The 72,089-nt window shown below is 40.4% G+C and overlaps 1 pseudogene; it reads left to right on the top strand.

Moving 5' to 3' along the window:
• The first annotated feature begins 649 nt into the window (after window positions 1-649).
• On the top strand, window positions 650-48,962 carry LOC149266655 (conserved oligomeric Golgi complex subunit 5 pseudogene; annotated as a pseudogene).
• The last annotated feature ends 23,127 nt before the right edge of the window (window positions 48,963-72,089 follow it).

Here is a 72,089-nt window from a genome sequence, read left to right on the forward strand (position 1 = left end):
ACTCCCTTCACTTTGTCGAAGCGCTTACTCCTTTTTTTTTCAGTAGCTCTCCATTCCTTTCCTCGACAAGGGTAATTTCTTCGTTTTTGGTTCTGACTTTAGGCCAGTCAAGCCCTCCTTCCTGATGTCAAAGAACTGCTCTCTACTTCGAGAGTTGGAACATAATCTTTCTACTTTTAAGGATTCAACAAACCTTCCTTCCCTTACCCGAAGAAATGCTCTCTTCCTTCCTTCAAGGAGTGGAAGTGTACTCTCGATGGCTCCTTACAGATTCAGCAAGTCTGGATTCCCCACCTCAAAAATACTTCTGCCCTGATTCAAAGAGGGGAAGTATTGATTATCAACAGATTTGGAAGGTAAAATTTTGTGAGTCACAGTCAACAAGAAATCCTAAGCACTATTAAACATCAACCTGCACACATTCGTGCATATCTAAATTTGAATCTTGCTCCGTTTCTCTTCCTAGACTTTGATTTTCTAAATTCTCACATGATCTACACTAGCGCATTCCTCAATCCATTTCAGACCTACGAGCTTCTAGATCTACACGGTAGTACCTCGAATTCATATTCCCATTGACCAGGTATTTATGCTTGCTTATCACTACAATTCTACAATGTCGATTCTCTAGAATAAAAGGACAAAGAAAATGGTGAGGTCCATCAATACATTTCACAGGGGAGGCTAGATACTATCACCTACAAATAACACTCTATCCTCCCCTTACACTACATCACCTCACTTAAACCTTGTTCGACCCCCTGAGAACCCACTTTGAATGATCCATGGTGGTATTTGAATGATGGACCCCTCAAAGAGGAATTCATGAATGATCCCATCTTCACCAAATTTCTTTCCAATGATTTCAACTCAATGGAATTTTCCAGTGAGGCCCTCAATAGTGGATCCATAGTCTCATGCATAGATAGCTAGTTCAAGGGATTCTTTTTCTCGAAAAGTAGCTAAGAAATTAAGTCTATTCACACCATGACGAGTTGATTCAACAACTCTTGAGCTCAAAGGATGTCGAGGGGGTTTTGAATGTAGTTAAATTTCGGGTTAGCAGTCTACAGGGGTCAGTGCAGAGAGTTAGGTCTGAGATTGTAGAGCCCTACAAATAGATTAGGTTAAATTCCCAACAACTTTCACACCTCCATGAGGCTATTGAGATTTTTCATAACATTATTAGGGTTATAAAACAAGTGAGAAAGCTGAGAGAATTGATGGATTCTGAAGGTGATAGTAGCAAGTTGGACCTCATTAAATTTGCTCAAATGTATAATGAAATCAAAACCCTAAGAAAGGAAGGGGATTTGTTGGGCATCGAGGTTGTTGATGAGGAGATCCCCTAGTTAATGGAAGCAGGGAACCGATTGCGATCAAAGGCGATGAAGGTTCTTGAGAGAGGAATGGAGGCTTTGAACTAGGCTAAAGTAGGAAGTTCCTTGCAAGTGTATTACAACATGGAGGAATTAAGGTCCACTATGGAGGCCATGATTAGTAAATACAGGTCCCAAGTTGCTAAGTGTGTTGGGTATTGGACATGAAGGCCATATCAGTTAGTTTTGGTTCGGGCTTTGGATTGCGTGGGATTCAGAAGAGTGGCACACCACATATCAGAGGCAGTCTGAAGGCAAATGAGGTATTGTGGCAGAGGATGGGATCTTGTATGGACCAGTTGCATTCGACTGTCCTTACAGTGTGGCATTTGCAAAGGGTGTCGTCGAAGAAAAGGGATCCTTTCATTATTCTTTGTTTCTTGAAGAAGTAATGCAGGTATGTACTTGTAAGTAAATGCTACCATCGATTTCTTGATCTGCAATTTACAATCTTTATAACTAGCACTTGCTTTGGTGAATAAAAATACATTATTTTATTAAATTTGCATGGGATGCCACAGGGATTTTAATACAAAATATCACTTGAGGCATATAAACTCATTACAAATTATCCTCCAAATATTCAATTTTTTGATAAAATCTACTTGATACCATTATTGGTTGCACCTCCTATTCAAACATTTCATAACAAAGCCCTTCATATGATCAACCCTATAATTTAGAATTTATTTGTTTAACGCACATAATAGAAACATTCTCCCAATTTTTATGACAGAAACTATGATCTCTATTGCTAACATTTGATAAAATGAGATCAATTTTCTGCTTCTACATACTACTTGGTTGTTTTGTAGTAGATTATATATGATATCAATATTAGAAGGTCCCAAACAAAATACAACATAGGGATAAAATTCTGGTTTTCTACTTGGAGATGTTTTCCACCTGAGATTTCTGGCCTACAAATTGTGAAAATCCTTCATACTCCTTGCCTATGCCTTTCAGTCACTTGATGCCCAACTTGAAGATAAGGAAATATATCATGTTCATCTGCAACTGTATGTTCCCGTGCTTGTGTTGGATGTGATTGCTGGTTCCTCCTTTTGCCCAAGTTATGAGTCAAGAGTTTTTGTTCACATTGATCAATTGGATGAGCTTACTATTTGGCTTGCACATCTTGATCATGGTAGAGTTCATATTTCCATCCGTATGCAACAACATATTCCTCTTCATGTTCTCCTTGTTGAATTTCTTCTTGATGATATGAGCCATAATATCTATAAGGAACAATTCATTGCACAAGTATGAAATTGTTCAGACTACATAAATCTATTAATACATGGAAAACATATCAGTGTGAATGTAAATGAGAAAATATATTTTGTTGATGATCCATCTATGTTCCAACCAATTTATCTCCAATGGGATGTACCTGTAATCAATAAAGAAAGTAATGTGGGACATGAGTAGACTCCCAAATTATAATGAAATAAAGTAGTTATGGATTTGCATATTTACATAAATATATAAACTGTTTGAATTGATAAAACATAAATTATAAAATGGAATTGCAAATATAGCATTACTAGGTGATTTTTGGATGCCATGAGAACATCCTTTGAGAAGCTATTACCTCACTTGATTATGCAATTGTTTTTGGCATGTCAGTGCCTCTTATAGGATTTTATTCAAACCCATCTCTATGTATTCAAATTGGCTGGCCTCTCCTATAAGTATTCAAAAAGAAAAAATGTTTCAAGTTTCCTTCAATATAGACAACAACCAGCAATATTCCAGATGTAACAAATGTCTTTGTAGCAGAACTAGGAATGCCCATGAAATGCACAATTATAGTTTTAAGCACAAGAATAAGGTCTCATAGTTATTCACGATCTCACCATGTGCCTGTGCCATGTAGCAGAATGAAATGAGTCAACAACATACTAAAATTGCAATTCCACTGATTACAAGGAAACCTCATATTAAAGAAAGGAAAAGTTGCTACATTCTATTTTGACTCTAAAAACAATGGAGAGAAAGACTCAATGAATGCTTACAACACAAATTCATATACATCAATCCATATGTACCACGTTAAGGATGCTTATATTATGAAAATAAAATTCTGAACGATTGCAAGAGGGAGAAAAGGAGAGCCCCATCTAAAGACGAAGGCCAAAAAGGCACTGAGTTCGTTCCATTGCAAGTTTTTCTTAATTCAACATGCTTTCTTGATCCAAGAAAGTTGAAATGCAAATCCATTATTATAACATATTTGTCAGCATTAACTTGAGACTGTAGCTATCATGTGAGGTAAAAATAGCTATTCCAAGATTTTTTTTTGCTAATTGAGCTTGGATTATCAATTTATCACCAAGTTTGTTTTACCACCAAACAATGTTAATTATTTTATAATCCATGAGATTAAGAGATATCTTTGACATTTCATCTCAGTCAAAACATTGAATTATCCTTTTTCCTTTCTTGGTTCACAAGAAGTCTGTAAAAGGGTTCAATATAAGCCTACATTAGACACACAACATGCTTTGCCAACAGTGTCCTGTGAGAAAAGAGTGGTATTCAAGGATTGTACATAGTAAATTGGTACTTCCTACAAAATTTCTTGGCCAGTTGCAAGTCTAGGAGGGCATAATTCAGTTGAAAAGTCCCTAGATGCAATGGGATGCTTGAGTATGGCCACCTCTGAACATAATCTTAATATTGAATGTACTATACATCTATGGAAAACTTTAAAACCACCACTCTCAGTTCTATCTGCTAGGCATACAGGTATGTGTAATTAATCTAGCTTCTAAATATTTTGAGGAAATCCATATTTTCCCTCTCTTCTCGATGTTATTTCTCAATTTTAAATATGGTCCTTCTAAATTTGGCTGCTGCCAAAATAGGCCATGATATTGGTTGCCTTCTAAACTAGATAAAATGGAATATTTTCTCCTGTGTTAAGTTCAAGCAATTGATTGTTCCTATAGAGATAAAAAATTAATATAATAGCAATATAGTCTAGGAAATGATGCAAAGTCAAAAGGAGGTTTGAATTATTTGCATATTGAAACCTGGATTTTTCAGATTTGTATCTTAGTGCTTAACCAATTAGCTTGTCAAACAAAAATTGATGTATCATAATCAACAATAAGAACTTATGTTGAATAAATGTATCTTCGAAGAAGGATTCTCCAAGCCAAAATACAAAGATTAAAAACATTGAAGATCATTACAAGTTGAAGGTAACCAAATACATAGAATATATGTTTTGCAAAGCTTGACTCCCAAGAGGCAATGTGATCTAGAGTAGGAGAAAAGCAGCACAGAAAATGCACTGTTCAAGAGGCATTCGAAGGAAAAATCAACAGTAGGACAAGGGAGCCTAGATGTTGAAGGAGAAATTTACACCTTGAAGGATACATTCAGAAAGGCTCTCCACCAAGCACAATGCCAGCTTGTAAATGGATGATAATTTTCACTACTAACTGGTCATCTATAAAAGGCTATATAATTTTTTGAATAATGCTTCCTTATTACCACAGTGGTGGTGAGCATCCACCACCTATCAAGAGGAGAGGCACTACTTACACTGAACAACCACATAGCCTGACTTAGCAGCCCCTGGGTGGCTCAGTGGCTTCCTTGCAGGTAGCGCATTGGCCACTTCTTGTCAGGAATCAAACATAGGTAGGGGCTATACTAATAAGAGAAACACTCTATTTGAATTATACCAACTTCAAAATGTTTCTCCTGAGTATGTCTGATGTCATAAGAAGGATGCATGCTCAAAATGAAATTTATCAGATAACTGCTACAAGGTTGCAATTGAATGGATTATTTTATGTTCAATTATGGGAAGGCTAACATGCAGACTAAAAGAACAATATTTCAAGTATGTTAAATCTAATTGGAAAATTATAACACTAGATTGGTTGATTCTAACCTTTAGGCTTCAGGGCATGGCAGTTTTGTCACTACATTGTAATAAACAATACAAGGAATCATTCTGTATATATATAGGTTGTCAAGAGTTTGATATAGTGAACACATCCTTGCTACAGATAGTGAATGCATCCTATTATGCCTATCTATGAAATATTGTCAAAGGTTCATTGTAATTTCTTTGAGTAGTGTTCTATCTTTTCCGCAGTCTGGAAAAAATTTGCAAATATGTTTGTGCTCTTGAAATTGTTTAAACTTTAAATTGATTTGTTGTTGGCATTCTAGAACCTTGCAGTTGGTCAAAACACTCATTCTCAATTGACCTAGGTAAATTTGTTCCTCCTTTTCTGGTAAGGGCCAGTTTGATATTATTATTTTATTTTATTGATTATGTTTATATGAATAAAATAAAAGACACATGTCAATTGGGTTTATCTCAAGCAGTTGGGGGGAATGATTGTTATCGTCCCCACATATGTTCAATTCCCACAAGTGACTTGATGAGCTTTGTTGAGTCTGAGTAGTCTCTTGAGGACTGAAACATGCATATTCCTCATACGGAATATAAAGATATTTCTCATGAAAGAAAATAACAGACCCATATTTTTGTTGTTTAGCTATCATTTGTTTATACTTATTATCTTCTAGTTCTTAAATACTTATTTCTGAACTGCATTATCCCTTTTAATTCCTCTTTATAAATATTTCCTTTAAATATCTGATTTATACAATTTCATAAGGTTATGGATTTCTTAAGAAATCTTGCATCTAATGTTGTAACTTGTCATTAACACGTTGCATAACTTATCAACTAATTTAGCATTGAAGTAAGCAATGCCCCCTGATTCTGTTTGCAATTTTTTTTCCTCTAAAGCATTGAATGCTACATGATGCTTTATGCGTTGTAATATATAGTCATGTGATTATTATTCTCACAATTTTAGCTTGGCCAATCTATTTATATAAATCTTGTCATGGCTATACAGGAAGGTGATCCAATGTTGACAGATCGAGTTTGGGATGCACAGTCATGTGATGATTATTCTCACAATTTTAGCTTGGTCAATCTATTTACATAAAGCTTGTCATGACTATACAGGAAGGTGATCCAGTGTTGACAGATCGAGTTTGGGATGCGCTTGTCAAGGCTTTCGTAAGTCAAATGAAACCTACATTCACAACATCAAGTTTTGTAAAAGAGATACTTGTCTTGGGTTATCAAAAATTTTTGTCCATGGTAGAGAATCTGATCGAGAGAATTTTGCGAGACATCAATATTAAGGGTGTCCTTCCAGCTGTCAAGACAGAAGGGAAAAATCAAATGCTAGCTACTATAGAATCTTTCCAAATATCTTATTCAGCACATTATTTGAGCAACCTTTCAGATCTTGTCAATAATTTGTTCCAATGTCCAGTCGAGGGAGTATCCCATCACAAGAGCAAATCTCAAGGTTTATTTCTTGCATTCAAGAAGAAATTGAAGCAGTTAAATTGGACAAACATCTAACACTCCTTGTTTTATGTGAGATCGGTAAAGTCTTGCAGTTGCTAGTAGAAAAAGTTGAGTATCAGGTACCACATTTTTTCCCATGTTTAGTTTGTTGTTTGTTACATTAACCTTAAGTTGATTTTCAGATATGCATAACATTTTCCTTTGTAATGTTTCTTGGATGCACATTTATCATTTCACCCTTTTGGATTCACTTCTTTATATTGATATGTTTTGTTTTGGGGGTCTATTCTTGTATTCCAAATTTCTATGTAATGCTATAATTTGCAATTGTTCATATCATGTAACAAACAAATAGACATGGTTACTAGACTCCACCCTCAAGCCCACAAACTAGAACTATTTTCATCTAGGATTGAGTTGATGTTTACATGGGACCAACCCATTGAATGAATTCTGGTTCAGTATCTTGGGACTGCTCTGCTGCATTTATTCTGCATAAAAATTCATTATAAATTTAGCTCTATAAGAAAGGACACAAAATAACTACCATAATGAAATTCCTAAAAAGTTAAAACAAGAACCCCCCCGTACTGTAACAAACCCCCACTTGTTGACCAAAGGTGGTTATTATGTTGTCCCACTCTCGTGGAGTGGTTATAAGAATGGGGTACATACAATAAAAAGAAAATGTCGTTTTAAAGTTTCCTTATGTCATGCCGCATGGCACCCATGTGGCCTACCATCACAATATGTATATTCCCATAACCAGAACTCTGAGACTGGCAGGCACTCCTCTCAACATAGTGGAACACAATGATTATAGTCTTCTAGATGGCCCACACCAAGTATGTAATGTGTTTTTCTACATGCTCGCAGCCCGATATCAATACTAATATTCAGGCATAAGAGCATACATGAGGACAACTTCCAATATGGTCACTATTGCTCCAATCACCTGTCCCCACTTTTCTTAACTCTGTCTGGTTTCCCAGAGCTAGCTTGCTTGAACTATAGTTTTGGAAAATCTCCAACAGACTTCTGTAGCCTTAACACCTAGAGGGATGACCTTCTTGGACCCTACAAAGCATAGCTATTTCCAAGTTTCACCTTGGAGTACAAGGTATGTATCCTGGCCCATTAGAATATATAACTCAAGAAGGGTTTCAGGCCATCCCAACTCCCTTGGCTTTCAAACCATGCCAAGTACACCTCAAGCCCTTCGATAGTTGATCACAAGATTCTAGAAGAAGGAAAACTAGTCACTATGTCACACGGAATAAGTCGATCTTGCGGACAAGATAGACCTTCCTAGAATCTAAAGAAGACCTAATGACAAGCAAACCAACCAGACACTATCTTTCTCTAAATATGCTTTGATAAACAATGGCAAACAAGTGTTTTTAGGGCCTACCTTAGGTCCAACACAAGCTTGTGGATGCCCTCGCTCCTTCGATCCAAATGAGCTCCTTTGTCACGAATTTGCAAACACAAACCAGGCAAACAAATTAAATAGCACCTGAAAAGCCAATTGCATAAAACATATTTAACATGAAAGTCAAGGAGTCCATGAAACAAATAACATGAGATACTTGTTGAGAAAAATGAGTTTTATTGTATTAATTCAAAAGAAGAAGAACTTTACGACCTTTGCCTTGACGCTGTACAAGCTCCTCCCAGGGTCTAGCAAGAAGTCTCCTCTACTTTGACAAGTTTCACTCACTCCCCAAAGAAGCCAAAAAGGTATGTGATCTCTCCTCTTAAGCTCAACTAGGAAGTCTTGATTTCACTAACATTTACCCTCAAAAATGTTCAGCTTCTAACCTCCTTAGCAACCAGCCCAATTCCTAATTTATAGTGCAATGGAGGGAGGTTACTAGGTCCACCTTCAAAGGGATAAATCCCTCCTTCAAAGGGATAGCTCCTCTCATCAAGGGATTAGCTCGTTCTCTTTTGGGATGCATGAACCACCTCAGAGCCAACAATCCACGTCAAAATTCCTTCTAGAAACCTCTAGAATTAACCCAAAGTGAGGTTTTTAAGATAAAACTTGCGCCTTCTGACTTTCACAGGGGTCCACACCTACACCGTTAGGGATAGAGTAGGCAGGTCCACAGTTTTTGTACACAGAAGGTGCGGGACCGCAGGTGACAGTGAGAGAAAGTGCAGAACCAGAGTTACATTGATTTTTAATGTCTTTCTCTCATTTCCAAAGCTTGACTTGAAGAGCCGAGGTCTGAGACTTACTTAGGAGGACAGTACAAGTGATGATAGACCCATACTGACTGCAAATAATTATGGTGACGATATTTTTGTGTAACAGATTGCCCCCTAAAGTGAGAAATCTGTAGTAGATGAGGATTTCATTGATCATTTAGGAAGAGTGAAGTACTTTATCATTTCGAGGATCATCTTGTGGAAAGCCCGGTTGGAACCTGTAAAAACATTCAATGCAAGATATATATATATATATATATATATATATATATATATATATATATATATATATATATGAGATCATATGATCGCTAAGGTAGGCATTCCCATACTCAGATCAAAACTGACTTAGAAAACTAACTACTGCTCTAATACACGAATGATATTGTAATACATCACAAGTATAGACTCAGGTGGACACAGTATGGATGCATCCATCTGTTTATAAATCGTCCATTATATAATGAATACAAAATTCCTCGCAGCCTGGATTGTGGAAACTAGATCCAGGGTCTTCATTTCTACTTCCCGAAACAGTACGATTCTATCCATGCGAAAGAATGTCTTGATGTCGAACATGGTAGAAACCACTTGATTACCAGTCAATGATGTAAACTGTTAACAAGTGTGAGAGAAACCACCAGTGATGTCAATGGCTCTCAAAGTGCCTAGTACAATCCGTGAGATGTGAATTAATGTGTTGATGTCAAACATGTCACGGAATCCTTTGATCGAAAGTCAATGATGTAAACTGTCATCAAAGGCGAGAAACCTGCCATTGAGGCATGCAGATCTCAAGGTACTGATGATTTCTAGATCATCTTTCTAGATAATGAGCTGATGTCGATAGAAAGCGATCCGTCATAGGCAAGCCCACAACACGAAATCATAGATCAAGTTGAAGAAATTTAATTGCAAGGACTGACTCAGGGATGGTCAAGATGGATGAAAGATATTTTTCAGATGAATGGCTTATTGGCAGTGACCTCTTGAACACATAACGGCATGACAGATGGCTTAGTGACAATTGACCCAAAGTTAATACCCAGAAACCGGCTGAAGACTTTCAATGTGGTTTGATCAACTATTAGGCAAATGATTTCCCAACCCAGGTGAATAAAAGTGTCGTGTTCAAGAGTGGTTACAAAGTATGACAAACAGACTCATTTCTCTCTCTTTTTCCCCACCATTTCTGGCAAGTACCTCTTTATTTTTGACAAGCTTGAGGAGGATAACATTTGCTTGATTATAAGCTCATCCTTTGGATGAGTCCAACTTAGTTTAGATTCGAACCCTCAAAAGGAGTGGTTCGTTCCTGTTTGTAATTGAACAAGTCCTTTACTGTGAAATTTTAACGAGTCCAGTATAGGAGAAACTCGGAGGTTTTCAATTTTAGAGAGTCTGAAAAAACTTAAGAAGACTCAAGGGTTGACCTTTTTCGTAAGTTTGTGTCTCCCAAGCCCGAAAAAGTATAAAATAATACTTGAGGGAAACGAAAAAGTATAATAAGCCAAGGAATACTTCTCGTCATTAGTGCCCTTGATCTGAAAAAGTAAAAAAGTGATCAACGACACGTTGTTTTATAATCGATATCAAATTTGAAACGACAAAAATCCGGCAATCTTTTCATGTTTTTACAGTCGGAAAAGAGCTGTAAGTGGACCATCTTTTAATTCCGTTTTAATGAGTTTAAAAGAAACACTCGGCAATCTTTACATGTTTCAGGAGTCAGAAAAGAGCTTAAAGGTGACTCTAAATGTTTTTTCGTCGAAAATGATAGATTTCGCCTGAATAATTCATTATCCTACACAAAAACACAAACATTACTCATACCTGTTTGAAATAGATAAAAATGTCGCAAAAATACCTTTCCAAAGTGAAACATAAACAAATTTGCAATTTATTTACTCAAAAAACTTATAAAAAGGGCCTTTGTCAATTCATTTTTATCGTTTGAGTTTGGGTGAGAAAATAGTGCTTTTGCTCAGAAAACTTCCCGTGAAGAATGCGGAAAATCCAACCGTCGGAATCAAGCACCGTCTTCTCTAGGTAATCCACATCATCCTACTCTTCATTTTTAACCGTTTGATTTTTTATTTTAGTCATTTATTTCATTTTTGGGAGGGCTTTTAGGCATAAAACCCGCGTGCGAGGGCCCGCAGGTTTACCACTGTTGGCCTGTGGACCCCGACTTTTTCTCCATTGGGAAAAAGCTCGGGGTCCGCACCTTCCATGTAGACAAAGTGCGGTCCCACGCACTGTGTCTAACCCGGAGGGTGCGGTCCCCGTCGCAAGGGTTTTTAACCAAAAAAATCTAAAAAATGGACCAATCTAAATAATTTCTAGCAATTTAATTTATCCTTATACTTGATGCAGAGAGTACATCATGGTAGATTGGTGTGAACGAGAGCATGAGGACGTGGATGCTCCCGCATGGAATCATCAGCCTTCACTTGATGCTTTGAGGGCGTGCGGTTTGTACAAATTCTGGGCCATTCCTGGCATGAGGGCTCAGGTGGATTTCTTACAGTGGATGGTTGACAGATGGAGTGTACAGGACCAGTGCTTCTTCATTGGCGGCCACCAGCTCGAAATCGAGCTGGCGGACATATATTTTTTGACTGGTTTGCCTAAGAGAGGCGAAGACTTGACTCTGTTTGGGGCTAGGGCAGGTGGCCAGTCTGTCGATAGCCTCAGGCTAGAGTAATGCAACAGCCAGGCTAGAGACAAAGGTGTCACACGGAATTTGTCAAGGGTGCAGACACGACTGACCTTCCTAGAAGTCTAAGACATTCTAATGACAAACAAGACAAAATGGAGTGATCTTTCTCTAAATACACCTTTTACAACATGAAAACTACAAGTGTTTAGGCTTACCTTATTCCAAAACGCTGTTGTTGAAGTCCGTTCTTGACGATCCGGATGAGCTCCTCCTTCAAGTCAATTCCTGCAACCACAAACAATCAAACAATTACCAAGCACTTGCATTTCATATAATAAAACATATATTCAACATGCAGACCAAGGAACACATGAAATAACTCATTAACACAAGCTATTGAGAAAAATAAACCAGTTTGTATTAATAACGAAACAAAGAAACTCTTACAACCTGGCCTTGGTGTTGTGCAAGTTCCTCCCAGGGTCCATCAAGGGTTTTCCTCTACTTTGACAAAGCTCACCCTCTTCCAAGTAGAATCAAGTAAAGACAATCTCTCCTCACAAAGGCTCTAATGGAAGACCTAAATCCTGCAGCATTTACCCAAAGAAAATGTATAGCTCCAACCTCCTCTCCCTCTGGCTCAATGTCTTTATTTATAGTGCTGTAAAGAGGTTATTCAGGTCCACTATCAATGGGATCATCCCCCTCTTTGGGTGGGATAGCTCCCTTATTGATGGGATAAGTTCCCTCTTAATAGAGATACATGAACCAACTGGAGGCGCATCCATTTCATCAAACCGACCTCTAGAATGTTCTAGAAGTAACCACAAGTAACTTTTTCAAGATAAAACTCGCGCATTTTGCCTTTTACAGAGGGACGCACCTGTCCCTTAACATACAGAGCGTCCATGGACGCAGATTTTGTGAACATGGTCAGCGTCCCCGCAGGTAAGGCTAGAGAGAACCTGCGACCCCAGAGATAAACATAGTTTTTACAAGACTTTCTCTCTTCTTTGAGTTTGAGATGGATAACAGAGGCATAAGACTTGCCTAAGAGGGTAGCATGACTGTTGATTTGAGCCATACTAACTGTAAGTAGTCAAGGTGACATTTTTTAGTGTAACAGATTGCCCCCTAAAGTGCGAAGCCTGGAATAGAGTAGGGTTTTGTAATTCTAGGAAGGGTGAAGCGCTTTATCATTTCAAGGATTGTCTTGTGGATGGCCTGGTTGGAACCTGCAATTTTCAACACAAAATACATGGATAAGATTATATCATCACTGAGGTAGGCATTCCCATACTCAGATTCAAAACTTTAACTAATGGACTAACTATTCTGATACAGGAATGATCTTGCAGTACATCATTTTTATAGACTTTTGTAGACACAGTATGGACGCAGCCATCTGTTTATGATTAGTCTACATAGATAATGAATACAAAACTCCTCGCAGCCTGGATGGTAGAAACTAGATCCAGGGTCTTCACTTCTACTTCCCGAATTGGTACGATTCTAGCCATGTGATTAAATGATTCGATGTCGAACATGTTAGAAACCACTTGATTACCAGTCGATGATGTAAACTGTTAACAAGCATGAGAGAGACCACCAGTAATGTCAATGGTTCTCAAAGTACCAAGCACAACCCGTGAAATGTGAATAGATGTTTTGATGTCGAACACTTCACGGAATCCTTTGATCGAAAGTCAATGATGTAAACTGACGTCAAAGGCGAGAAACCTGCCATTGATGCATGCAGACTTCAAGGTACTGTCGATTCCTAAGTCATCTTTCTAGATAATGTGTCGATGTCGATAGAAAGCGACCCGTTGCAGGCAAGCCCACAACACGAAATCATTGTTCAAGTTGAAGAAATGTTGCTGTAAGGACTGACTCAGGGATGGTCAAATGGATGACAAGTATTTTGCAGATGAAAGTTTTTCTTGCAGACCTCTTGAACACATAACGACACGACAGATGGCTTGGTGACGAATAACTCAAAGTTAATCCCCGGAACCCGGTTAAAGACTTTCAAAGTGGTTTGGTCAACTGTGAGGTAAAAGATTTCCCAACCCAGGTGAATAAAAAGTGTCGTGTTCAAGAGCGGTAATAAAGTTTCTTTTGAGACAAAAGGTGACAAACAGGTTCATTCTTCTCTCTTTTCCCCCACCATTTCTGGCAAGTACCTCTTTATTTTTAACAAGCTTGAGGAGGATAACATATGCTTGATTATAAGCTCATCCTTCGGACGAGTCCAACCTAGTTTAAATTCGAACCCTAGGAAGGAGTGGTTCGTTCCTGTTTGTAATTGAACAGGTCCTCTACTGTAAAAGTTTAACGAGCCCAGTATAGGAGAAACTCGGCGTTTTTCAATTTTAGAGAGTCTGAAAAAACTAAAGGAGACTCCACGTTGAACTTTTTCGTATATTTGTGTCCCTCAAGCCCGAAAAAGTATAAAATAATACCTGGGGGAACCGCTTGATCTTGCGACCAAGGAGTACTTTCATAATAGTGTCGTTGACCTGAAAAGTAAAAAGCGATCAAGGACACGTCGTTTTATTTCCTTATCGAGTTCGAAACGACAAAAACCCGGCAATCTTTTCCTGATTTTGCGGTCAGAAAAGAGCTAAAAGGGGACCGTCTTTTAATTCCGTTTTAACGAGTGAAAAGAAACACTCGGCGATCTTTTCATGTTTTAGGAGTCAGAAAAGGGCTTAAAAGATGACTCTGATATTTTTGTTTGTGAAAAATTACAATTTCCCTCGAAATCCCTTTGTCCTGCACAAAAGCGACACATTACTCATACCTGTTTAAAATAGGCAAAAATACATCGAAAAACATCTTTTCATGGTAAAAAATGAACTAATTCATCCAAAAAACCTATAAAAAGACCTTTTACCATGTCATTTTTACCGTTTCACTGTTGAGGTTGAAAAAGGAGCTTTTGACAAGAAACTTCCCGTGGTTGCTGCGGAAAATCTGACCGTCGGAATCGAACGCCGTCTCATCCAGGTATTTTACACATCCTACTCTGCATTTCTATCCGTTTAGAATTAATTTTTAGGTTTTAGTTTCATTTTTTGGGGGGTTTTGGTTTTGGAATGCGCCTCTCGGCGGACGCAGGTGCCCTTCGGGTGACCTGCGTCCCCCGACTTTTTCTCATACGGGAAAACGGTCGGAAGACGCAGCCCGCCTTCAGGCCAGCTGCGTCCGGGCGCCCTGTGCTACAAAGCCGGGGTGCGTCTTCCGAGAAACGCGCATTTCAAAACCCCAACTCTCTCAAAAAACCACCAAAAATTCCCAAATCAATTTCTAATTGCTATTTTTGATATGCAGGGCATTAATCATGTTAGACTGGAGAGAAAGAGAGCATGTAGAGGAAGATGAAGCTGCAATAAATCATCAACCTTCCCTGGATGCCCTAAGAGCATGCGGATTATACAAATATTGGACCATACCGGGCATGAGGGGCCAGGTAAGATTCTTGGAATGGCTGGTTGAGCGATGGAACGTTCAAGAACAATGCTTTTACATAGGAGGGCACCAGCTCGAGATAGAGCCCTCGGATGTATACTTTCTCACTGGCTTGCCAAACAGAGGTGAGCAACTCAGTCTTGCGGGGACTAGGCCGGGTGGCCAATCCCTTGATAGTCTCCGCGAGGATTGGTGCACACGTGGGGCTCACCATTCAAAAGGCATAGAGATAAAACACATCACTCTACCGGAACTCAAAGTCATAGCGTTCACGGTTACCAGAATTTGCGGCGCGGCCGCTTTACACATTGCTTCCGGATCCCAAATGCGGATGGCAATTGACTGTTACCAAGGCACCATTTTCAACTGGTGTGAAGCTGTGTCGGCTCATATGAAGAGCCAACTGACCAAGGCAAAGAACGGACGACTAAAGACTTTTGGATATGGGCCTATAGTCGTGAGCTTTGCCTTGGAGAGAATTCCAATGCTGATCCCTCAGCAACTCACTGTTGATATCTTGGGTCCTCGGCAGCCAAAGCTGATACGATGGGTTGCGGTGATGGCCCGGCATCCTGACGAGGGCGCGACAGTAGTTCGATTCTCAGATAGTTATTTTGACTGGTTAGAGGGCCAGCTTTTTGTGATACAGGACTTTCCGTATGCCGGAATGGATTTCAGAGGTGATCCGGACATGGTTCTTCCACAGGGAGAACAATGGGACGACAGAGGTACTTTTATTTTCACAAGTTTTCTAATTATGTATTTTTGTATTTTTTATATATATCGTCTCAAAACTAATAGTAAAACTTTCAAAATGCAGATGTTGGTCCACAGCGTCCAGCCAACCTCCGGCCTTATGATAGACTACATCCAGCTGCACCGGTACCGGCCCACAGGACGCGACAGCAGAAGTACTAGCTGAGTTGGAGCATGATCTAGAGCGTCTCACGGCAGATATACCTGAGACTACTATGGACGACATTCCTATCAGGCTTCAGCGCTTCGTAGTCGCGGTCCCTGGACCGTTTAGGAGATTTTTGCGTAAGGTAGCCCGCGCAGTGGTGTCGTACAGAGAGCACCACCAGTGATTGACTAGTCACTTTTGTAGTCACATGTGACATTTTTGACTTTTTGTACTATCATTTTGCCGATCATAAGGTGTTTTCAACCTATGATCGAAGACGATGTATATATTTTTTGACACACTTCTATCTATATATATCACTATTACCGGCTTATCTTGTTTAACATGTATGATGAAATGTTTTTAAATTTACTTGCATGATTATTATAAATGTCTGTCCAACACTCGAGAAGCAATTGCATCTGCTAATGTATTCAAAGACCTTGGAATATGTTGATATTCAATGTAATCAAATTCACGTTCCAAGAGACGCACTCTCAAAAACAACCTTAATAACACAGGATTTCTAATGGCATAAACTCTATTAAGCTGTAATACAACAAGTTCAGAATCTAACCTCACTATCAAACGTCGAATTCCAAATGAAATAGATTCGGATAATAATTCAACCACTGCACTGTATTCTGCAATGTTATTCGTTGTTTGACCGAGGCTTACCCCATGCATAGAAACTAACTCGTCAGAGGGCGAATAGATAACCCAAGCTGCGGAAGAGATATTCCGTGTATTACGACAAGCACCATCAGCAAATCCAATGTATGTTTGGAGAGGCGTCGACATCTACAATATCAAGAGTAAAACCAAGATAAGCCAGAATAATGACGAAAAACCACACTCGCTAAGCTAAGCACACTGACTAAACTAACACACTTGCTAGCTAGAAAGGAAATCTAACCTATCTAAAAATTTCTCCATACCCATCATTTTAAGCATAATACCTCTTTAGGTAAAGTCCATTTCTGGGTTTACCCAAAGAGTCCCCATCAAAATCAACTAACTCATAAGCCCCTTTTGCTAGCTTTCGCTTTACAATGTAGGGCCCATGCCACATGGGAACGAATTTTCCGGCACCTAGCTTATCGTTAGCTTGATCATATAATAGTACTAGGTCTCCTTCCGAAAAACTTCGAGGGGTTACATTTTTATCGTACTGAGCTTTCATTCGTTTCGCGTGAGTCTCGATAGCTAAAGTAGCGTCACGTCGAGTCTCATCTAATTTAGCCAAGTATAATAACCGTTTCTCCTCTTCGGAAGTAGCTGGAAGTAATTCGACAGCCATTTGAAGTGATGGGATTTCGCATTCAATAGGTAACACAGCTTCTAAGCCATAAACTAGCTGGAAAGGGGTGAAACCTGTTGAATTTTTCACTGAAGTTCGATATGCCCATAGCGCCGAAAATAACATGTTATGCCAATTCGTTCGATGGATACCAATGATCCGTCGAATCATGATGACTAGAACTTTGTTGATTGACTCAACCAAACCGTTGGCTTGCGGATAATAAGGAGTAGAGCTATCGTGGCGCAAACCAAGCTGGCTTGTAAGCTCAGTCATCATGACGTTTCGAAAATGGCTCCCATGGTCAGTAATGATTGCTTGTGGGACACCAAACCTAGTTATGATATGATTGAATACGAAAACTGCAGCTGTCTTGCCGCTTGCGTCGAATGTAGGCATCGCCTCGGCCCATTTTGTAAAATAATCAACCGCGAGGATGATATACGCATGCCCCCCGGCCGAGTGAGGGTTACAAGTAATAAAGTCAATGCCCCATTTGGCGAATGGACCAGCGGCAATTATAGGGTGGAGAGGAGCAGGTGGAGCGCGCATCTTTCGATCAAACACTTGACAGTTGTGGCATGTTCTGACGGCAAGGATACAATCTTTAAACATAGACGGCCAGAAATAGCCAGCGCGCAACACCTTCTGAGCTGTGGCATACCCAGACATATGACCGCCACATGCTCCAGAGTGACAATCATTCAAAACTCTCTCAGCCTCTTCGTGAGTTAAACAACGTCGAAAAACTAAGTCTGCCCCCCGGCGATAAAGTGTATCTCCAATAATTCTGTATTGCTGGGATCGAAACCGAATTTTTCGACGGTCTTCCTTGGAAGCTTCAGGCCGAAAGGTTTGGGTTTGGAGATAGATGATTATATCCCCATACCACGGATCTAAAGTGCTAATAAGAAACAAAGATTCGTCCGCAATGGACTCCTCTGCCACAGTCTCTGTGTCAGCACTCGGGAAATCACACATCAATTCCGCAAAAACTAAAGATTTCTTAGACTTGGACTTCTCGAACTCCAAGTCGAACTCTTGCAGGATAACAATCCATTTAGAGTACTTGCCCCCTAGCAGTTGTTTTGTCAAAATATAAATCATAGGGTTGCAATCCGAAATAACTGTAGTTTTGCGGAGAAGAATGTAGTGACGAAAACGCTGGACAGCTTGAACGGCTGCCAGGGCCAATTTCTCCACATGCGAATATTTTAACTCAGTGGGATTTAAGGTTCTACTAAGATAATATATCACATGCTCTGCTTTGAATTCATCTTCTTGAACTAACACCATTCCAATGGTGGAATGCGAAGCTGCGAGGTATAAGAAGTAGTCCTGGTTGTAGTTGGGAGGATGCAATAACGGTGCATGGGTCAACGCGTGTTTAAGTGCATCAAAAGATTGTTGGGCAATCTCGTCCCAAAAGAATTGTGCGTTCTGTTTCAACAACCGTGTAAAACCTTTAGTGACCTCGGCGTAGTTTGGGATGAATCGGCGTAAAAAGTTCGCTTTCCCTTGCAAACTTTGGAGTTGGCGCAAACTCGAAGGAGGAGGCAATTTGATGATAGCCTCGACTTTCGAGGGATCGACGCGAATGCCGGCTTTTGAAACAACAAATCCCAGCAATCGACCTGTTTCTATACAGAAAACACACTTGTGGGGATTCAACCGAATTCGATAATGCCTACACCTCATAAAGATTGCTCGTAGGTGGACAAGGTGATCAGCTCGATGTAAAGAATGAGCAGGCAAATCATCGAGATAGGGTTGCACAATGTGCTTGATGTCATGAAATGCATAAGACATCGCCCGTTGAAAAGTAGCCCCGGCATTCTTAAGCCCAAAAGGTAATTTGCAATAAGCAAATGTCCCCCATGGACAAATGAATGCCGTTTTTGGTTGATCGGCAGGTAGAATATTGATTTGATTATAGCCTGAGAAACCATCCATGAAGGAAAACATCTCACTTCCGGCACAATCATCAATAATTTGATCGATATAAGGCGTAGGATAGTTGTCTTTTGGACAAGCTCGATTGATATCCCTATAGTCGATACAGATTCTTATTGTTCCTTGTTTTTTATTGACGGGAACAATATTCGATACCCAATCCGTTAACGGGATCGGATAAATGAAACCTGCTTTCAACAGCTTTTCGACTTCTGCTTTAATCGCAGCCGCTTTTCGAGGGTGAATCTGACGCAACCGTTGCCGAATGGGTTTAGCATCCGGGTAGGTTTTGATTTCATGAACAACAATGGCAGGATCGATTCCTGGCATTTCCTCGTAAGACCAGGCAAACACGTCGCGGAATTCTTGGAATAGGGCCTTGTAAGTTTGGATTTCTTCTTCAGTACATGCGGCACCTATATGAATGTTCTCCTCGATTCCGGGCTTCACTGAAATATCAATGGGAATAGTACGAGAAATATTCCCTAAATTCAGCTCTGAATCAGAATGTTTCGTTGGATCCTGAGCGTCTTTGACATATTCAGCGGTAAAGATAGATGAAAAATCATTTTCAAATGCATCATCCTTAGGTAAAAACGAAGATCTGTGATGGAGATCTTCCCATGGTAGATCATCTACACTTAGGATTTCGCGAAGTTGTTCGTCAGATGACACTTCTTCGGGAAACGTTATCCGTTCTAAGGGTGAGGTGAAAAGTGACTCTTCACTGACCACATTCATTTGGTCGGTTTCGGTTGAATGAAAGTCGGTAAAAGACATAAGAGCTTCATAAGCAATCTCATACGGACTCAACGGCATAACATCACCGAGTGAGTCTAGCTCAGAGTCAGAGGGAACATACCAAGGATCATCATAAATAATGTTTTCTGACGTGATCATATGAATTGTTGCAAACGAAGGGTCTGCATTGAGTGGAGGGAGAGGAAAAGTTCCCAGTAAACCGGAATCCTTAACTAAACCTACACCAATGTCCCTATAAGGGATTGTCGTTTTACCAACATGCTGGATAGTTTCTGAAGAGGTTGGGTCGGATGAAAAGTATGTCAGCTGATCAATAGTCACGATCTTACCGTTATGTGGAAACTTAATGACTCTGAAGACCGATGAAACGACCGCTGTCATAGCATATGACCAACTTCGACCCAAAAGAAGGTTGTAGTCTAGAGGGGCATCAACCACTTCCACATCCAGACTAACGGTTTTACCTTCGACCCCTATAGGCAATTCTTGTAGAATACCAAACGGACGGAACCCACGGCCATCAAAGGCCTTAAGGATGGTGGGGGATTGGTTCAACGAAGGAGAACCAAGCGATCTCCAACATTGAATCGACATAATACACGTAGAAGCTCCCTCATCAATCACAGTCCGATGAATAGGCCTGTTTTTGACTATCACTGGAATTTGGAAAGCCATTTGATGGGGGAGACGCGGTGTACTATTTTCTAGATCAAAGATCATTAGGTTCGGGTCCTGAACATCGACAGCTCCAATAGCCGACAAAAGCAATTTTCGTTGCGCTGGACATGATTGCAGCACTTCGAGTGCCGACATTGCTGAAGGTGAAACAGCTAAGTCTTCAACAATGTTGTAATTCTGGGCTGCTCTCGCATGTGGATTGAAAGCAGACCTTCGAAGTACACCCTTGGCGGGCGGCTTAATCACTAAGTCTGGGTTAGGTTTTTCGATCTGTAGTGGATCGGAACCAGGAGCTGAGGTTGATGGGTTAGAGTGAGAAGATTCTGCTTCCTTACCATCAACAGGAGCCTTACTACCATAATCTTGCGATCGAGTCGCAATCCTGACATGAGACATCATCAAAATGGGTTCTTCACTGGCATTCGAAGAAGAACCTATCATCTTATTCTCCTGCTCTGGAAATGGATTTTTTAACACAGCAGGAGTGGGAGAACCTTTGACTATTTTCACTACCTCGGCCCGATGAGGGCAGTCTCTCGTAAAATGATCTTCTTCACAAATGAGACAAGGATATCGAGGTTTGCGTTTTTCGTCATTGGTTTCCGACTTTTCCGTTTTCTCCTTTGGAGCCTTGTCTGCTTTAGCCTTCTTCTTTCCTTTCTTCTTTCCACCGTTTTTTGATTTGGCCGTAGATGACTCTACAGCGTGAATGTCGGCGGTAAGTTCAGGAGGAGAAGACTCTCCTGTCGGAGAATCAGGCAAAGTGATAATTGGAGTATTGGAGGCCTTGGAAGACTTCTTCTTACTCTTCGTAGTCACGATACCAATCATACCATCAGCGGCATGAGATCCCGAAGGAGCAGCAGCGATTTGGTTTGACTTTGGAAGATCCGGAATTTTCTCGTGTAACGTACCCGACTGAGTGTAAACTAAGTCAAGGTATTGTGCCTGAGCAATGACTTGCTCCTCAGTAACTACTCCGGCCTTAGCTACATCTTCAGTAATTCTTGGTAATAATGATTTGACAAACCATTCAGCTAAGATTTGGTCCGGGATAAAAACTTTCACTAATCTTCTTCGACGTCTCCACTCATGGATGTGATCAGAAATGTACGTGGATGTCGATTGTTTTAGCGAAGTTAATAATTCTGTACCATTATCGTATCTGACTGGTAACTGAAAATGAGTTAAGAACGAGGTAGCTAACTGGCTAAAGTTGTAAAAAGAGGCCCGTGGTAACTCAATGTACCACTTGGCTGCGAGACCAATGAGTGTACGCTGGAAAAGACGTAAGCGGATGGAATCATCTGAGATGGAATTTGATGCACACCAGAGGTGGTAAGTCATCACGTGATTAGACGGATCCTCTCCAGACTTACCTTCGAACTTGGGTATATCGCTGGGCAACTTATTTGGCATTGGCGGCCAGAACTGAAGATATTGAATTGGATCGTTCGTTAGGCGCGTCAAGTCGGGTAAATCTAAAGTCGCAATAAACGGTAACTGCCGGTTAGGATCTCTAAAACTCTGAGTCACAATACCAGCCCCAGGAGGAGGATATCCAGGATAACTAGGAACAGGAGTCGCATTTGGGATATTATATCCTCCTGGAAAACCAGGATTAACCGGACCGTACTGGGGTTGCTGAGGTTGTTGATAAGTGTACCCAGGATACGGTTGATACTGGTAAACCGGTTGTTGGGCAGCTTGCCCAGGTTGATACTGTCCCTGGTACGGAGGTTGAACAAATTGAGGTTGAGTAGTAACAACCGTACTTGTACCAGGTTGGCCTGCAGGCATCTGGACTGTGGTTTGAACCGTGGGTCCAGACAACGGTACAGATGTCTGAGGAGTGGTTACAGGGACAGTAGAAACCGGAGCTGCCGATACTCCAGAAGTAAGCATGGTAGATGAAGCGGTAGTTGCTGCAGCCGTGTGAGGTGGAGTACCAGGTGCAATTGGCGGCTGAGTAACTACGGAAGTTACAGGGGTCTGAACACTTGACTGGACAGGTTGCGGTTGCTGGGGTGGACCAGGAACTGCAGGTTGTCCTGCTTGAGGTACCGACTGTATACTTGGTTGCGACATCTGTTGACCCTGTGACGGATCCCATGTTAACATTCCAGGGTATTGACTCGTAACAGGTTGAGGATACTGAGATCCATAGCCGTATTGAGGATAGGGTTGATAACTGTAAGGTGCAGTCCCATATGATTGCCCTTGAGGTGGTTGATAACCTTGACCAGGGTATTGACCCGTAGGTTGATAACCTTGAGGTAAATACGAATACTGGGGTTGACCTTGACCTTGAGGTTGGTATCCTTGAGGTTGATACCCTTGGGGTTGATACCCTTGGGGTTGCCATCCTTGAGGTTGCCATCCTTGAGGTTGATATTGATACTGAGGTTGACTTTGGGGTACATATTGAGGCTGGGGTTGATACCCTTGGGGTTGATACCCTTGAGGTTGCCCCCCAGTCACGAATGAAGTACCTTGAGGTTGCCCCCCAGGCATTAACGAAGGTTGCCCCCCAGGCGGTAATTGGCCACCTTGAGGTTGGTTAATGGGAGTTGAACCTGACATCATATAAACGTCACCTATACTCAATGGTACATTACCACTGTTTCCAACTAATAACCCATGATCAATGGGTTGAGGAGATGCTCCCGCAAAGGTACCAGAAAGTGATTGATACCCAGTAGGAACAGAAGGACCGCCATGTAAAAATGATTCAGGACTTTGTGAAAACACAGATGACTGACCAGACATATTTACAGGAGAATGAATTCCTCTAGGTGGAAAAGGAGTACGAGGTGTAGAAAAACCTACTGAGTTGTCTAAAAAATTGGTTAATGCAAGGTACCAAGATTCACTTCTAGGAGGACTGTAAAAGATGGATTCACGCTCCCTTAGATCAAGGGTAATTAGATCTTCAGAATCAGAAACGCCTATTTCTTCCTCTGGAACAAGTTCTTCTATAGCAATTAATCCAACAGGAAGATTTTCGGTGATAATTCTTTCTATTCTTGGTGAATCAGGAACACTAGGAGTTGGAGTAACAGGTTCGGAAATTTCAGGTTCTTCGCCTGTTTCACTGGCAGATGAAAAACTACCAGCAAGCTCGGAAACTGTAACAGCTTCGGGATTGTAACCTGTTTCTAAACTTTGGTAATCTGGATGGACTACCAAGGAAGATTCTCCTTCTTCAGGTGAACCTACTCTACTGCCACTAGGAGGAGTTACAAGGACCTTTAACCCTTCTAAATTACCTGGGTCGTCTCGAGGAGGGATCCCCTAAGTTACGGGATCTTCTCAACAATTCGGCCACAGAAACAACTTCAGGAGACTGGCCCGCAATTCGACGGGACCTTCTCGGTAATTCCGCCACAATTAAAGATTTTAACTACAACACACGAAAACAAAGTAAAAATTTCAAATCAAACCACCTAAAGTCTTCTAAAGAAGCCAAACAAATTTGAAGCACACGCCTAAATAATCTAGAGCGTCAAACCACACACAAACAGTAGTCTTCCGGACCAAAAGCGCTAGTTGGTGATTAGGCCCAACCTCGCAGGATTCAGTACAGAAATGGCGGGTGGAACAGTTACCCCGGCAACCTGCTTAATGAATAGACTGGACCAAGTTCCTCCACTTTAACCGTCTCGAAGTGAAGCGAACCCCCCAGAAAATCCAAGTGAGTATAACCGACGTCTGCTCCAGGTACAGTGGGACCTTCCCTCCACCGTCACCTTGGGTAGAATCCTAGATATTATGGCCACTAAGGTTACCAATCACAACAATTACACCTGGGGGAACAGTCTAAACTCCGACAGCACGCAAGGGCAGAGTAGCAAGCTCCAATCCCCTTACCGGCTCCTTGACAACAATCCAAGGTTTACCGATAAGTGACCCCTGGCTCCTCGACAATGGTTAATCCGAGGTTTACCGTTTGTAATACGTACTGCCTGGCGTCGTTCCCAACGAGGGAGGAATGATCCCCTCACTGGTTCGGACACGAGCTCGTGCTTCTCCTTTAAGAGGAGCTTTCCCAGAATGTAACTGAAACAATTGGATTTGTTCTACTCAAGATAGACTATCTGTTTGGTTTTGTAGTCTTGGAGAGTTAAGTACTCACCTACTCCAAGACCCTAGCCTAAGCTATGTTGGTGCTTCAGAGCCCTAGAAAAATAAAGATTACTAGATTGATTTTAATTTAAGCGTTACTTTTAAGGTTGTTTCTTAAGTCAAAAGGTGATGGAAGTGAAACCAGTGGTGTGTTGACTCGACTCGAAACCACTACAAAATGCACCTAGAATGATTTATCCACTACTTTACTTTTTCGATGAATTGCTTAACTAAAAAGTTGAGAGAATGCAATCTTTATAAAAGCAACTTCTTAATTGAAGACAATCAAAGAAACAATTCGTTTTTCTTTTCCAAGCATAAAAACATAACCTCTCTTTACATGCACGAAAAAACTCTTTTCTTCTTTCAAAAACAAAAAGCTACTTGAAACAAGACTTTTAAAGAAGATGTTTTTGTATTTTTCTTTTAATAAAGCAAATAAATCTAATATAACCAAAAATCAATCTTAACAACTCTTAAAATCTATGAAAATGCACTCATAAGCAAACTAAAGGCAAATTTACTCTAAGCAATCTTAACGAGGCCAAAACTAACAATGATTATTTCTAAGGTGTTTTACTTGATCACAATCAAATCAAGGACTAGCTTATTGCAGAACCAAAAACTAGTCAAAACAAAACTCTAATCTTTTTGTTCTTTTTGTAAAATGGAAATCAATACTTTATAAACAAGCAATTCGAAATTTGACCCAAAACAACTCAAATGGCAAGTTGCTCACACAAGGAGACTTTACGACAGGCCCGACTTCTAAGAAGGTTGACTAACCAGAGAGATCTAAGGCTGGACAACTTTCTACTATCAAAGTCACTACAAAACCTATCCAAAAATCAAACCCTAGGTCTAAACTTCGTTGAAAACCACTAAAACACTCAAAGCTCACAAAACAAGTTCAGGTGAAAATTCTTGACAGGGTACTAAAGGATCTGGGCAGAAAACACTAAGGAAAAACAAAATCTAAAAGCAATTTAAAGCAAAAATGGAATTTTCTTAAGTTTTACAGGAAGACGCAGGCAACCCGTTGTCACAGGTGCGGCCCCGCTCTGTGCAAACGGCAACAGCGCGTCCAAAGACGCACTGTGCAGTACTCAGAGGGTGCGTCCTTCTGGAAAAATGAAGAAAAACCAAATCTAACTAAATCTAAAGCTAAGCCACCCAAATACTAATTCTCACAGTCAAAAACCAGAAAATAAAAATGATTTTCTCAAAGCAAAGTTCATATAAAGGAAAAGACTCTCTCATTAATGGATTCCCCAGCGGAGTCGCCAATTTGTCACACGGAATTGTCAAGGGTGCGGACACGACTGACCTTCCTAGAAGTCTAAGACATTCTAATGACAAACAAGACAAAATGGAGTGATCTTTCTCTAAATACACCTTTTACAACATGAAAACTACAAGTGTTTAGGCTTACCTTATTCCAAAACGCTGTTGTTGAAGTCCGTTCTTGACGATCCGGATGAGCTCCTCCTTCAAGTCAATTCCTGCAACCACAAACAATCAAACAATTACCAAGCACTTGCATTTCATATAATAAAACATATATTCAACATGCAGACCAAGGAACACATGAAATAACTCATTAACACAAGCTATTGAGAAAAATAAACCAGTTTGTATTAATAACGAAACAAAGAAACTCTTACAACCTGGCCTTGGTGTTGTGCAAGTTCCTCCCAGGGTCCATCAAGGGTTTTCCTCTACTTTGACAAAGCTCACCCTCTTCCAAGTAGAATCAAGTAAAGACAATCTCTCCTCACAAAGGCTCTAATGGAAGACCTAAATCCTGCAGCATTTACCCAAAGAAAATGTATAGCTCCAACCTCCTCTCCCTCTGGCTCAATGTCTTTATTTATAGTGCTGTAAAGAGGTTATTCAGGTCCACTATCAATGGGATCATCCCCCTCTTTGGGTGGGATAGCTCCCTTATTGATGGGATAAGTTCCCCTTAATAGAGATACATGAACCAACTGGAGGCGCATCCATTTCATCAAACCGACCTCTAGAATGTTCTAGAAGTAACCACAAGTAACTTTTTCAAGATAAAACTCGCGCATTTTGCCTTTTACAGAGGGACGCACCTGTCCCTTAACATACAGAGCGTCCATGGACGCAGATTTTGTGAACATGGTCAGCGTCCCCGCAGGTAAGGCTAGAGAGAACCTGCGACCCCAGAGATAAACATAGTTTTTACAAGACTTTCTCTCTTCTTTGAGTTTGAGATGGATAACAGAGGCATAGACTTGCCTAAGAGGGTAGCATGACTGTTGATTTGAGCCATACTAACTGTAAGTAGTCAAGGTGACATTTTTTAGTGTAACAAAAGGGATAGACATAAAGACCATATCCCATCCTGAGCTCATGGTGATTGCGTTCACTGTCACCAGACTCTGCGGAGCTGCCGCATTAAATATTGCCACCAGATCCCAGATGCGTATGGCAGTTGATTGCTTTCGAGGCACCATCTTCAACTGGTGCGATGCCGTGTTGGCCAATGTGAAAGGCCAACTGACCAAGGCCAAGAACGGACAACTAAAGACCTTTGGTTATGGGGCTTTGGTCATGAGTTTTTGCCTGGAGAGGGTTCCTATGCTGATCCCGCAGCACCTTACTGTTGGAGCTGGGCTTCCTCGAGAGCCCAAACTGATGCGATAGGTCGCAGTTATGGCCCGTCACCCGGACGAGAGGACAGAGGTTGCTCGATTCAAACCTGAGTATTTCCAATGGCTAGAAAACCAGGTCTTTTCTATTCAAGACTTCCCTTACGCTGGGATAGATTTTCATGGTGACCCAGACATGGTTCTTCCACCAGGAGAGTAGTGGGATGAGTCAGGTAAAATCCTTTTCAACCTTTTTCTATTTTAATTTTTTTATTTTTCCATCGTCTCAAAACTGATAGTAAAAAATTTCAAATGCAGATGTGGGTCCACAGCGACCAGCCGCTCTCCGGCCTTACGAGAGGAAGCAACCAGTTGCACCTGCGCCAGCCCCATAGGACGAATCAGTAGAGGTTTTGGCCGAGTTGGAGGGTCATCTCGAGCGCTTGACAGGAGATATTCCGGAGACCACTATAGATGACATTCCTCGTCGACTTCAGCGCTATGTGATTGGGGTCCCGGGACCTTTTAGGAGGTTCCTTTGCAAGGTGGCCCGTGCAGTGGTTTCTTGTAGAGATCATCACCAGTGATAGGATGATCGCCTATTGTGGGCACATGTGACATTTTTGTTTTTTGTACTTATCATTTTTGCCAATCCTAAGGTGTTTTTCAACCTATGATCGAGGACGATGTATTTTTTGACACACTCCTATATATATATCACTATTACCAGCTTATCTTGTAAATCATGTTATGGAATGGTTTTAAATTTACATGTATGATTGTTGCAAATGTCTATTTAACATTCGAGAAGTAATTGCATCTGCTAATGTATTTAAAGATCTTGGAATATGCTGATATTCAATATAATCAAATTCACGTTCCAAGAGACGCACTCTAAAAAATAATCTTAATAACACTGGATTTCTAATGGCATACACTCTATTAAGCTGTAATACAATGAGTTGAGAATCTACCTCACTATCAAACTCCGAATCCCAAATGAAATAGATTCAGATAATAACTCAATCACTGCACTATACTCGACAATGTTGTTGCTTGTTTGACTGAGGCTTACCCCATGCATAGATACTAACTCGTCAGAGGGCGAATAGATAACCCAAGTTGCGGAAGAGATGTTCCGTGTATTACGACAAGCACCATCAGCAAAACCAATGTATGTTTGGAGAGGCATCGACATCTGCAAATCAAGAGTAAAACCAAGATAAGCAGGAATAATGACGAAAAACACTCTCTAAGCTAAGCACACTGTTTAAACTAACACACACCAGCTAGAAAGAAAAACTATCCTAACTAAAAATCTCTATACCCATTCTTTTAAGCATAATACCTCTTCAAGTAAAGGCCATTTCTGGGTTTACCCAAAGAGTCCCCGTCAAAGTCTACCAATTCATAGGCCCCTTTGGCTAGCTTCCGCTTGACCACATAGGGACCATGCCACATAGGAACAAATTTTCCAGCGCCTAATTTATCATTAGCTTGATCATAAACTAAGACTAGATCTCCTTCCGAAAAATTTCGAGGGGTCACATTTCGATCATACTGAGCTTTCATTCGTTTTGCGTGAGTCTCGATTGCCAATGCAGCATCGCGTTGATTCTCATCTAATTGAGCCAAGTATAACAAATGCTTTTCTTCTTCGGAAGTGGCTAGAAGTAACTCGATGGCCATTTGCAGTGACGGGATTTCGCATTCAATGGGTAACACAACTTCCAAACTATAGACTAGTTGGAAAGGAGTGAACCCTGTTGATGTTTTTACTAAAGTTCGATACGCCCAAAGTGCTGAAAATAGCATGTTGTGCCAATTCGACCGATGAATCCCAATGATTCATCGGATCATAATAACTAAAACTTTGTTGATGGATTCAACCAGACCATTTGCTTGTGGATAATAAGGGGTTGAACTATCGTGACGTAAACCAAGCTGGCATGTAAGTTCGGTCATCATAACGTTTCAAAAATGACACCCATGGTCAGTGATTATTGCTTGCGAGACACTAAATGCAGCAATTATATGATTGAACACGAAAATTGCAGCTGTCTTGCCATCTGCCTCAAATGTAGGCATCGCCTCGGCCCACTTAGTAAAATAATCTACCGCAAGGATGATATACACATGCCCCCTGGCCGAGTGAGGGTTACATGTAATAAAATCGATACCCCATTTGGAAAAAGGACCAACGGCAATTATAGGGTGGAGAGGAGCAGGTGGAGCGCACATCTTTCGATCAAAAATTTGGTAGTTGTGGCATTTTTGGACCGCCATAATACAATCTTTAAATAAAGACAGCCAGAAGTAGCCAGCGCGCAATATCTTTTGGGTTGTGGCAAACCCATACATATGACCACCACACGCTCCAAAGTGACATTCATTTAGAACCCTTTCAGCTTCCTCATGAGTTAAGCAACGTCGAAAAACAGAGTCCAGCCCACGACGATAAAGAGTATCTCCAATAATCCTGAATTGTTGGGACTGGAATCGAATTTTTCGATATTCTGACCTTGAAATTTCTAGCCAAAGGGATTGGGTTTGGAGATAAACGATGATATCCCCATACCACGGATCTAAAGTGCTGATTAGAAACAAGGATCCGTCTGCAATGGGCTCCTCCGCCACAGTTTCCGTGTCACCACGCGGGAAGCCACACATTAACTCCGCAAAAACTAAAGATTTCTTAGACTTAGATTTCTCAAATTCCAAGTCGAACTCCTGCAGGATAACGATCCATTTAGAGTACTTGTCCCCTAGCAATTTCTTGGTCAAAATGTAGATCATAGGGTTGCAATCCGAAATTACTGTAGTTTTACGTAGTAAAATGTAGTGATGAAAACGTTGGACAGCTTGAACAGCTGCCAATGCCAATTTCTCCACATGTGAGTATTTTAGCTCAGTTGGATTTAAAGTTCAACTAAGGTAATATATCACATGGTCAGTTCCGAATTCATCTTCCTGAACTAAGACCATTCCAATGGTGGAATGAGAGGCGGCGAGATACAAGAAGTAATCCTGGTTGTAGTTGGGAGGATGCAACAACGGTGCATGGGTCAACGCGTGTTTGAGTGCATCAAAATGTTTCTGAGCTCTCTCATCCCAATAGAATGGAGTATTTTTCTTCAACAACTGGGGAAACCCTTTGTAACCTCGGCGTAGTTAGGAATGAATCGTCGTAAAAATTTTGCTTTCCCCTGCAAACTTTGGAGTTGGCGAAGACTCGAAGGAGGAGGCAATTTGATGATAGCTTCGACCTTTGAGGGATCAACGCGAATGCCGGCTTTCGAAACTACAAAGCCCAGCAATCGACCCGTTTATATACAGAAGACACATTTGTGTGGGTTCAACTGAATAGATAATGCCTACACGTCATAAATATTGCTCGTAAATGGACGAGGTGATCAACTCGATGTAATGAATGAGCAGGCAAGTCATCAAGATAGGGTTGCACAATGTGCTTGATGTCATGAAACGCATAAGACATCGCCCTTTGAAAAGTTGCTCTGGAATTCTTAAGCCCAAAAGGTAACTTGTAATAAGCAAATGTCCCCCATGGACAAATGAAAGCCATTTTTGGTTGATCGGCAAGCAGAATATTGATTTGATTGTATCCAGAAAAACCTTCCATGAAGGAGAATATTTCACTGCCGGCACAATCATCAATGATTTGATTGATATAGCGAGTTGGGTAATTTTCCTTTGGACAGGCTCGATTAATGTCCCTATAGTCAATGCATATTCTTATTGTTCCCTGTTTTTTGTTAACCAGAACAATATTCGATACCCAATCCGTTAACCGGATCGGATAAATGAAACCTGCTTTCAACAATCTTTCAACTTTTGCTTTAATTGCAGCAGCTTTTCGTGGGTGAATCTGACGCAAATGTTGCCGGATGGGTTTAGCATCCAGGTAAGTCTTGATCTCATGAACAACAATCGCGGGACCAATTCCTGGCATTTCCTCATAGGACCAGGCAAACACGTCACGAAATTCTTGAAATAGGGCCTTATATAGCTGAATTTCGTCATCTGTACATGAGGCACCTATATGAATGTTCTCAACAATTCTGGGCTTAACCGAAATGTCAATAGGAATAGTTCGAGAGATGTTTCCCAAATTTAACTCTGAATCGGGATGTTTCATTGGATTCTGAGGTTCCTTGACATATTCAGTTGTAAAAATTGATGAGAAATCATTTTCAAAACAATCATCCTCAGGTAAAAACGAAGATCTGTGATGGAGATCTTCCCATGGTAAATCATCTACACATAGGATTTCATGAATTTTCTCATCAGAGTGAACAAGTTGAGAAAATGTGGTTAAATCCGAGGTTGATGTGAAAAGTGATTCCTCACGGACCACATTCATTAAGTCATTTTCTGTTGAACATGGGTCGGCAAACGACTGCACGGCTTCATAGGCAATTTCATATGGACTCAAAGGCATGGCATTACCAAATGAGTCTATCTTAGATTCAGAAGGAACGATCCAAGGATCATCATAAACAATGGTGTCTGATGTAATCATATGAATGGTTGCAAATGAAGACGATGCGTTGATCGGAGGAAAAGGAAAAGTTCCCAGTAAACTGGCATCTTTAACTAGTCCTACTCCAACATCCTTATATGGGATAGTCGTTTTACTGACATGCTGAATACTCTCCAAAGAGGCTGGGTCGGATGAAATGTAAGCCAGCTGGTCTATTGTTACGATCTTTCCATTATGTGGGAATTTTATTACTCGAAAGACCGATGAAACAACCGCTGTCATAGCGTAAGACCAACTTCGACCCAAGAAAAGGTTTTAATCTAGAGGGGCATCAACCACCTCCACATCTAGACTAATGGTTTTTCCTCAACCCCTATAGGCAAATCCTGTAGAATGCCAAAAGGATGAAACCCACGGCCATCAAAGGCCTTTAGAATCGTCAGGGATTGATTTAGCGAAGGAGAACCAAGCGATCTCCAACACTGTATCGACATAATACACGTTGAGGCTCCCTCATCAATTACAGTCCGATGAATAGGCCTTTTTTTGACTATCACTAGAATCTGGAAAGCCATTTGATGAGGCAAATGCGGTGTACTATTTTCTAGATCGAAAATCATTAGGTTCGGGTCCTGAACATCAACAACTCCTATAGCCGACAAAAGTAATTTACATTGTGCTGGACATGATTGCAGCACTTCCAAAGCCGACATTGCTGAGGGTGAAACAACTAAATCCTCAACAATGTTATAATTCTCAGCTGCTCTCGCATGTGGATTGAAAGCTGACTTTCGAAGTATACCCTTGGTGGGCGGTTTGATTACCAAGTCTGGATTAGGTTTCTCGATCTGTAGTGGATCGAAACCAGGAGCTGAGGTTGATGGATTAGAATGAGAAGATTCTGCTTCTTTACCATCAACAGGACCTTTACTACCATAATCTTGCGATCGAGTTGCAATCCTAACATGGGACATCATCAGTATGGGTTCTTCATTGGCATTCGAGGATGAACCTATCATCTTACTGTCTTGAGCTGGAAAAGGATCCTTCAAAACAACAGGAGTTTGGGAACCCTTGACAATCTTCGCAACCTCTGCACGATGAGGGCAGTCTCTTGTAAAATTTTCATCATCACAAATGAGACAAGGATAACGAGGTTTGCGCTTTTCATCATTGGATTCCACCTTTTCAGGTTTCTCCTTTGAACTTTTGTTTGTTTTATTCTTCTTCTTTCCTTTCTTCTTCCCACCGGATTTTGATTTGGCTGTAGATGACTCTACAATGTGAATATCGGCAGAGATCTCTACAGAAGAGTCTCCTGTTGGGGAATCAGGCAAGGTTATGATAGGGGAAGAATTCTTGGAAGACTTCTTCTTACTTTTAGTGTTAACCGTGCCAAGCATACCATCGGCGGCATGAGATCCCGAAGGAGCTGCAGTGATTTGATTTTGCTTGGGAAGATCGGGGATTTTTTCGTGTAACGTACCTAACTGAGTATAGACCAAGTCAAGGTACTGTGCTTGAGCAATCACTTGCTCCTCAGTAACAACTTCGGCTTTAGCTACATCTTCAGTGATCTTTGGCAACAAAGATTTTACAAACCATTCGACCAAGATCTGATTCAGAATAAATACCTTCACTAAATGCCATTGACGTCTCCACTCATGAATATGATCTGAAATGTAAGTGGATGTCGATTGTTTTAGCAAAGTTAACAATTCCGTGCCATTGTCATATCGGACTGGCAACTGAAAATGAGTTAAAAATGAGGTTGCTAAGTGACTAAAATTATAAAAAGTGCCTCGCGGTAACTCAATGTACCACTTGGCCGCAAGACCAATTAGAGTGCGCTGGAAAAGCCTAAGATAGATTGAATCATCTTTAATGGAGTTAGACACACACCAGAGGTGGTAAGTCATCACATGGTTCGACGGGTCCTCTCTTGATTTACCTTCGAACTTGGGAATGTCACTGGGCAACTTATTCGGCATTGGCGGCCAAAATGGAAGATAATTAATGGGATCGTTCGTTAGGCGCGACAAGTCAAGTAAGTCCAAAGTTGCGATAAATGGTAACTGCTGATTAGGATCCCTAAAACTCTGGGTCATGAGACCAGCCCCAGGAGGAGGATATCTAGGATAACTAGGAATAGGAATTGCGTTTGGGATATTGTATCCTCCCGAAAAACCAGGATTAACCGGACCATATTGGGGTTATTAAGTTTGTTGATAAGTGTACCCAGGGTACGGTTGATACTGATAGACTGGCTACTGCACAGCAAGACTGAATTGGTACTGTCCCTAGTACGGTTGATAAGTAAATTGTGGTTGACTTGTGACAACCGTACTTAAACCAGGTTGTCCTACAGGCATCTGAACCGAAGTTTGAATCGTAGATCCAGACCGTAAAGATGTCTGAGGAGTAGATACAGGAACAGTAGAAACCGGAGTTGTCGATACTCCAGAAGTAGGTGGGGTAGATTGAACGGATGTTGCGGCAACTGTAGCAGTCGTTTGAGGTGGAGTATGAGGTGTACTAGGTCCAGGCTGAGAAACTACCGAAGCTACAGAAGTTTGAATGTTAGACTGGACTGGTTGCTGGGGTGTACCAGAAACTAAGGGTTTTCCAGTTTGAGATGACAACTGTATGCTTGGCTGCAACACCTGTTGAGCTTGCGATGGATCCCACACTATATTCATTCTAGGGTACTGACCCATAACTGGTTGAGAACACTGAGGACCATAACCGAGTTGAGGGTAGGATTGATAATTGAAAGGTACATTTCCCATTCCTTGAACATATGTTTGACCGGAGGGTGGTTGGAAACCTTGGTTCGAGTATTGACCTTGGGGTTCATACCCTTGAGGCACATACTGATACTGGGGTTGACCTTGAGGTATAAATTGATACTGGGGTTGACCTTGGGGTACATATTGAGTCTGAGGTTGACCTTGAGGAATGTACTATCCCATAGGTATGTACTGTCCTTGAGGTTGCCCCCCAAATGCAAACTGTGTACCTTGAGGTTGCCCCCCAGGCAGTAACTGGCCACCTTGAGGTTGAGGATTGGGAATAGAACCTGACATCATGAGAATGTCTTCTACGCTCAACGACTTAGTACCATTGTTTCCAATTAATAACCCTTGCTCAATGGATTGAGGAGATGCTCCCGAAAAAGTACCAGAAAGTGACTGATACCAGGAGCGAACAGAAGGACCGCCATACAAAAAATATTCAGGCAATTGAGTAAACATGGATGACTATCCTCACATATTTACGGGAGTATAAAAACATCTAGGTGTTGGGTGATAAGGAGCGCGAGGTGGTGAAAAACTTAACCCTGAGTTTTCTAAGAAATTAGTCAAAGAAAGATACCAAGAACTGCTCCTAGGTGGACTATAAAAAATTGATTCACGCTCCCTTAGTTCAATAACAGGTTGATTTTCAGGGATAAGGATGCCTACTTCTTCTTCTGGAGCAAGTTCTTCAATAGCAAGATCTTGGGTGATTACTCTTTCTACCCTAGGTGAACCAAGACCACTAGAAGTTGGAGAAACAAACCCTGATGTCGGAGTAGCAGCAAATTCACTTTCAGGCTCAGATATTTCAGGTTCCTCACCTGTATCACTAGTAGATGAAAAGCTACCAGCAATTTCGGAAACAGACACTGACTGTGGATTATAATCTGCTACTGACGGTTGAAAATCAAGATGTACTATCAAAGAAGATTCTCCTTCTTCAGGTGACCCAACTCTACTGTCTCTAGGAGTTACGAGGACTTTCAAGCCTTCAAGCTGGCTCGGTACTTCCGCAGGAGGTTGGCCCCAAAGTCTACGGGACTTCCTCAGTAACTCAACCACGTTTACAAACTCAGGAGACTGGCCCCGAAGTCTACGGGACTGCCTTGGTAATGTAGCCACAGTCGAAAACTTTTAACTACTTCACACGCAAACAAAGTAAAATCTCAATGAAAAGCACCTAAAGTCTCTAAAGAACAAAACAAATTTGAATCACAAGCCTAAAGAATCTAGGAGATCAAACACACACAAACAGTAACTTTCCGTACTGAAAACACTAGTTGGTGATGAAATCCAACGTCGTAGAGTTCAATACAGAAATGGCGGTTGGAACAGTTACCCCAGCAACCTGCTTAATGAATAGACTGGCACAAGTTCCTCCACTTAACCGTCTCGTGTGAAGAGAACCCCCCAAAAAATCCAAGTGAGTCTAGCCGACGTCTGCTCCAGGTACAGTGGGATATTCCCACCATTGTCACCTCAGGAAGAGTCCTAAAGAATATGGCCACTAAGGTTACCAACTGAGACAAATATACCTGGGGGAACAGTCTACGATCCGATACGCACGCAAGGGTAGAGTAGCATGCTCAATCCCCTTGAAGGCTCCTTGACATAATCCAAGGTTTACCAACAAGTGACCCCAGGCTCCTCGACAATGGTTAATCCGAAGTTTACCGTTTTTAATACGTGAATATCTGGCGTCGTTCCCAATGAGGAAGGATTGATTCCCACACTGGTTCAGACACGATCTCGTGCTTCTCCTTTAAGAGGAGCTTTCCCAGAGCATAAATGCAACAATTGGATTTCTTCCCTACCACAAGATACAACTACTTGTTTGTTTTTATTGTCTTGGAGAGTTAATTACTCTCCTACTCCAAGACACTAGCCTAAGCTAAGTTGGTGTATCAGAGCCCTAGAAATAAAAATGTTACTAGGTGAATTTTACTTTAAGCGTTAATTTTTATTGGTTTTTGTTTAAGTCAAAAGGTGCGGAGATGAAACTCGTGGTATGAAGACTCGACTCAAAATCACTAAAAATGCACCTAAGATGATCTAAACAATCTTTTTCTCTTCGATGAACTTCTAACTAAGAAAGAGTTTGAGAATGCAAATACTTTGTAAACACAAATCTTTCTCAATTCAACAAATTAAAAGAAGAGTTTTTGTCCTTTTCCAATGCACTCAAAACGAGACAACTAGTTATTTCACAAAAAATTCCCTTTTCGTTTCTAAGCACTCAATCACTACAAAACAAACTTTTTCCAAAAGAGATTTTTATATTTTTTAATAAAACACCCAAAACCATGAAAATGACTAACTTTGAGATCTACAAATTGTAAAAACCTATTTGAAGTCAAAGCCTACTAAAAGTCTTTTTTAAGGATGTTTTACTTAGCTAGATGTAAGCTAAGGACCAATTTATGCAGAATCATAAATAAGTCAAGAACAACCAATTTTGTTTTCTTTTTGAAAATGAAAATCCAAACTCTCAAACACAAGCTTTTCGAAGTTTTCTAAAGAGAAAACTCAAAGCGGATTCCTCAACAAGGGGAGATTTCATAAATGGTCAGACTCATAAGAAGGCTGGTAGACACTAAGGTGATCTGAAGTCCCTACAGCTTCTAAGCTCAGAGCCACTACACAACCAAAATGAAAAACAAACCCAACAAGCAAAACTCCTAGGAATTTCACTTAAAACCCTAACACTAACGAAATCAACCTAAGGAAAGCTTCTGACAAGTTATATGCAGGTCTGGGAAGTGGATAACAATTTCTAAACAAACACTAAGCTGACTAATAGAGGAAATCTTAGGGTTTTTCAAAACTTTGACAGGGTCCACAGGCCCACAGTTGACACAGGTGCAGTCCCGCTCTATGCTAAAAGCGAAGCTATGGGTAGGTACGCACTGTGTCAAACGGCTAGGGTGCGGTCCTCTCCCAAAGCTATGAAAAACAAAAAATAACCCTGGATCTACAAACTCTACCCAATTTTACACACAACAAGCCAAAAACAGGAACAAAAACACAGTTTCTCAGGTCAAAGTAAAAACAAGGAAAACAATCAAGTCCCCAGCAGAGTCGCCATTTTGTCACACGGAATAAGTTGATCTTGCGGATAAGATAGACCTTCCTAGAATCTAAAGAAGACCTAATGACAAGCAAACCAACCAGACACTATCTTTCTCGAAATATGCTTTGATAAACAATGGAAAACAAGTGTTTTTAGGGCCTACCTTAGGTCCAACGCAAGCTTGTGGATGCCCTCGCTCCTTCGATCCAAATGAGCTCCTTTGTCGCGAATCTGCAAACACAAACAAGGAAAATAAATTAAATAGCACCTGAAAAGCCAATTGCATAAAACATATTTAACATGAAACTCAAGGAGTCCATGAAACAAATAACATGAGATACTTGTTGAGAAAAATGAGTTTGATTGTATTAATTCAAAAGAAGAAGAACTTTACAACCTTTGCCTTGACGCTGTATAAGCTCCTCCCAAGGTTCAGCAAGAAGTCTCCTCTACTTTGACAAGTTTCACTCACTCCCCAATGAAGCCGAAAAGGTATGTGATCTCTCCACTTAAGCTCAACTAGGAAGTCTTGATTTCACCAGCATTTACCCTAAAAAATGTTCAGCTTCTAACCTCCTTAGCAACCAGCCCAATGCCTGTATTTATAGTGCAATGGAGGGAGGTTACTAGGTCCTCCTTCAAAGGGATAAAGCCCTCCTTCAAAGGGATAGCTCCTCTCATCAAGGGATTAGCTCCTTCTCTTTTGGGATGCATGAACCACCTCAGAGCGAACAATCCACATCAAAATTCCTTCTATAAACCTCTAGAATTAACCCAAAGTGAGTTTTTTAAGATAAAACTTGCACCTTTTGACTTTCACATGGGTCCACACCTACACCGTTAGGGACAGAGCGGGCAGGTCCGTATTTTTTGTACACAGAAGGTGCGGGACCACAGGTGACAGTGAGAGAAAGTGTGGAACCAGAGTTACATTGATTTTTAATGTCTTTCTCTCATTTCCAAAGCTTGACTTGAAGAGCTGAGGTCTGAGACTTGCTTAGGAGGATAGTACAAGTGATGATAGACCCATACTGACTGCAAATAATCATGGTGACGATATTTTTATGTAACAGATTGCCCCTAAAGTGCGAAGTCTGTAGTAGATGAGGATTTCATTGATCATTTAGGAAGAGTGAAGTACTTTATCATTTCGTGGATCATCTTGTGGAGAGCCCGATTGGAACCTGTAAAAACATTCAATGCAAGATATATATATGAGATCATATCATCGCTGAGGTAGGCATTCCCATACTTAGATCAAAACTGACTTAGAAAACTAACTACTACTCTGATACAGGAATGATCTATGATCTTGTAATACATCACAAGTATAGACTCAGGTGGACACAGTATGGACACAGCCATCTGTTTATGAATCATCCATTATATAATGAATACAAAATTCCTCGCAGCGTCGATTGTGGAAACTAGATCCAGGGTCTTCATTTCTACTTCCCGAAACAGTACGATTCTATCCATGCGAATGAATGTGTTGATGTCAAACATGGTAGAAACCACTTGATTACCAGTCAATGATGTAAATTGTTAACAAGTGTGAGAGAAACCACCAGTGATGTCAATGGCTCTCAAAGTGCCTAGTACAATCCATGAGATGCGAATAAATGTGTTGATGTCGAACATGTCACGGAATCCTTTGATCGAAAGTCAATGATGTAAACTGTCGTCAAAGGCGAGAAACCTGCCATTGAGGCATGCAGATCTCAAGGTACCAATGATTTCTAGATCATGTTTCTAGCTAATGAGCTGATGTCAATAGAAAGGGATTCATCGTAGGCAAGCCAACAACATGAAATCATAGATCAAGTTGAATAAATTTAGTTGCAAGGACTGACTCAGGGATGGTCAAGATGGATGACAGATATTTTTCAGATGAATGGCTTATTGGCAGTGACCTCTTGAACACATAACGACACGACAGATGTCTTAATGATGATTGACCCAAAGTTAATACCCAAAAACCGGCTGAAGACTTTCAATGTGGTTTGATCAACTATTAGGCAAAGGATTTCCCAACCCAGGTGAATAAAAGTGTCGTGTTCAAGAGTGGTTACAAAGTATGACAAACAGACTCATTTCTCTCTCTTTTCCCCCACCATTTCTGGCAAGTACCTCTTTATTTTTGACAAGCTTGAGGAGGATAACATTTGCTTGATTATAAGCTCATCCTTTGGATGAGTCCAACTTAGTTTAGATTCGAACCCTAAGAAGGAGTGGTTCGTTCCTGTTTGTAATTGAACAGGTCCTTTACTGTGAAATTTTAACGAGTCCAGAATAGGAGAAACTCGGCGGTTTCCAATTTTAGAGAGTCTGAAAAAACTTAAGAAGACTTCAGGGTTGACCTTTTTCGTAACTTTGTGTCTCCCAAGCCCGAAAAAGTATAAAATAATACTTGAGAGAACCGCTTGAGCTTTTACGACCAAGGAGTACTTTTCGTCATTAGTGCCCTTGATCTGAAAAAGTAAAAAAGCGATCAACGACACGCCATTTTATAACCGATATCGAATTTGAAACGACAAAAATCCGGCAATCTTTTCATGTTTTTACGATCGGAAAAGAGCTGTAAGTGGACCGTCTTTTAATTCTGTTTTAACGAGTTTAAAAGAATCACTCGGCAATCTTTTCATGTTTCAAGAGTCAGAAAAGAGCTTAAAGGTGACTCTAAATGTTTTTTCGTCGAAAATGATAGATTTCGCCTGAATAATCCGTTATCCTGCACAAAAACATAAACATTACTCATACTTGTTTGAAATAGATAAAAATGTCGCAAAAATACCTTTCCAAAGTGAAACATAAACAAATTTGCAATTTATTTACTCAAAAAACTTATAAAAAGGGCCTTTGTCAATTCATTTTTACCGTTTGAGTTTGGGTGAGAAAATAGTGCTTTTGCTCAGAAAACTTCTCGTGAAGATTGCGGAAAATCCAACCGTCGGAATCAAGCATCGTCTTCTCCAGGTAATCCACATCATCCTACTCTTCATTTTTAACTGTTTGATTTTTTGTTTTAGTCATTTATTTCATTTTTGGGAGGGTTTTTAGGCATAAAACCCACGTGCGGGGGCCCGCCGGTTTACCACTGCTGGCCTGCGGACCCCGACTTTTTCTCCATTGGGAAAATGCTTGGGGTCCGCACCTTCCATGTAGACAAAGTGCGGTCCCATGCACTGTGTCTAACCCGGAGGGTGCGGTCCCCGTCGCAAGGGTTTTTAACCCAAAAATTCTCAAAAATGGACCAATCAAAATCATTTCTAGCAATTTAATTTATCCTTATACTTGATGCAGAGAGTACATCATGCTAGATTGGCATGAACGAGAGCATGAGGACGTGGATGCTGCCGCATGGAATCGTCAGCCTTCACTTGATGCTTTGAGGGTGTGCGGCTTGTACAAATTCTGGGCCATTCCTGACATGAGGGCTCAGGTGGATTTCTTACAGTGGATGGTTGACAGATGGAGCGTACAGGACCAGTGCTTCTTCATTGGCGGCCACCAGCTCGAAATCGAGATGGCAGACATATATTTTTTGACTGGTTTGCCTAAGAGAGGCGAAGACTTGACTCTGTTTGGGGCTAGGGCAGGTGGCCAGTCTGTCGATAGCCTCAGGCTAGAGTACTACAACAGCCAGGCTAGAGACAAAGGGATAGACATAAAGACCATATCCCGTCCTGAGCTCATGGTGATTGCGTTCACTGTCACTAGACTCTATGGAGCTGCCGCATTACATATTGCCACCGGATCCCAGATGCATATGGCAGTTGATTCCTTTCGAGGCACCATCTTCAACTGGTGCGATGTTGTGTTGGCCAATGTGAAAGGCCAACTGACCAGGGCCAAGAACGGACGACTAAAGACCTTTGGTTATGGGGCTTTGGTCGTGAGTTTTGGCCTGGAGAGGGTTCCTATGCTGATCTCGCAGCACCTTACTATTGGAGCTGGGCTTCCTCGAGAGCCCAAATTGATGCGATGGGTCGTAGTTATGGCCCGTCACACGGATGAGAGGACAGAGGTTGCTCGATTCAAACCTGAGTATTTCCAATGGCTGGAAAACCAGGCCTTTTCTATTCAGGACTTCCCTTACACTGGGATAGATTTTCGTGGTGACCCAGACATGGTTCTTCCACCAGGAGAGCAGTGGGATGATTCAGGTAAAATCCTTTTCAACATTTTTCGATTTTTATTTTTTTATTTCTCCATCGTCTCAAAACTGATAGTAAAAAATTTCAAATGCAGATGTGGGTCCACAGCGACTAGCCGCTCTCTGGCCTTACGAGAGGAAGCAACCAGTTGCACCCGCGCCAGCCCCACAGGACGAATCAGCAGAGGTTTTGGCCGAGTTGGAGGGTCATCTTGAGTGCTTGGCAAGAGATATTCCTGAGACCACTATAGATGACATTACTCGTCGACTTCAGCGGTATGTGATTAGGGTCCCGGGACCTTTTAGGAGGTTCCTTTGCAAGGTGGCCCGTGCAGTGGTTTCTTGTAAATCATGTTATGGAATGGTTTTAAATTTACATGTATGATTGTTGCAAATGTCTATTTAACATTCGAGAAGCAATTGCATCTGCTAATGTATTTAAAGATCTTGGAATATGCCGATATTAAATATAATCAAATTCACGTTCCAAGAGACGCACTCTCAAAAATAATCTTAATAACACTGGATTTATAATGGCATACACTCTATTAAGCTGTAATACAACGAGTTCAGAATCTACCTCACTATCAAACTCTGAATCCCAAATGAAATAGATTCAGATAATAACTCAATCACTGCACTATACTCGGCAATGTTGTTGGTTGTTTGACCAAGGCTTACCCCGTGCATAGATACTAACTCGTCAGAGGGCGAATAGATTACCCAAGCTGCGGAAGAGATGTTCCGTGTATTACGACAAGCACCATCAGCAAAACCAATGTATATTTGGAGAGGCATCGACATCTGCAATATCAAGAGTAAAACCAAGATAAGCAAGAATAATGACGAAAAACACTCTCTAAGCTAAGCACACTGTTTAAACTAACACACACCAGCTAGAAAGAAAAACTATCCTAACTAAAAATCTCCATACCCATTCTTTTAAGCATAATACCTCTTCAAGTAAAGGCCATTTCTAGGTTTACCCAAAGAGTCCCTGTCAAAGTCAACCAATTCATAGGCCCCTTTGGCTAGCTTCCGCTTGACAACATAAGGACCATGCTGCATAGGAATGAATTTTCTAGCACCTAATTTATCATTAGCTTGATCATAAACTAAGACTAGATCTCCTTCCGAAAAATTTGTAGGGGTCACATTTCGATCATACTGAGCTTTCATTTGTTTTTCGTGAGTCTCGATCGCCAATGCAGCATCACGTTGATTCTCATCTAATTGAGCCAAGTATAACAAATACTTTTCTTCTTCGGAAGTGACTGGAAGTAACTCGATGGCCATTTGCAGTGATGGGATTTCATATTCAATGGGTAACACAACTTCCAAACCATAGACTAGTTGGAAAGGAGTGAACCTTGTTGATGTTTTTACTGAAGTTCGATATGCCCAAAGCGCTGAAAATAGCATGTTGTGCCAATTCAACCGATGAATCCCAATGATTCGTCAGATCATGATAATTAAAACTTTGTTGATGGATTCAACCAGACCATTTTCTTGTGGATAATAAGGGGTTGAACTATCGTGACGTAAACCAAGCTGGCCTGTAAGTTCGGTCATCATAACGTTTCGAAAATGACACCCATGATCAGTGATTATTGCTTGTGGAACACCAAACCTAGCAATTATATGATTGAACATGAAAATTGCAGCTGTCTTGCCATCTCCCTCAAATGTAGGCATCGCCTCAGCCCACTTAGTAAAATAAGCTACCACAAGGATGATATACGCAGGCCCCTAGCCGAGTGAGGGTTACATGTAATAAAATTGATACCCCATTTTGCAAAAGGACCAATGGCAATTATAGGGTGGAGAGGAGCAGGTGGAGCGCGCATCTTTCGATCAAAAATTTTTCTGTTGTGGCATTTTCGGACCACCGTAATACAATCTTTAAATAAAGACGACCAAAAGTAGCCAGCGCGCAATATCTTTTGGGCTGTGGCAAACCCAGACATATCACCGCCACACACTCCAGAGTGACAGTCATTTAGAACCCTTTCAGCTTCCTTGTGAGTTAAGCAACGTCGAAAAACAGAGTCCACCCCACAACGATAAAGAGTATCTCCAATAATCCTGAATTGTTAGGACTGGAATCGAATTTTTCGACGTTCTGACCTTGAAATTTCTGGCTGAAAGGATTGGGTCTGGAGATAAATGATGATATCCCCATACCACGGATCTAAAGTACTGATTAGAAACAAGGATTCATCCGCAATGGGCTCCTCCGCCACAGTTTCCGTGTCAGCACGCAGGAAATCACACATTAACTCCGCAAAAACTAAAGATTTCTTAGACTTAGATTTCTCAAATTCCAAGTCGAACTCCTGCAGGATAACAATCCATTTAGAGTACTTGCCCCCTTAGTAGCAATTTCTTGCTCAAAATATAGATCATAGGTTTTCAATCCGAAATTACTGTAGTTTTACGTAGTAAAATGTAGTGACGAAAATGTTGGACAACTTGAACAGCTACCAATGCCAATTTCTCCACATGTGAATATTTTAGCTCAGTTCGATTTAAAGTTCGACTAATGTAATATATCACATGTTCAGTTCCGAATTCATCTTCCTGAACTAAGACCATTCCAATGGTGGAATGAGAGGCGGCGAGATACAAGAAGTAATCCTGGTTGTAGTTGGGAGGATGCAACAACGGTGCATGGGTCAACGCGTGTTTGAGTGCATCAAAATATTTATGAGCTATCTCATCCCAATAGAATGGAGTATTTTGCTTCAACAACCCGGTGAAACCCTTTGTAACCTCAGCGTAGTTAGGAATGAATCGTTGTAAAAATTTTGCTATCCCCTGCAAACTTTGGAGTTGGCGAAGACTCGAAGGAGGAGGAAATTTGATGATAGCTTCGACCTTCGAGGGATCAACGCGAATGTCGGCTTTCGAAACTACATACCCCAGCAATCGACCCGTTTCTATATAGAAGACACATTTGTGTGGGTTCAATCGAATACGATAATGCCTCCACCTCATAAAGATTGCTCGTAAATGGACGAGGTGATCAGCTCGATGTAATGAATGAGCAGGCAAGTCATCGAGATAGGGTTGCACAATGTGCTTGATGTCATGAAACGCATAAGACATCAGCCTTTGAAAAGTTGCTCCGGCATTCTTAAGCCCAAAAGGTAACTTGCAATAAGAAAATGTACCCCAAAAGCCGTTTTTGGTTGATCGGTAGGCAGAATATTGATTTGATTGTATTCGGAAAAACCGTCCATGAAGGAGAATATTTCGCTACCGGCACAATCATCAATGATTTGATCATATAGGGAGTTGGGTAATTGTCCTTTGGACAGGCTCGATTAATGTCCCTATAGTCGATGCATATTCTTATTGTTCCCTATTTTTTGTTAACCAGAACAATATTCGATACCCAATCCGTTAACGGGATCGGATAAATGAAACCTGCTTTCAACAATTTTTCAACTTCTGCTTTAATTGCAACAGCTTTTCGTGGGTGAATCTGACGCAAACGTTGTTGGACGGGTTTAGCATCCGGGTAAGTCTTGATCTCATGAACAACAATCGCGGGATCAATTCCTGGCATTTCCTCATAGGACCAGGCAAACACGTTGCAGAATTCTTGAAATAGGGCCTTATATAGCTGAATTTCGTCATCTGTACACGAGGCACCTATATGAATGTTCTCAACAATTCCGGGCTTAACCGAAATGTCAATAGGAATAGTTCGAGAGATGTTTCCCAAAATTTAACTCTGAATCGGGATGTTTCATTGGATTCTGAGGTTCCTTGACATATTCAGTTGTAAAAATTGATGAGAAATCATTTTCAAAACGATCATCCTCAGGTAAAAACGAAGATCTGTGATGGAGATCTTCCCATGGTAAATCATCTACACATAGGATTTCATGAATTTGCTCATCAGAGTGAACAAGTTCAGAAAACGTGGTTAAATCCGAGGTTGATGTGAAAAGTGATTCCTCACGGACCACATTCATTAAGTCATTTTCGGTTGAACATGGGTCGGCAAACGACTGCACGGCTTCATAGGCAATTTCATATGGACTCAAAGGCATGGCATTACCAAATGAGTTTATCTCAGATTCAGGAGGAACGATCCAAGGATCATCATAAAAAATGGTGTCTGATGTAATCATATGAATGGTTGAAAATGAAGACGATGCGTTGATCGGAGGAAAAGGAAAAGTTCCCAGTAAACCGCCATCTTTAACTAGTCCTACTCCAACATCCTTATATGGGATAGTCGTTTTACCGACATGTTGAATACTCTCCGAAGAGGCTGGGTCGGATGAAAAGTAAGCCAGCTGGTCTATTGTTACGATCTTTCCATTATGTGGGAATTTTATTACTCGAAAGACCGATGAAACGACCGCTGTCATAGCGTAAGACCAACTTCGACCCAAGAGAAGGTTCTAATATAGAGGGGCATCAACCACCTCCACATCTAGACTAACGGTTTTTCCTTCAACCCCTATAGGCAAATCCTGTAGAATGCCAATTTAATCTCTTTACATAACTGCCATTTTTTTTAATTTCATTTGCATGTGGTTATGCCAGGTCAAAAGACTATACATAACTTATGCAAGAAATTAGAAACTAAATTGCCATACATGATGTACATATTGATTGATTGAACACATCCAACACTTAAAACTCTAGAAGACATCTGAAATCCAAGGTTAGGTGTCGTAAATTCTGCAATCCTTTCTCAGTTATCATAGTGAGACGACCTTGGCTGGCTACAATAGGAAGGCTTTCCATGTGACAAGTTTTTTGTTTGATAATATAGAGAAGGGTGAGTTGATAATATTTTAAAATACTAGAAGCTAACCGATTGATAGATTTGTTAAAGATATAGCACGACAAAACTCTACTGCAAAACTGTGTTTTCTGCTATTATGAAGGACTTGTTCCTAAACTTATCGATATATATATATATTTGAAAATCATGAAATATAACTGTTTGCTACAACCATGTCTTCTTTAATTAACAAATTGGGGTCCAAAGTCAAATTCAGATAATTTTTTTCATGATATACATGTAATCCTTGTATTTCTTCAGCTAATGCTTGTGCATTAACCCTGGTATTGGCACAATCTAGATTGATACTTGCACTTCTTAGGAATATATACATATATATAGGTACATATTTGAGAGCATAATGGTTGGTTGGTATGGTCATCCCCTACCCAATCTAGTATTACAAGTTGGAACCCAAATCTCCAGGGTTAGTCTAATACAAGTCTCATATTATGGTCAGTTATGTGACATCACCAGAACAAGAGGGTTACAATTTTACATGTTATGGTTCCCACAACACTTTCCTCCACTTCTTAAAGGTAGTGTCACTTCGATGTACCCATTAAGCTTCAGAAACAATTATGTGATCCTGTACTAAACAAAGTATTGTCCTACCTTATGCAGAGTGTTGTAGATTTCAGCAAGGAAATTCATCTGGTCTTACATAAGAAATGTAGAGCTACTATATATATATATATATATATATATATATATATATATATATATATATATATATATATATATATATATATATAATATTCTACACAACATACTAATAATTACACACAATACTTAGAGAGATTTTCATGTGACCCTTACACACCTGGTTCACTGTATGTTGCAGCTAACCTAGTGCATTAAGAATAGTCCAAGCATAGGGTTCATTGTGTGTTGTGGCTAACACTTAACATGTTAAGAACAGGTCAAGCCTTCCATACAAAGTTCATCATAACCTTTCATAACCTTAAGCAATGATTCCATTTCAAACTTAGATGGACCAGGTACTCAACATGTTAACAATAGCATTAAAATTGTTGTGTGATTAACATAAGTGAGTCATAAATTTCAAGAGGATAGGTACCAGGACAAGGACAATAACTCACCTCCCAACCACTGACAGGCTACAATTTAGTCCCCTCGTGCAGCTGTCACCCCCAAGCCTAATTCCAGGGCCTGAGAAGACTGTTCTAGGACCAAGCTACCAGATACACCAAGGGTTCTAGGGGTGGCTAGTCCATGGACTCCAAAGGTATGCAACTTCCACCCACCAGCCATTGAGGGAATCTAGAGGTATAATCCTCCACCCTCAATCCATACCAAGCACTCTAGAGATTTAACCTCCAAGCCTGCTGCAAACTGATATACAAGCAAGGAAGGCTAGTCCAAATGTTTTTATACCAGAACTAAGCACAGTCACAATGGCTTACCAAAAGGATGTGACTGACCTCAATGACCTTAGTTCTCTAAATTGGACTTCACCATTAGTCACAACTCACAAGTTGGAATGCTAATCTTTTGGACCATCGATTGTTGTTCCGCCAACCTGCCAAGTGCCAATGGGCACAACATCCACCTCAGTGTTGGTGTCTCAGATCTAATATGTGCTCTTCCTTTTTATAGCACAAGGGTTCTCCTGTAGTTGCCTAAGTCTATGCTAATGTTACTGCTAGCCTTCCATGTTTCATGTACTATGTAGGTATTCCTTGATTTATTTAGTGTACAAGTCACTTGTTCAGCTTTAGAAGTACCTCCCTCTATTCTTTGATTTTAAATCCCGAGTCACCTCCATAGATATAAGATTTATAGGTGGCTGCCCTAAAATGTACCAGAGTCTCGCTATCCAATGCCATGCTCCAAAACGAGGCATACCTTACCTTAGCAACATTCCCATGGTTATAGACCAAATTTGTTGCTTCATAGTAGGTACTAGGAGGTTGGAACAGATTGAGGATATGCACATTTTCTTCTTCTTCTTACCACCCCCCAGAGATCTCAGTGTTTTTTAGTAATCAAACTACAACTGCTTGAATTGATGACTTCAGGTTGTTTTGGGCCTGTCTGGACAAAATCTCCTAGGCCAACAGGGTAATGCCACATACCTCCCTGTTTCATATATTTTTTATTGTCTGTTATTTTTTGTTATAGTGGGTGGCCTATTCACCTCAACGTGCTTCCAACCATCGATGGATTGCTCATTGAATGGCCATATCACTATATATTCTTTTGTTGTCTGTTTTCTTGCATGGTGTTGCAAAGAGTGTTTTCTTGTCCTACATCCTTGCTGGCAATTAAATACACCAATCCCCTACTTGCTCACCTGTCAGCCTCCATGGCTTGTGACAAAACATAAAAATATGTCCATGAAGAGCAATCTTCTTAGCCTTGGAACAAATTGTCCCTTTTTCCCTCATTATATGTCTCTCTCTCTCTCTCTCTCTCTCTCTCTCTCTCTCTATATATATATATATATATATATATATATATATATATATATATATATATATATATATATATATATATATATATATATATATATATATATATATATATATATATATATATATATATATATATATATATATAGACATACAGACACACACACACACACACACACACATATATATCCAAAATATTCCCAATATCTAAAAAGTAATAGGAGCTATCACATGTACCTCCTTTCGATTGATTCGGTTCAACTCCTAACAAACAAGGAACTCTATTGTATAGAACACTAGTAGCTGGATACTAAGACCCAATTCAGTGAATGGGTGGAGGTGAACCAAGTCCACTGTGTATTCCTTTGGGCTTTGGTTAGTTTCTCTAGACTAAGAATAGAAGGCATGAACTAGAGGCCCAATCGAGGGTCGGGGCTCTTTGGGTTTCCGTTGGCGGTCTCAGAATTTAGAAAGAGAGGTGAAAAAAATGTTGTAGTGTATATTGCTTCTCACTGCAATGGTTTTGTTTTAATGATAGACTTTCCCACAGGAAGATGAGGAAGGAATAGGGAAGAGCTAGTGGCAAGCCAGTTTCGGGTATGAATTGCTTTCTGAACTGAGCCATAGATGCTAGCATGATGCAACATTTAAGTGGCATGGTTGGGACCTGCATGCTATGTTATAGAGACAGAGGGAGTGGTGAGGCACGTGGCCCTCATGCGAGGGCCCACATGGTCCACTGAGGCAATTTTTATTTATTTTTATTCCACACATTATGTTTAAAAAACACTAGCCTTTCTTCTCACGATCATGTAAATTGGTTGACAAATATCATACCAACCTTTGTTAGGAGGTGTAGAGGAACCTTGAGACAAAAAATAAGGGTAGGCACATCTATGGCTCACCCCCTGCTTTAACAGGGTATTTTGGGGCCGTTAAAAGTGAAAGATTCTATTTCAAGCCCTCTATTATGGAATTTACATGAATGATATTCGGTCCTAGATCCACGTAACCTACAACTCAATAATGGCCCTCTTTGGCTCTGTTTAAGTCTTCTAGAAACACCCATTGTTATCGGGAAAACTAGTGTCCATTCAGAGATGCTAGTCCCACTAAGATGGGTAGCTATCTTAGAAACAAATAGATTAAAGGTACTTGTGTTTTCCTTTATGAGAGATAGACGAGAGAGAAGCTGAGAACACCAACCTCAGTCTTTCGCTAGTCTCCTTTCTTGTTTCCTCTCTCCTTTGATGAAGCTTTCGCCACTCTTTTCTTGCTTGTCCCACTTCAAAGAACACCTGTAGAGTCAAGGGAGCAAAATACCATCAAAGCATAGAGAACTATAACCATAAATAATGCAGGATTAGATGTACATTAACAATATAAATGCATACACAAACAAGATTCAGAGATATACAAGCATATGGAGGAAAACTCAAATAGCTTTATTGATAGAAGTAGTAGAAGAGAAGACTACAACCAGGCTGTCTAATCCAGCATCATCCTCCCAGCATGAAATCCCTCTTCACCTCATACAAAGCAAGATCACTCAACAATGTCTTCAAAGAGAAACCAACAGCACTTCCTTGCAAATTACAAAATTCCAACCCCTGGATCTCTTGGATGAGGGATCCATATATAGATGTTTACAGGAGAGTGAGTTAGCTTCTGGGATTTTGATTAGTGTCATTTCACTGATAGTTCTTGGTTCCACTTGGAGATTTCATATCTCTTACTCATCCCTGGGCGAATTCAGAGAGGCAAGTGTCATATGAGTACTTTCTAGAAGATTCTCTGGGTTTCCACCTAGCACACTTCTTCTGCCATTTGTCTACTCTCGCTCATCGCACCCTATAGAAGGGATTTCCATTATGCATCGCACCCCCCCATGTAATAGGTGAGATGCATCGCACCCTATGCATGGAGCAGTCTGTATGGTCTAGTTTTGACCAATTTTGAGTAGTTTTTCATGGAGAACTTATGGGAGATGATGTAATCAGCTGACCTTGTTCCTTTAGGGTATGAGAAAACACTTTTAGGGGTTTATAAGCCTTTGGTTTATGGACATATGTGATTGGGGTTTCAGTGCCCAAATATGTCTATAATAGTTGCCCCCTAAAGCATGAGGTTGTAAATCTTTTGATGTCAGGTGAAATGCTTTATAATGAGGATCCAAGGTTTTTCAAACTAGAATGTGACCTGTAATAAGATACAACACAATAGGTTATCCTCACAATATTTTCATGATCTAGTTGGGGTGGGCATTCCCATGCTTAGCTTTATAAATTCATATTCATGTACATAAGACAAACAATCGTCTGTGTGGCAGACTGATGATTCTGGTAGAGCCATCATCCTTTAGTTTGGATGATTATCTGTGCATTTGTGATATACATTTGATGTCTTTATTTTCTTGAATATATCGCAACTCGGATGGATGAAACTAGATCCGAGGTCTTCGAACTCATTTAATCTTCCCCTGAAGTACATGTCGATCCATGTGAAAAGATGTTCTGATGTCAAACATGGAAAGACATCGCCTGATTACCAGCCAATGATGTAAGTTGTTAACAGGCGTGAGAGGAATCACCGATAATGATGATGACCCTCAAGGTACTGCAGTACAATTTTTGTGGTGTGAATACATGAGCCGATTTTGAACACTACGTAAAATATTTTGGTTGAAGGCCATTGATGTAAACCTGTCACTAGAAGTGAGAAAATTGCCATTGAGGCATACAAGCTTCAAAGTACTGAAAGGGTTGTTCCTAAGTCAACTTCTTGGATAATGAGTTGATGTCAAAAAGAAGTGACCTGTCGTAGGAGGGCCTTAATGCATCCCACATCTACGACATGGAACGAAGAAAATGATTTTGTGGAGGTGAAAACGATCAGATGATACAAGGTTCAGGGTGGCGGTCATGAAAAAAGGGAGAGTGAAGGTATTGCAGCGGATGAGACGTTGGCTAGGTTGGTGAATTCTCTGAGTAACTTCTCTTGAACATACTGGCGACACTGAAATGGATTGGTAGCGTTAACCCCAAGGAGGATGGTATGGTGGACCAATGGTGATATGACTAGTGAACGGAATAACCCAACCCAACTCAATCGTGGTGACAGAGTGAAAGTGTCATGTTCAAGAGCAACCTGCTACCAATGAAGCTATTCAAGTTTTCTTCCCTTTTTCCCTAGTCATTGCTAACCAATACCTCTTTATTTTTGTCAAGCTTGAGGAGTATAACATATGATTGTTCTATAATTTTCCCTTCAGGCAAACCTGTTGCTATGTTTTAACGAGCCTAGCGACAGTGAAACTCACTCTTGTCTACATGGACAAGTTTGTCGCTATTGTTTTAATGAGTTTAACGACAAAGATAACTCGGTCCTTTTCAATTTTAGAGATTATAAAAGAGATGGAAAGGTAACTCCAGTGGTCCTCTTTCATAATGTAATCCCTTAAGTTTGAAAAAGTGTAAAATAATATGAAAGGGATGACTTTTCGATAGTTCTAACGAGCCGAACAAGACAAGCACTCGATCTTTTTGTGCAATAATCCCTCAGGTCCAAAAAGATTAAAATCTAGAGGAGGGATGGTACTTTTGGTCACTTTAACGAGTTGGAGAGGCCAATTGCTCGGCAATATTTTCATATTTTACGAGTCGGATGAAAAGAGCTTAAAGGAGACTCGTTTTTTGAGGAATAAGTGATGTTTTGGATAGCAACTGGTTCCAGGTAAGGTTTGGAACTTTTCAATCACGACAGTGTAAAGAAGGTGGATAATAGAATCACTTGTCGCAGTTGTTCCTCAAAAGGGTAAAAAATCAAATGGAGGCATATGATCGGCTAAAAAAGAGTGGAGGTGATGGTAAGAACACGACCAAGGTTCAAAAGCTGATAATTATGTGATCACAAAGATTATTTACTGAAGGTGGGGTTCATTCTATAATGAGCTTGAACTCTATGGAAACACTTGTTCATTGCTAGGTTTTTTTTTAACGAGCTTGAACTTCACGTAAAACTACTCATGGCGAGGTTTATTTTTTAACGAGATTGAACTTTGTGTAAAACTACTCGTGTCAGTCGTATAATAAGGATGTTTCATCAGTAGGTTCATTTTTTAGGGAGCTTGCCCCATGCGCAACTTTGCTCCAGAGCCTTTCATTATGCAAGCCAGGAACAAGTTTAAAGGGTTAAGAGCCTACAAACTAAGAAAATAAATGGTCGCTTTTCACTTGCATGCAAAAAGGTTTCATGCCCCTAGGTATAATGAAATAGAGTCTCCAGGTTACCATACGAAAGTTCTTGCATTAGTAATATTGTTTCATCCGCGTCACAGACAAAACACTTCCTTGGATCTGTCCATCGAAATGGAAGAAGGTGATTCTAGCTCCAATCACCTAACCCTTGATGGAGGAATCCTTTTCCAGTCTGATCCATTTTCCTAGACAGAGAGGATTGTCAAACTAGTCATATTCCAAAGTGGAAACCTACCTTATATCTGGGGTTTTTCTGCTGAAGTAGACCAGGGCACATGCCTCCTGGGTTTCAGTCACAACCACCAAATCACTCATGATCATCAGGTGGACGGACTGGAGATTGATTATACATTCCTTGTTCAAAAAGACTAGTTAGGGATGGAATTTGACTAATAGTTGTGTTTGAACCAGGGAACAAAAGTTGGTCTACAAGCTGGACCACTCTTCCTTCATGTGCAAAATGCATCACTCGAAAGAGTGAGGAAACAATAGCTCCCATACTATAAATGTAGTCACGCCCAAGGAGTAGATTGTTATCTAGAGGTCCTTGGACTACCATCACGTTGAGATAAACAGTTTTCCTTCTCAAAGTTATAGGAAAATTTGGAAGGATCCCTAACAGTCGACTGGTTCCTTTATTGAAGCTTGTCAGATTTCGAATCTCAGGCAGAAGCGATGGCGAACCAAGCGCTTTCCAAGCAGTTGAGGAAAGGATACTCACAGAAGCCCCTTCATCTATAATAGTGCCAACCATGATCATTTTGTAAGCTTGTACTATGATTCAGAATGGTACATTAGATGGTAGGCGGGGTCTTCCTAGTAGATTCCAATCGAAGGAAACAACTAGATTGCTTGGAGGTGGGACCGAATAAACGGCCGGATAAAAATCTGACGAACTTCCTTCCTACGGTCAAGGAATGGGTAGATTTCCCCCATGTTCATCAGAGTTTGTGTTTACGAAGATAATTTGAACAATGTCGTTATCATTCTCTTTGGTGATAGTATCATCTGAAGGTGGGCCCTCTGAAGACAAGATTGGGTCGACTGCCATCTAGGCCTGTTGACTTTGGTCCGGTGTGGACTCAGAGTGTTTATATTCAATGATATGTGCTTCGACTAACAACAATGGTGTGTCAGCCAGATTTTCAACTAGCAATGGACTCGACAAGATTTTCTTGTATCTAGGAGGAAGTCAACATTGTGATGCAGGACGCTCATCCATGACTCTTTTAGCTTCATCTAGGAAGGGACAACGGTGGAGGGCATGATCGCCTTCACACAATCTACAAGGAAATTTGGATCCTCCTTTTTGTCCATTGACTTCGTTCTCACTAGTTGACGGTATGCTTTCAACATGATCGTCAGTGGTTGAAGACACTGGATTGTGCAAACGGGGAGACTAGTCCCTCAGGATCCATGGGATACAGGGGCAATCTCAATGATAGTGGTCTCCCTTGCAAATGACACATGGAGATTTAGGTTTAGAAGGTGCAGTGTGTGGATTTTCACCAGATGATCCACGGTTGCCCCCTTTCATCGTTGGATTCTTCTTCTTCTTCTCCTTCCCTTTCTTCTTCTTCTGAGTTACTTGGTTTTTGGCACTACTAGCTTCACCAAGCAAAGAAGAAGAAGGAGAGGGAGAAACTTCATCTGGTTGTTGATTAGATTGCTGAGGAATCGCGATGTTTTGTATGACAAAGGTCGAGAAGAGCCATATAGGCAGGTCAATTGTAAGTCCTGGAAGGGACAATGTGGCCATGTGTGGAGCACCAATATCTCCCTAAGAGGAGAAGGGAGTAGGATTTCTCCCAAGGGGAAATACTTGATTGGTAGACTCCATTTCTCAACCTAAATACCAACAAGGGAACAGTGACGTTATTCCGATTAAAATAAATTTTATGATGCTTTGACACAACTTTCTTTTTCAATTTTTAAGAGTCGAGAAAAAGCTAAAGATGACTCTTGCTGCCTTCGATTTTTAATGAGCCTGAAGTGACAAGTGCTTAGATGGACCTTTTCTTTTAAGGAGTCTGAAAAGGAACGAAAGTGACTTCTCTAGAAATATAGACAGAGGGATTACCAAACCAATCGCAAAACTGCAAAATACTGTTTACGGTACGGTATCCAATCTTCCCGAATGCTATGTTTAGTGCATTGCAATCGATAGGGTGGCAGAGACAACTTCCTAAGGATAAAGGATGTAGCCTATTATGGTCTCCCAATATATACTCGACGGTACATGGGAACACAAGTCCGTACTGGAACTTGTCGTCTCAAAGAGGAGGAATCACCCAACCTACGATGAAAGCGATAGTTACCAGGCTTTACGACACCGGAATACGTCTCTAGCCTAGACTTCTAAATGTTGTGCATTAGGTTCCAAAGCGTTTTATGGTTCATTGAAGTTTATTTTACAGTTGATCTTTCTTAAGAAGTTTGCCTTTAAGATTCACCGCATGATGTAGATATAAAATTCCTAAATATGCAATCTAAGAGGATAAACAGTCGTTTGCTTTCTTTTTGCAATGAAAATCCTAGCTACTAAGGAAAGAGAGATGAAATTGTTTCAACATAGAGCATAGAGCACACACTAGATACACTTTTCCTAAATCAAATTTAGCATGCAGTATTAATGCAAATGCACATGCATGTATTGTTTTTCGGTTTCCTTAATGTGAGAATGACAAAAAGAAAACAAAGTATAGATCTGAACTAACTTCTTTCGAAGCGACAGTACTAACAATTTTCTTTTCAAAAAATGAAAGTAAAGTCAAGACGACACTTTGCGATTTTGAATTTATACTACTTTTGACACTTGAAATACTAATGATTCAAATCAAATACAATGGAAAAAGTGTAATTGACTATCTAAAAGAGGAATGCTTTGTGACACTCTTTTTCTCGACTAAAAATGACACTTGCGACACTTTCAAATCAAAATATGACAGTTCGATTAAGCTACTATTTGCAAAGGAGAACTGTAAATGATGAAAAAGACATTAAAAAACACTTACAATTCCTTCTAATGAAGGCTGAGTAATGCAAAGGAAGATGGTTTCAACAGAGATATACTGATCATAGATAGAGAAACTACTAAACAAAGCTGAATATAATGAAGAAAAAACCAAAATCTGGAGTCAGAAATAGTCTTAGTAAATCATCGCACATGTAACATAGGGAAACATGGATGCATCTCACCTGCAACACGCGGGAGGTGTGATGCATCTAGGTTGCCAAGAAGAGATAGTGCGATGGTCTAGGGACGAGACTGTGCTTGGTTTTTCACTCATATTTTGTAGCTAAGTTTAGGGGTTTAAGCTTAGCTAATGATAGTCAGTGAACACAAAGTATAGGGGGTGATCTAATGAGGTTATTTGAGCTACCACAAGGGCACTTAGGATGTTTGCAAGCTAGATGTTTAGTTCATAAACAAACTCGGAGATTGATTGAAGCAGTGTTGATCTTCTTTGCATAGAAAAAGCAATTCGAAGGCTAGCTGGCTTAACTTTATGCTCCATCTATGGTTTATAAAGCAAACAACAGTAACAAAACAAACAAACTATTTGCTCCCCAGTGGAGTCGCCATTTTGTTATTGGGAAATTTAGTGTCCATTCAGAGCTGCTAGTCCCACTAAGATGGGTAGCTATCTTAGAAACAAACAGATTAAAGTTACTTGTGTTTTCCTTTATGAGAGATAGATGAGAGAGAAGCTTAGAACACCAACCTCAGTCTTTCGCTAGTCTCCTTGCTTGTTTCCTCTCTCCTTTGATAAAGCTTTTGCCTCTCTTTTCTCGCTTGTACCACTCAAAGAACACCTATAGAGTCAAGACAGCAAAATACCATCAAAGCATAGAGATCTATAACCATAAATAATGTAGGATCAGATGTACATTAACCATATAAATTCATACACAAATAAGATTCAGAGATATACAAGCATATGGAGGAAAACTCAAATAACTTTATTGATAGAAGTAGTAGAAGAGAGGATTACAACCAGGCTGTCTAATCCAGTATCATCCTCCCAGCATGAAATCCCTCTTCACCTCATACAAAGCAAGATCACCCAACAATGTCTTCAAAGCGAAACCAACAACACTTCCTTGCAAATTACAAAATTCTAGCGCCTGGATCTCTTGGATGAGGGATCCATATATATATGTTTATAGGGGAGTGAGTCAGCTTCTGGGATTTTGATTTTCACCGATAGTTCTTGGTTCCACTTGGAGATTTCAAATCTCTTGCTCATCCTTGGGTGAATTCAGAGAGGCAAGTGTCATATGAGCAGTTTCTAGAAGATTCTTTGGGTTTCCACCTAGCACACTACTTCTGCCATTTGTTTGCTCTCGCTCATCGCACCCTACAGAAGGGCTTTCCAGTATGCATCACACCCCCCATGTGTAATAGGTGAGATGCATCGCACCCTATGCATGGAGCAGTTTGTATGGTCCAGTTTTGACCAGTTCTGAGTAGTTTTTCATGGAGAACTTCTAGGAGATGATGTAATCAGCTGACCTTGTTCCTTTAGGGTATGAAACAACACTTTTAGGTGTTTAGAAGCCCTTGGCTTATGGACATATGTGATTGGGGTCACAATGCTCAAATATGTATATAATACCCATATCACCACCATCATTATCATCTTCAAACACTGATAAATGCAGAGACAATTGTGTCTATCCTAAAGTCAGAACAACTATTATTCCTACTATGCATGTGCATGCTGTAACAAACCAAATGCAGCTGGCCTCTTCTTCAACCCATCTAGGAAGCACTCATGGTTCTTCATCAAGCAATGCTTAATCACCACAACAACAACAGATTGTGCAACCTCCTGCTATTATTCATCTCGTTGCTCAACATGTTTATCCTCCACCTCTTGCTAGCCATGAAGAAGTTTTGGCCAACAGGGACTTGTTTATGAACACACTCACAAAGCTTCACGTGACACTTGGAACTAGGTTGATGTAAGTTTCTATCTTCTCCTTTCTTCAACACCATGCAATCTTCATTTTAGGTTCCTCAAGGCTCCAAGATTACAAATTTTTCGCGTTGATAAATGGCTAATATTACATTTTTGATATGCTTGACATTTTTTTGTGGGTTCCTTGTAACACTATAAACACATGCATTTCTATATGGGTTCTCAGGTATCTACACTTGCATGAGTTGGTCCTCACAAAGTTTCACATGACACTACGCTAACCCATGCACTTAGTTCACGAGAGCGTGTCGAGGACATGCTCTCTGAACACTGCAATGAAATAGTTTCTATACTTTCAAGATAATTCTCGCTACTCTTTCTTGATCAGTGATATATCTGAATAGTGACTTTGGCCATTGTCATGTTCATTTCCTATGAATGATTTTGATTTTTAAACTCCTACTAGCTTGTTGTTAAACAAATTAAAGATTTTATGAGAAACATATAGTTTTCAAAGCTCTTTTCTAAATCTATTTTCTTGAGAAAATTTGTCTTTTTACTTTAGGTACTGTAGATTGCTACCATGTGACATATGATATGATATAACTGCCTCGATAAATAGACAAAAGTGTTGTAGAATGTAGTATTTTTTAAATCTAAATAAATATGATTTCCAAATACAAAGTTTAATAATTAAGAACATCTTTTATATTTATTAGGTAAGTTATGATTCTTTTTTAGTAGGGGATTTTGTGTACGTTGATATTGTGTTGTGTCTTTGGTTTCTGTTAGGTAACAATAGTTAATAAGGAATGCATTCCTGATCAGTAGGCACACATATTATTCTACTGTCGACATGGATCTCAATGGTTTTCAAGCATGGCAACAAAAACGCAGATGTCAATGGGATATCCAAAGTCAGTCTTGGATGAATGTAATACTAGTGATGATTTTGATTCCTTGTCAGATAAAGAATGTCACAAGTCAAATTCAAATAAACAGAAGTAACTTGAGAATGAAGGTGAAACTATTGATTTCAGTCCAATTCAAATTTTTTTATTTGTTGGTTGATGTTGTTTTTTGAGTGCGGACATGTGAAATTCCAAATTGCATGTTGGTTTATGTGAAGGGGGAATATATATATATAGATATCCTATGCCATTCATGGTTTCTGGAGATCCATGTTACATTTACATAGAAGTTTAGATATCATTCATATATCTAAACACCCAACAACAACAACATTGAGATTTTTCTTTCACTCAACCTATAACATATTGCATCTGTCTTCATCAATGCTCTTCTTCCATATGCTATCCACTTATGACATTTCCTTTGCAATATTTGGTGCATTTTTTAGTTGTAGGTCATTTATAGGCTATAAATGTCTTTAGAGTTTCACTTCTAATTGAGTATTCAACTTAACATATTGATTATCTTATATGTAACTATTTTTCCCTCCACCCACATTTCATAACTTCCATAACCATTAGGTAGGGACCTACAAATTTGATGTTGCTTTGCATGTTTAGTAAAAGATTTTTGAGACTTAATTTATTGAAAGTTGTAGAATTTACAATTTATGAAGTTTCAAGGTGTAATTTTTAAAAGTCTAATTATTTAAAGGGTGATATCTCAATGGAAGAGCATCTTCTTTACAAGCAGGAGGTTGATGGTTCGATTCCATCGTGCCCTGATATCGATATGAAATGGCAACGACCAATTTTTGGTGATGGAGGCTTTTTTCCCATCACCAATGAGCTTATGGTGACATTTTTTGACCCTCAACAAAATATGAAATGGTGATGGTAAACAAATGCCACCATATATACGCATGAATAGTGATGACCATGAAAGGTCTGTAACCATAAATCATTGTTTTTGACATGAAATGATGACAGTCATTGTCCATCATTATAGGCATTATTCGTGATAGACCTTGAATGTCACCATAACACCTATACTTTTGGCAATGCGGCTTTTGGTGACGGTCAACAAATGTCACCATATATGCACCAATAATGACGACCATGAAATTCGATCCAGCACAATAAATTGTTGTAGCTCATATGAAATAGTGACGGTCACTATCTATCATTATAATATTTATGATGGACCTTGAATGTCACCATAAAACCTATACTTTTGGCAATGTCACCTTTGGTGACGTTTAGTTTTTGGTGATCGAGGCTATGGTCTGTCACCATTTCTCATATGAAATGGTGGCTGTCGCTATCCCTCATTATAAATCATTATTGGTGACAGACTTTGAATGTCACCACAACACCTATACTTTTGGCGATTCCACCTTTGGTGACATTTAGTTTTTGGTGACCAAGGTTATGGTCTGTCACCATTTCTCATATGAAATGGTGAAGGTCGCTATCCCTCATTATAAATCATTATTGGTGACGAACTTTGAATGTCAACATGCTATGTGTAATTTTGTATCTACAGATAAACACAATTTCCCTAGATGGGTAGCTACATCTAGAACAATAGATTTAAAGTGCTTAACCTTTTTCTATAGAAGATAATAAAGACAAGAGACCTACTTGTTATCTTTCGCTTTCCCTTTTTCTCCTTTGTATGGTTCCCATCGCTCCTTCTCAAACTTAATCCACTCGACAAGTACTTACAATCATAAACAGCAGACAAAAACCAATCAAAGCAAGAGATTTATCTACTATAAGAAAATGGAATCGAAAGAATTTACACATATAATCATTGTACATGAAGACAAGAATATGGGAAAAGGTGTAAGCAAATTTATTAAGTAGAAGGAAGAATTACAACCATGAAGTTCGATCCTTTATCACTCTTCCAGCTTGGGGTTCCAACCAACATCACAACAAAATCACAACACTCTGGCAACATACCAATACTTGCTTACAATCTCAAACCTCACACCAACAGTATCTCCTTACAAATTCTCAAATTCTAGCCCGTGATCACTTAGATGAGTGCTCAATTTATAGGAAAATGGAAGAGGTTTGGTCATAAATGAGGGTATTGAATGGCCTTCCAAACTTAGAGTTAGTTTCCATGGAGGAAAGGATGAGAGGATAGGAGGTTACTTAACTCATTCCCTATCCAATTTTGATCTCATTGGAGATGATAAGTGTGGGAATCTTCTAGATGGCTCCAAAAGATAAGAATATTCCCATAACACTATGATGATTTCACTCAATCTCGCCTAGCGCAGGTCAAAGTGGGCCTAAGTGCTTTGGAAAGCACCTTGACATGGGCCTACCTGCATTGAAGCACACTTACCCCTGAACAAGGCTGTGCTGGTCCGTCAAGGAGGAATTTCTGGAGGGCTTTAGGCTAAGAAACTCTCAGGGAAGGAGGCATTCAAAGTGATGACTTGTCTAGCGCATGTAGCAACTGAATTATGGTTTTATGAGCCCTAATAGTATTGATATGAATGATGGGAGTGATGTGCCCAAATGAATCTGTAACAACTACCCCCTACATCATGAATTTGAAAATAATAATGTCAAGTGATATGCTTTACGATGTGATGAGGAGGTTCTAAAGTGGATGGTAACCTGCATAGATTACAATACATAATATCATGATATTTGATTTTTTCTCATGAATTGTTGAGAGAGGCAATATCCATGCTAAGCATATAAACTTTCATTACAAGTACATAGATATTCGTCTACAGATATAGACCCATGATTGGATGACCATCAATGTAAAGCCATTGTATGGATGATTTGGTACTTTCCTAAAATCGTAGCCCAGATGGATGAAAATAGATCCAGGGTCTTCTATCTCATTCAATCATTCACTCGAGTATGAATCTAACCATGTGAATATGTGATCTGAAGTCGAACATGGGAAGACACAGTCGGATTACCAACCAATGATGTAAGCCGTTAACAGACGTGAAAGAAATCACTGATAATGATCATGATCCTCAAGGTACCGCAGTACATTCTGCATGGTGTGAATGGATGTTTTGATGTCGAACACCATACAAATTCTTTCAGTCGAAGGCCAGTGATGTCAACATATTGCTGGAAGCGAGAAACCTGCCATTGATGTATGCAAGCCTGAAGGTACTGGAAGGGTGTTTCTAGGTCAACTTATTGGATAATGTGCTGATGTTAACAAGAAGCGACTCATCATAGGAGGGCCTTGATGTAACCCACATCAACGACATGAAACAAGTATAATGATTTTGGAGACGAAATTTGACTGACGACACAAGGTTTATGAGTATTGCAAAGGATGAATTTAACTAAATGACTTCTCTTGAACATGTCAACGACATTGAATGAATTGGCAGCATTGACCCAAAACCAAAGTAATGGATGGCATGATAGATCAAGGTATGATGACCATCAAGCAGCTGTTATGAAACCAACTCACAAAAAGATACAAAAGATAGATCAACGCCTTAGAATTCAGCCTCTTCGAGGGGGAAACCTCCTTTACAACCTCCTTTACATTACACAAATGAATAATTCTTGGATGATACAAATGACAAGACCTACTTTCTATATATAGGATTCTAAGGGGTCATAATATAATTAGAGCCGACATAACAATAATAATGCAAGGGCACAATAATAACGATAATGGACTTCTATGGGGCACAATAATAATAATATGGGGACTACATGGGTACAACAATATAATAAGGGGGTTTTAATAATTACAATAAGAGGTTACACTAGTAGTATAAGGGCCTAACAGCAGCTAACCCAAACCATGTAGTCACAATGATGAATTGAAAGTGTCATGTTCAAGAGTAATCTACTGCCATAAAGTGGTTTAGCCCTTTTCCTATTTTCCCGAGTCATTCATGACTAGTACCTCTTTATTTTTTATCAATCTTGAGGAGGATAACATATGCTTGTTGTATAATTCCACCATTCGGATGAATCCATCGCTATGTGATGTTTTAACGAGTCTAGAGAAGGTGAAACTCAGTCTTGTCATGATGGAAAAGTTTGTCACTATTTGATGTTTTAACGAGTTTAACAACAATGATAACTCGGTCCTTTTCATGTTTAGAGAGTTTGAAAAGAAACAAAAAGAAAGATCCATAAGTTCATTTTCGTAGATTTGTTTCTCAAGTCCGAAAAAGCGTAAAACAATACTGGAGAGAACCTATTGACCATGTTCGGTCAACGTATTCCTTTTTTGTAAATAATCTATCTTAGTATGGAAAAGGGTTAAACTTATACTGAGTAGATGTCATTTACAATCCGTTAACAAGTTGAAAAGGACAAGCGCTCGACAATATTTTCATATTTTAGGAGTCTAGAAAGAGCTTAAAGAGGACTCCAAGGGGTTCCTTTTTCGATGTTTAATAGAGCCCGAAAAAGAGATAAAAGTAAGCTCTGTGGTCAATGTACAATTCGCGATAGTGCACATCAAATTCTGTAAGTCAGCTATAAATCTGTTCAAAGCAACACCAAACGGATTAAACATACCTATTTCATTGGTAAAAATAGGTAAATACTAAAGTTTACACATTCAATGATCATGAAATAAACATAAAAACAAGAATTTACCATGTTATTTTCACCATTTCATATTTACCATTCAGTTTGTGCTCTGACCTTGTTTTTTACCTCAATATTCATTAGTTGATTGTGAGACATTCTGCAGATCATTTCTCGTGCCATATGAACCAGATTGGAGATCTACTGCTACTCTTTCTTTTCATGTCATTCTTTTACTATTTCATGCAAGTTTTTAGGGGTTTTATGGCCCCTAGGGTTTGATTTTTTCACCCTGGTATCAGCGTAGGCTTGCATGTCAAAAAATGTGTTGGGGAGCACCCAAACAGAAGGCCAGCTGCACTATAATGCACTATCTCCTTGCCTGGGCTGCGTTGGGTGAGTTTCACAAACTTGTTTCACCAAATTGACTCAAAATTTATCCAGTTTTTTGCATGAAAAGGATCCTAACTAAGCTAATAGTTTGATTTCAGTCTTTCATCAGATGAGATTGTCTATTACTTTGCCAGAAAGAGAGCATGAATAATAATACATGGTTTCCCTAAATGATCTAGGTACAATTGAGGCCCTCAAAAACTGTGGGTTGCTTAAATACTTCAAGTTGTCCGGAATGAGGCAACAATCAGAACTATTGTAGTTCCTAGTTCATGCATGGGATCCGACAGATCAAGATTTTCACGTAAGGGACAAAGTGGCCCCTATTGTGATTGATGATGCTTATTTTCTTAGAGGGTTTTCGAGACATGGTGCCCCCACATCTCTTTCAGGTTCTTCCTGTGGAGCAGACTTAGTGAGGGACTATGTTCGAAAATCATATCGGTCAGGTACACAGCCTAGCAAGGATGGAAAGATAATCATCAAAGATATTCATTATTTTCCTTTGAGAACAATCATTTTCACCATCGCAAAGTTCGTAGGAAATGTGACACTTCATCTGGTGAACATATCATATATGCAGTATGCACTTGAGTGTCTTGAGCCAACTTTATTCAACTGTTGTGTGTTGAGATTGCAACAAGATAATGGAGCTTAGTGAAAAGAGTCGCCTTCACTAAGTGGGCCTGCAGCCAAATTATGGCGCAAGTTCTATTTTTGATCCCAACAGGGATGATCATAGTGTGGGTGACCACAGTATGAGTGATCATAGTGTGGGTGACCACAGTGTGAGTGATCACAGTATGAGTGATCAAAGTCTATTTTTAGACTGGCTGTCAAAAATAGAAAAGTCAAATATTATTGTCTCATAATAATATTTGGACTATAAACTTGATCTTATTCTCTTGGAGCACTTCAGGATGACCTACGGATGTGGTACATGCAGATCCCAGAGGGAAATACGTGGTTACCTATGGGATGACTAATATTTGCATGCAGGACTTCAGTTAGAACTCAAGTGAGTTGAGTTTAGTGGACTGGAGGTGCAGTTGATGGAGTTGTGTTTAGTTTAGGTTTGTTAAACTGGTTGTATTTAGTCTAACTGGAAAATAGACTAGAGATGAGTTGGGGAATTAGTTATTAATTAATTAACAAGTTATTAAATCATAATGCAACTATAGAATACATCAGTTAACTCAGTTGCATGTCAGTGCATGTTCAGTTCAGCAGGGACAGGTGTTAGAGGATCAGATTGCTATCAGTTGTGACTATAGCTGTGCATGATAATTTGCACAATCAGAGGAATTGAGTATGCCAATGAATTGGCCAATATCAAGAATTGTAGCTTGTGCTCACGTCAAACACAGTGTGAGTGATTCTTTTCAGGTGAAATACGAGTTTGGTAAACCATTCTCATCAGTTCTTGAGCAGGTATTGAGCTGGAGAGGCAGGCAAGCAGTGGAATAGATTTGGAGATCAGATCTGAGCTATATTGTGTGTAACAGGTGGAGCTGGTACTGGATTGCTTGTGATAAGCATTGTACTTTGTAATGTTACATGGTCTCAATCATTAATATACAGATAGTGTGGGGTTTTTAGCGAGATGCTTTCCATGGGTTACATACTGCGTTAATGTGTGAATGCTCTTGATGTTTTATTGTTATTGATGTTGCTATATTGATGATCAACGTAGAGGAGCTTATGTATTGTGTATGTATTCCGCAATAGTACATGATCAGGATAATCTCCATTGAATATGTGTTAAATTATTCAAAATTTCTACATGGTATTAGAGATGCTTGATTTGTAGAAGAGATTTTTACAGGATATCAAGTGAGGATTGATCATTAGATCTATTATTCAAAAAGTGTTTACATTTTATTTCTTCAGGCAGAGTCTGTAATCGGGCCAGGTAGCCTCTAGATTCATCCTTCCTTTGGAAGGTGAGATATCCGGTGAATTCCCATACAGTCAATCTCTGTATGAGAAATATTGTGTTCTCACGAATCTTAGATCTGAGGCAGTTGAGTTGGTTGCTGGTGGAATTCGAATTTGCAGCAGTTTTTTCTTGGTGACAATGCAACAATGTCTTTCAACGGATTGCGATTGGAGTATGCTCTTGAGGGCAGCTCAAACTATATTGCATGGAAGGACAGGATGGAGGCAGTATTGGATGATAACTGGCTGAAGGAGTTCATAGATACAGATATCCCAAAGCCTACTGATGCTGCTGAGGCGGAAGTTTGGCAAAAGAAGACCGCAAAATGTCGAAGGATTCTGTTGGAGGGTGTGAAGGATCACATTGTGTCTAGCCTCCATGGAAAGGCTACTCCACATTTGATGTGGAAATCATTAACAGAATTATTCCAAAGCAAGAGCGATCAGAGGAAGCTGGCGCTCAAAGATAAACTCAGAAACATCAAATGCAAGAAGGGTGACAATATTCCCAAGTATCTCATGAAGTTCACTCAGTGTCTAGATGATCTAGGAAGTGTGGGGGTTACTGTCGATGATGAGGACTTGGTGAGCTTGGATCTCCTTGGTCTTCCGAAGAGTTGGCATTCCTATTAGGACTCTGTCAATGGTCGGGAGAAATTGCCAAGATGCGAAAGACTATGGTCAGATCTTGTGCAGGAGGAGATCAGGCGGAGTACTAGGGACGGATCTTTGTCAAAGGGATCTGATGAAGAGAATTGTGCTTTGGCTGCCAAAGAAAAGAAAGGGAAGAGCAAGAAAGCTTCTCAGTCTGGTGCGAAAGGCAAGAAGCAGGACATGTCCAAGGTGAAGTGTTTTCACTGTCACCAGCACGGACACTATGCCACTAATTGTCCGCAGAAGAAGAAGAACAAGTAGGCCGCTGGATCTTCAGCAGGAGAGGCTCTAGCCTCACAGTTTGAGCTTGATTTTTCATTGATCGCATGCTTGGTTTCAAGTGTGATGGGATCAGTGTGGTTCTTGGATAGTGGTGCGTCTTTTCACATGACGGGAGATAGATATTTGTTCTCTAATCTGGAGGACAAAGATCTTGGAGTGCACATCGAGATGGGCGATGATGGTAGATACAGTGCGACCAGTATCGGTACCATTTCCTTTGAGAGGGAGTCTGGTAAACCCTTCATATTGAAGGAAGTCATGCATGTTCCAAGATTGAAGAAGAATCTTATCTCAGTGGCGATGTTAGAAGACAAGGGGTATGATGTTGTTTTCAGCGAGGGAAAGGCTTTCCTGCACAACAAGACAACTGGTGAGACCCGGAAGATAGGGGTTCGAGTGAGGAACCTTTATCAGTTGCATGTAGATGGATGCGCAGTAATGGCGGGCAAGGCAGAAGGATTGGTGAGCCGGGATGATGGCAAGTTGTGGCACAGGAGATTGGGTCACCTTCACCATGGAGCCTTGAAGATACTGCAACAGATCACTACAGGGCTTCCTTAAGGCACACTTGCGCAGTCAGATCAGTGCAAGGGGTGTACTTTGGGGAAGTTTGTGAAAGCCACCTTTCACGAGAAGGATAGTCGTGTCACAACGATCCTTGAGAGAATTCACACAGACGTGTGTGGACCTTTCTCAGTTGCTTCGACAACAAAACACAGGTATTATGTGATTTTTGTTGATGATTTCTCTCGTAAGTGCCAGATCTTCTTCATGCAGAAGAAGAGCGAGACATATTCAAAGTTCTGTGAATTCAAAGCACTAGTTGAGAAGGAGTCGAGGAAGAAGGTGAAGGCTCGTAGGAGCGATAATGGTGGTGAATACATCTCGGATGAGTTCAAGGATTTCTGCAAGGCAGAAGGGATTCGAAGAGAGCTCATAGCTCCCCATAACCCACAACAGAACGGGGTAGCTGAGCAGAAGAATAGAACGATTGTGGGTGTTGCACGAGTAATGTTGCACAATCAAGGCCTACCCCTTCACTTGTGGGCAGAAGCATGCAATACAACAGTTTATGTGCAGAACCGTTGTCCTCATAGGATACTTGGCATGAGTACACCCGAGGAGGCTTATTTTGGTAAGAAGCCTGATCTTTCTCATTTGAGGATTTTTGGTGCTAACGTTTACATGCATGTGACGAAGGATGCCAGGAAGAAGTTGGAGCCAACCGCAGAGATTGGGATATTTTTGGGGTACACTGATACACCCCACAACTATCGTGTGTATTTGTGAGACAGTGGTAAAACTGTCGTGCGAAGGGATATAAAATTTCAGGAGGAGAAAGCCATGAAGTGTTCGCTTGAGAGGAAGCTACACTTGCATGCATATGAGGAGCTATTAGTTCCTAAGGATGAGCTTCAGGACATGGATCAGCCACAGGACGAGGTTCATGGAGTGGAAGAGACAACTCATGCAGCGCCAACCATTAGAGGGTGAAAGCGCTTGACAGAAGCTGAGCGACTGGCTCAAGATGCAGAGAAAGTTGTAGGACCACCTACAACCCAACGTAGGCAGAGACAGTCACTTGATCGGTACACTGGATACATGGCTCTTATGAGCAAGTGTGTTGTGACTGAGCCATCCTCTTTTGAGGAAGCTGTGGAGGATCTCGCATGGGTAGACGCCATGGTGGAAGAGTATGATTCTATTGTCCAAAACAGTGCATGGGAGATTGTTCCTAGACCGGAAGGGAAATCAGTGGTGGGTTCGAGATGGATCTACAAAGTTAAGCAGGCAGCTGATGGGAGTGTGGAGAAGTACAAGGCAAGATTTGTTGCCCGAGACTTTTCACAGATAGAGGGGATCGATTATGAGGAGACCTTTGCACCTGTCGCAAGGTATTCTTCCATACGGACGATTCTTGCTCTCTCAGTGCATATGGGATGGCACATTCATCAGATGGATGTGAAGACTGTGTTCCTCAACGGAGTCATTGAGGATGAGGTGTACATTGAGCAACCCGAAGGCTTTGAGGTCTTTAGCAATGAGTCACATGTGTGCAGGCTCAAGAGAGCGCTTTATGGGTTGAAGCAAGCACCACATGCTTGGTACACACTGATAGACAGCTATTTCATAGGACTTGGATTCTCCAAGAGCGAGGCGGATCGTAACCTATACCAGATTGTGATGGAGGGTAGGTTGCTTATCATTGTACTGTATGTTGATGATTTGATTGTAACGGGTGATGAGCTATTGATACTGTCATGCAAGAAGGATCTTGCTACAGAGTTTGAGATGAAGGATTTGGGCCTCCTTCACTATTTCCTAGGATTGGAAATATGGCAGCGCAGTGGTGGACTGTTTGTTTCTCAAGGCAAGTACGCTCAGGAGATACTGGAGAAGTTCAACATGCATGGCTGCCAGCCTGTTGATACTCCTCTTCCTGGAGGTTGGAGGAAGGAGGATGCCACTGTTTATTGACAGTTGGTGGGGTCGCTAATGTATTTGGTCAATACACGACCCGATATATGCTATGCAGTTAACCAGCTTTCACAAGCTATGGTTAAGCCTACCAAGCTCTTCTGGAAGGCGGGCAAGCATGTATTGCGCTACTTGAGAGGCACATCGGGATATGGTTTATGGTACAGACAGGAGGATGAGGTGAAGCTATGTGGCTTCACGGATGCAGATTGGGCAGGGAGCCCAACGGACAGAAAGAGCACATTAGGAGGGGTCTTCAGTATTGGATCAACAACAGTTTCTTGGTACAACAGGAAGCAGAGATCCGTGGCACTCAGTTCAGTGGAGGCCGAGTATATGGCAGCAAGTTTGGCTGCATGTGAGGCTATATGGATGAGGAAGATCCTGGTTGGTTTGTTCGGTTCTCATTTGGATCCTACTGTGATTTACTGTGATAACGAGAGTTGCATTAAACTCTCGGCTAATCCTATATTTCATGATAGATCTAAGCATATTGACATCAGGTACCATCATATCAGAGGTTTTGTGCAGCGGAGGATCATGTTGCTTTCATACATTCCAACGGAGGATCAGGATGCTGATTATCTGATGAAGGCTCTCACTAGGAGCAAATTCGAGTACCACCAAGGCAGGATAGGGGTTGCTGATAATCCATATCTTGTCGAGAGGGAGTGTTGAGATTGCAACAAGATGATGGAGCTTAGTGAAAAAAGTCGCCTTCACTAAGCGGGCCCGTAGGCAAATTATGGCGCAAGTTCTATTTTTGATCCCAGCAGGGATGATCACAGTGTGGGTGACCACAGTATGAGTGATCACAGTGTGGGTGACCACAGTGTGAGTGATCACAGTATGAGTGATCAAATTCTATTTTTAGACTGGCTGTCAAAAATAGAAAAGTCAAATATTATTGTCTCATAATAATATTTGGACTATAAACTTGATCTTATTCTCTTGGAGCACTTCAGGCTGAGCTACGGATGTGGTACATGCAGATACCAGAGGGAAATATGTGGCTACCTATGGGATGACTAATATTTACATGCAGGACTTTAGTTAGAACTCAAGTGAGTTGAGTTTAGTGGACTGGAGGTGCAGTTGATGGAGTTGTGTTTAGTTTAGCTTCGTTAAACTGGTTGTATTTAGTCTAACTGGAAAATAGACTAGAGATGAGTTGGGTGAATTAGTTATTAATTAATTCACAAGTTATTAACTCATAATGCAACTATAGAATACATCAGTTAACTCAGTTGCATGTCAGTGCATGTTCAGTTCAGCAGGGTGTTAGAGGATCAGATTGCTATCAGTTGTGACTATAGCTGTGCATGATGATTTGCACAATCAGAGGGATTGAGTATGCCAATGAATTGGCCAATATCAAGAATTGTAGCTTGTGCTCACGTCCAACACAGTGTGAGTGATTCTTTGCAGGTGAAATACGAGTTTGGTAAACCATTCTCATTAGTTCTTGAGCAGGTATTGAGCTGGAGAGGTGGGAAAGTAGTGGAATAGATTTGGAGATCAGATCTGAGCTGTATTGTGTGTAACAGGTGGAGCTGGTACTAGATTTCTTGTGATAAGCATTGTACTTTGTAATGTTACATGGTCTCAATCATTAATATACAGATAGTGTGGGGTTTTTAGCGAGATTCTTTCCTCGGGTTACATACTGTGTTAATGTGTGAATGCTCTTGATGTTTTATTGTTATTGATGTTGCTATATTGATGATCAACGTAGAGGAGCTTATGTATTGTGTATGTATTCCGCAATAGTACATGATCAGGATAATCTCCATTGAATATGTGTTAAATTATTCAAAATTTGTACATTGTGAGGCAGTACTTTCTTCACTGAAAGAACAATTGACAAAGGTAAAGAGCAGTACAACCAAGAATTTTAGCTATGGATCACTCTTAATTTCTTTTACCTTAGAGAGAATTCCATTGATGCAATCCCTGCATGTAACACTGGGTGTTGTTTTTCCTAGAGATCCGTGAATGCAGAGGTGGGTCAAATATAGGGCTAGACATGCTAGTCAGTCATCGATTACATTTTCCACTGGATTTGTCAGTTGGCTCGATCGACAACACATTGTCATCAAGGAGCATCCATACTCAGGGATGGATTTTTGTGGAGATCCAGAGTTGAGTTTACCAGTGGGCGCTCAATGGGGTGCTATGGGTAAATTGTTTTAACCAAAATGTTTTTTTATTTTTAAGTTTCTAGATGTTTTTTTGTTTTGATGTTCCAAGACTAAACTAAAATTGTTCTCATGCATGCAGTTGTGGGTATTGTTCGACCTATGAGGCACCAACAGGAGGTAGGTGGGCCAGCGCAGAGAAATGTTGGGAGAGAAATTCTCTAGGATTTGGATTTAGCCAAGACACTGGCAGAGTTATAGAATCGTGTGGAGGGATTAACCCTTGGTATTCTGTATATCCAATTGAGGAGTTACCTATGAGGCTGCAGCACCATAATATTGGCGTTCCAGGATGTTGGATG

Source organism: Pinus tabuliformis, chromosome 6, assembly GCF_031772625.1.
Source record: "Pinus tabuliformis cultivar Carrire ecotype Pingquan chromosome 6, CPIR1, whole genome shotgun sequence".
In the NCBI taxonomy this organism is placed as follows: Eukaryota; Viridiplantae; Streptophyta; class Pinopsida; order Pinales; family Pinaceae; genus Pinus; species Pinus tabuliformis.